The sequence below is a fragment of the Salmo salar genome, chromosome ssa20 (assembly GCF_905237065.1).
Source record: "Salmo salar chromosome ssa20, Ssal_v3.1, whole genome shotgun sequence".
NCBI classification, from domain to species: Eukaryota; Metazoa; Chordata; class Actinopteri; order Salmoniformes; family Salmonidae; genus Salmo; species Salmo salar.
Genome location: NC_059461.1, coordinates 82,873,364 through 82,945,452, shown reverse-complemented (window position 1 = coordinate 82,945,452; position 72,089 = coordinate 82,873,364). Strand labels below are relative to the sequence as shown.

The 72,089-nt window shown below is 44.4% G+C and overlaps 2 protein-coding genes and 1 long non-coding RNA gene across 6 annotated transcripts in view; 1 reads left to right on the top strand and 2 right to left on the bottom strand.

The window, feature by feature from the left end:
- Window positions 1-15,673: 15,673 nt before the first annotated feature.
- On the bottom strand, window positions 15,674-44,818 carry LOC106593875 (high-affinity choline transporter 1). Of its 4 annotated transcripts, XM_045704017.1 has the most exons (11): window positions 44,604-44,815; window positions 38,669-38,806; window positions 38,200-38,390; window positions 37,743-37,856; window positions 23,113-23,268; window positions 22,778-22,926; window positions 22,473-22,619; window positions 21,237-21,320; window positions 18,794-18,947; window positions 18,149-18,366; window positions 15,674-16,462 (listed from the first exon to the last, which is right to left on the bottom strand). In XM_045704017.1, exons 3-11 carry the CDS (start codon window positions 38,381-38,383, stop codon window positions 15,941-15,943), a joined length of 1,728 nt encoding a protein of 575 aa, XP_045559973.1. In that variant the 5' UTR covers window positions 38,384-38,390; window positions 38,669-38,806; window positions 44,604-44,815; the 3' UTR covers window positions 15,674-15,940. The 4 variants fall into 4 exon arrangements, with proteins under 4 accessions (XP_045559973.1, XP_045559974.1, XP_045559976.1 ...); XM_045704018.1 differs by lacking the exon at window positions 38,669-38,806 and having other exon boundaries at window positions 44,604-44,818; XM_045704020.1 differs by lacking the exon at window positions 21,237-21,320.
- LOC123729294 (uncharacterized) lies at window positions 44,747-45,673 on the top strand. The gene is made up of 2 exons (XR_006761031.1): window positions 44,747-44,975; window positions 45,143-45,673. It is a non-coding gene; the product is annotated as an uncharacterized lncRNA (long non-coding RNA).
- Window positions 45,674-69,520: 23,847 nt separating this feature from the next.
- Window positions 69,521-72,089, bottom strand: part of mre11a (MRE11 homolog A, double strand break repair nuclease) — a 46,254-nt gene continuing 43,685 nt past the window's right edge. The window contains 3 exon segments of the mRNA NM_001139908.1: window positions 69,521-69,969; window positions 70,044-70,137; window positions 70,607-70,692. Of these exon segments, the coding sequence (NP_001133380.1) occupies window positions 69,922-69,969; window positions 70,044-70,137; window positions 70,607-70,692 (228 nt within the window). The 3' untranslated portion in view covers window positions 69,521-69,921.

Below are 72,089 nucleotides of genomic sequence, written 5' to 3'. Positions count from 1 at the left end.
TGTTGGAAAAATGACTTGTGTCATGCACAAAGTAAATGTCCTAACCGACTTGCCAAAACTATAGTTTGTTAACAAGAAATTTGTGGAGTCGTTTAAAAACGAGTTTTAATGACTCCAACCTAAGTGTATGTAAACCTCCGACTTCAACTGTACATACCCCAACCAGAAGCCATGGATTACAGGCAACATTCGCACTGAGCTAAAGGGTAACGATGCCACTTTCAAGGATCGGGACAAGTTTATAAGAAATCCCGCTATGGCCTCCGACGAACCATCAAATAGGCAAAGCATCAATACAGGACTAAGATCGAATTGTACTACACTGGCTCTGACGCTAGTCGGATGTGGGCTTGCAAACTATTACAGACTACAAAGGGAAGCACAGCCGAGAGCTGCCCAGTAACACGAGCCTACCAGACAAGCTAAATCACTTCTATGCTCGCTTCGAGGCAAGTAACACTGAAACATGCATGAGAGCATCAGCTGTTCCGGATGACTGTGTGATCACGCTCTCCGCAGCCGATGTGAGTTAGACCTTTAAACAGGTCAACATTCACAAGGCCTCAGGGCCAGATGGATTACCAGGATGTGTACTCCGAGCATGCGCTGACCAACTGGCAAGTGTCTTCACTGACATTTTCAACCTCTCCCTGTCCGAGTCTGTAATACCAACATGTTTCAAGCAGACCAGCATAGTCCCTGTGCCGAAGAACACTAAGGTAACCTGCCTAAATGACTACCGACCCCGTAACGCTCACGTCTGTAGCCATGAAGTGCTTTGAAAGGCTGGTCATGGCTCACATCAACACCATTATCCCAGAAACCCTAGACCCACTCTAATTTGCATACTGCACCAACAGATCCACAGATGATGCAATCTCTATTGCACTCCACACTGCCGTTTCACACCTGGACAAAAGGAACACCTATTTGAGAATGCTATTCATTGACTACAGCTCAGCGTTCAACATCATAGTGCCCTCAAAGCTCATCACTAAGCTAAGGACCCTAGGACTAAGCACCTCCCTCTGCAACTGGATCCTGGACTTTCTGACGGGGCACCCCCAGGTGGTGAGGGTAGGTAACAACACATCCGCCACGTTGATCCTCAACATGGGGGCCCCTCAGTGATGCGTGCTCAGTCCCCTCCTGTACTCTCTGTTCACTCATGACTGCACAGCCAGGCACGACTCCAACACCAACATTAAGTTTGCTGATGACACAACAGTGGTAGGCCTGATCACCGACAACGATGAGACAGCCAATAGGGAGGTAGTCAGAGACCTGACCATGTGGTGCCAGGACAACAATCTCTCCAGCAACGTGATCAAGACAAAGGAGATGATTGTGAACTACAGGAAAAGGAGGACCGAGCACGCCACCATTCTCATCGACGGGGCTGTAGTGGAGCAGGTTGAGAGCTTCAAGTTCCTTGGCGTCCACATCACCGACAAACTAACATGATCCAAGCACGCCATGGTCCAAGCACATTAAAAATTGTCAGAGACTCCAGCCACCCTAGTCATAGACTGTTCTCTCTACTACCGCACGGCAGGCGGTACTGGACCGCCAAGTCTAGGTCCAAGAGGCTTCTAAACAGCTTCTACCCCCAAGCCATAAGACTCCTGAACATCTAATCAAATGGCTACACAGACTATTTGCACCCCCCCCCTTCTACGCTGCTGCTACTCTCTGTTATCTATGCATAGTCACTTTAATAACTCTACCTACATGTACATATTACCTTGACACCGGTGCCCCGCCCGTTGACTCTCCGTACCGGTTCCCCCTGTATATATCCCCGCTATTGTTATTTACTGCTGCTCTGTAATTATTTGTTATTCTTATCTCTTACTTTTTTTTAGGTATTTTCTTAACTGCTTTGTTGGTTAAGGGCTTGTAAGTAAGCAAGGTCTACACCTGTTGTATTCAACGCATGTGACAAATAACAATTGATTTGATTTATACACGTCAGCTACTAAAGCGACTGAAAATTCACTAAACCCTAAACCTCAACTAAATCTTGTAATAAATAATGTGGAAATTGAGCAAGTTGAGGTGACTAAACTGCTTGGAGTAACCCTGGATTGTAAACTGTCATGGTTAAAACATATTGATACCACAGTAGCTAAGATGGGGAGAAGTCTGTCCATAATAAAGCACTGCTCTACCTTCTTAACAGCACTATCAACAAGGCAGGTCCTACAGGCCCTAGTTTTGTCACACCTGGACTACTGTTCAGTTGTGTGGTCAGGTGCCACAAAAAGGCCCTTAGGAAAATTACAATTGGCTCAGAACAGGGCAGCAAGGCTGGCCCTTGGATGTGCACAGAGAGCAAACATTAATAAGATGGATGTCAATCTCTAGAGGAGAGATTGACTTCATCACTACTTGTATTTATGAAAGGTATTGACATGTTGAATGCACCGAGCTGTCTGTTTAAACGACTAGCACACAGCTCAGACGCCCATGCATTCCACACAAGACATGCCACCAGAGGTCTCTTCACAGTCCCCAAGTCCAGAACAGACTATGGGAGGTGCACAGTACTACATACAGCCATGACTACATGGAACTCTATTCCACACCAGGTAACTGATGCAAGCAGTAGAATCAGATAAAAAAAACAGATACAAATACACCTTATGGAACAGCAGGGACTGTGAAGCAACACAAACAGGCACAGACACATGCATAGAAACACATGATAACATACGCACTATACACACACGTACACATGGATTTTGTGTTGTAGATATGTGGTAGTGGAGTATGGGCTTGAGGGCACACACTTAGTGTGTTGTGAATTCTGTAATGAATGTATTGTAATGTTTTGAAAATGGTATATCTGGTTTAATTTTGTCGGACCCCAGGAAGAGTAGCTGCTGCCTCGGCAGGAACTAATGGGGATCCATAATAAACCCCAGGAAGAGTATCTTCTCCCTTGGCAGGAACTAATGGGGATCCATAATAAACCCCAGGAAGAGTAGCTGCTCCCTTGGCAGGAACTAATGGGGATCCATAATAAACCCCAGGAAGAGTAGCTGCTGCCTTGGCAGGAACTAATGGGGATCCATAATAAACCCCAGGAAGAGTAGCTGCTGCCTCGGCAGGAACTAATAGGGATCCATAATGAACCCCATGAAGAGTAGCTGCTCCCTTGGCAGGAACTAATGGGGATCCATAATAAACCCCAGGAAGAGTAGCTGCTGCCTTGGCAGGAACTAATGGGGATCCATAATAAACCCCAGGAAGAGTAGCTGCTGCCTCGGCAGGAACTAATAGGGATCCATAATAAACCCCAGGAAGAGTAGCTGCTCCCTTGGCAGGAACTAATGGGGATCCATAATAAACCCCAGGAAGAGTAGCTGCTCCCTTGGCAGGAACTAATGGGGATCCATAATAAACCCCAGGAAGAGTAGCTGCTCCCTTGGCAGGAACTAACTTGCAGACTTGTTTACGCTGCTGTGCGTTTTTGTTGCCGATCTTACTTTGATACCTGACGGTTTTTTACTTTTTCATTACCGTATATTTTTACTTTTTCCCTCACTCAACTTTTTTTCAACTTTTTCACCCCGGAGGTTTTATCTGGACATGGTTCGTCAGGACTTCAAACAGCCGAAGCTAAGTAACATTAACATGATGCCTTCTAATTGCAGTCGTTGTACTTATAATATACAGGAGAACGATCGCCTTACGGCAAGGATAGCTGTGCTGCAAGCCCAGCTTCAGACGCGATCGTTAGGCAAGGGTAATTTCAGTGTAGGAAAGGATGAAACAGCGTCTGTGCCACCAGTAAGTACAGATAGTAACGTTAGTATAAACCCCCTCGCACGGTCCCCGCAGCCGGACAACTTTCTCATGGCTTCTGGAGGGAAACGCTGTAGGAATGCTCAACCGGTGTCGCTTATTCAGCCGACAGAAACTTTCAACCGGTTCTCCCCATTAAGCGAGTCGGAGTCGGAGGCCGAGACTTCTCTGGTCTCTACTCCTCCCGCTGTGGGGTCTGAGACGCCGACGGCTCCCACCATTAGCTCTGACAAATTGAAAACCCTAGTCATTGGCGACTCCATTACCCGCAGTATTAGACTTAAAACTAATCATCCAGCGATCATACACTGTTTACCAGGGGGCAGGGCTACCGACGTTAAGGCTAATCTAAAGACGGTGCTGGCTAAAGCTAAAACTGCCTAGTGTAGAGAGTATAGAGATATTGTTATCCACGTCGGCACCAACGATGTTAGGATGAAACAGTCAGAGGTCACCAAGCGCAACATAGCTTCAGCGTGTAAATCAGCTAGAAAGATGTGTCGGCATCGATTAATTGTCTCTGGCCCCCTCCCAGTTAGGGGAGTGATGAGCTCTACAGCAGAGTCTCACAACTCAATCGCTGGTTGAAAACTGTTTTCTGCCCCTCCCAAAAGATAGAATTTGTAGATAATTGGCCCTCTTTCTGGGACTCACCCACAAACAGGACCAAGCCTGGCCTGTTGAGGAGTGACAGACTCCATCCTAGCTGGAGGGGTGCTCTCATCTTATCTACGAACATAGACAGGGCTCTAACTCCTCTAGCTCCACAATGAAATAGGGTGCAGGCCAGGCAGCAGGCTGTTAGCCAGCCTGCCAGCTTAGTGGAGTCTGCCACTAGCACAGTCAGCGTAGTCAGCTCAGCTTTCCCCATTGAGACCGTGTCTGTGCCTCGATCTAGGTTGGGCAAAATAAAAAATGGCGGTGTTCGCTTTAGCAATCTCACTAGTATAAAGACCTCCTCCATTCCTGCCATTATTGAAAGAGATTGTGATACCTCACATCTCAAAATTGGGTTACTTAATGTTAGATCCCTCACTTCCAAGGCAGTTATAGTCAATGAACTAATCACTGATAATAATCTTGATGTGATTGGCCTGACTGAAACATGGCTTAAGCCTGATGAATTTACTGTGTTAAATGAGGCCTCACCCCCTGGTTACATTAGTGACCATACCCCCCGTGCATCCGGCAAAGGCGGAGGTGTTGCTAACATTTCCGATAGCAAATTTCAATTTACAAAAAAAAAACAACAATGACGTTTTCGTCTTTTGAGCTTCTAGTCATGAAATCTATGCAGCCTACTCACTCACTTTTTATAGCTACTGTTTATAGGCCTCCTGGGCCATATGCAGTGTTCCTCACTGAGTTCCCTGAATTCCTATCGGATCTTGTAGTCATAGCAGATAATATTCTAATTTTTGGTGACTTTAACATTCACATGGAAAAGTCCACAGACCCACTCCAAAAGGCTTTCGGAGCCATCATCGACTCAGTGGATTTTGTCCAACATGTCTCTGGACCTACTCACTGCCACAGTCATACTCTGGACCTAGTTTTGTCCCATGGAATAAATGTTGTGGATCTAAATGTTTTTCCTCATAATCCTGGACTATCGGACCACCATTTTATTACGTTTGCAATTGCAACAAATAATCTGCTCAGACCCCAACCAAGGAGCATTAAAAGTCGTGCTATAAATTCTCAGACAACCCAAAGATTCCTTGATGCCCTTCCAGACTGCCTCTGCCTACCCAAGGACGTCAGAGGACAAAAATCAGTTAACCACCTAACCGAGGAACTCAATTTAACCTTGCGCAATACCCTAGATGCAGTTGCACCCCTAAAAACTAAAAACATCTGTCATAAGAAACTAGCTCCCTGGTATACAGAAAATACACGAGCTCTGAAGCAAGCTTCCAGAAAATTGGAACGGAAATGGCGCCACACCAAACTGGAAGTCTTCCGACTAGCTTGGAAAGACAGTACCGTGCAGTATCGAAGAGCCCTTACTGCTGCTCGATCATCCTATTTTTCCAACTTAATTGAGGAAAATAAGAACAATCCGAAATTTCTTTTTGATACTGTCGCAAAGCTAACTAAAAAGCAGCCTTCGCAAATGGAGGATGGCTTTCACTTCAGCAGTAATAAATGTATGAACTTCTTTGAGGAAAAGATCATGATCATTAGAAAGCAAATTACAGACTCCTCTTTAAATCTGGGTATTCCTCCAAAGCTCCATTGTCCCGAGTCTGCACAACTCTGCCAGGACCTAGGATCAAGGGAGATACTAAAGTGTTTTAGTACTATATCCCTTGACGCAATGATGAAAATAATCATGGCCTCCAAAACCTCAAGCTGCATACTGGACCCTATTCCAACTAAACTACTGAAAGAGCTGCTTCCTGTGCTTGGCCCTCCTATGTTGAACATAATAAACGGCTCTCTATCCACCGGATGTGTACCAAGCTCACTAAAAGTGGCAGTAATAAAGCCTCTCTTGAAAAAGCCGAATCTTGATCCAGAAATTATAAAAAACTATCGGCCTATATCGAATCTTCCATTCCTCTCAAAAATGTTAGAAAAAGCTGTTGCACAGCAACTCACTGCCTTCCTGAAGACAAACAATGTATACGAAACGCTTCAGTCTGGTTTTAGACCCCATCATAACACTGAGACTGCACTTGTGAAGGTGGTAAATGACCTTTTAATGACGTCAGACCGAGGCTCTGCATCTGTCCTCGTGCTCCTAGATCTTAGTGCCGCTTTTGATACCATTGATCACCACATTCTTTTGGAGAGATTGGAAACCCAAATTGGTCTACATGGACAAGTTCTGGCCTGGTTTAGATCTTATCTGTCGGAAAGATATCAGTTTGTCTCTGTGAATGGTTTGTCCTCTGACAAATCAATTGTAAATTTCGGTGTTCCTCAAGGTTCCGTTTTAGGACCACTATTGTTTTCACTATATATTTTACCTCTTGGGGATGTCATTCGAAAACATAATGTTAAATTTCACTGCTATGCGGACGACACACAGCTGTACATTTCAATGAAACATGGTGAAGCCCCAAAATTGCCCTCGCTAGAAGCCTGTGTTTCAGACATAAAGAAGTGGATGGCTGCAAACTTTCTACTTTTAAACTCGGACAAAACAGAGATGCTTGTTCTAGGTCCCAAGAAACAAAGAGATCTTCTGTTGAATCTGACAATTAATCTGGATGGTTGTACAGTCGTCTCAAATAAAACTGTGAAGGACCTCGGCGTTACTCTGGACCCTGATCTCTCTTTTGAAGAACATATCAAGACTGTTTCAAGGACAGCTTTTTTCAATCTACGTAACATTGCAAAAATCAGAAATTTTCTGTCCAAAAATGACGCAGAAAAATGTATCCATGCTTTTGTTACTTCTAGGCTGGACTACTGCAATGCTCTACTTTCCGGCTACCCGGATAAAGCACTAAATAAACTTCAGTTAGTGCTAAATACGGCTGCTAGAATCCTGACTAGAACCAAAAAATTTGATCATATTACTCCAGTGCTAGCCTCCCTACACTGGCTTCCTGTTAAGGCAAGGGCTGATTTCAAGGTTTTACTGCTAACCTACAAAGCATTACATGGGCTTGCTCCTACCTATCTTTCCGATTTGGTCCCGCCGTACATACCTACACGTACGCTACGGTCACAAGACGCAGGCCTCCTAATTGTCCCTAGAATTTCTAAGCAAACGGCTGGAGGTAGGGCTTTCTCCTATAGAGCTCCATTTTTATGGAATGGTCTGCCTACCAATGTGAGAGACGCAGACTCAGTCTCAACCTTTAAGTCTTTACTGAAGACTTATCTCTTCAGTAGGTCCTATGATTAAGTATAGTCTGGCCCAGGAGTGTGAAGGTAAACGGAAAGGCTGGAGCAACGAACCGCCCTTGCTGTCTCTGCCTTGCCGGTTCCCCTCTTTCCACTGGGATTCTCTGCCTCTAACCCTTTTACAGGGGCTGAGTCACTGGCCTACTGGTGTTCTTCCATGCCGTCCATGGGAGGGGTGCGTCACTTGAGTGGGTTGAGTCACTGACGTGGTCTTCCTGTCTGGGTTGGCGCCCCCCTTGGGTTGTGCCATGGCGGAGATCGTTGTGGGCTATACTCGGCCTTGTCTTAGGACGGTAAGTTGGTGGTTGGAGACATCCCTCTAGTGGTGTGGGGGCTGTGCTTTGGCAAAGTGGGTGGGGTTATATCCTGCCTGTTTGGCCCTGTCCGGGGTATCATCGGATGGGGCCACAGTGTCTTCTGATCCCTCCTGTCTCAGCCTCCAGTATTTATGCTGCAGTAGTTTATGTGTCGGGGGCTAGGGTCAGTCTGTTACATCTGGAGTATTTCTCTTGTCTTATCCGGTGTCCTGTGTGTATTTAAATATGCTCTCTCTAATTCTCTCTTTCTGTCTTTCTCTCGGAGGACCTGAGCCCTAGGACCATGCATCAGGACTACCTGGTATGATGACTCCTTGCTGTCCCCAGTCCACCTGGCCGTGCTGCTGCTCCAGTTTCAACTGTTCTGCCTGCGGCTATGGAACCCTGACCTGTTCACCGGACGTGCTTGTTGCACCCTCGACAACTACTATGATTATTATTATTTGACCATGCTGGTCATTTATGAACATTTTAACATTTTAATATTTTGACCATGTTCTGTTATAATATCCACCCTGCACAGCCAGAAGAGGACTGGCCACCCCTCATAGCCTGGTTCCTCTCTAGGTTTCTTCCTAGGTTTTTGGCCTTTCTAGGGAGTTTTTCCTAGGGAGTTTTTCCTAGCCACCGTGCTTCTTTCACATGCTTTGCTTGCTGTTTGGGGTTTTAGGCTGGGTTTCTGTACAGCACTTTGAGAATATCAGCTGATGTACGAAGGGCTATATAAAAATAAATTTGATTTGATTTGATCCATAATAAACCCCAGGAAGAGTAGCTGCTGCCTTGGCAGGAACTAATGGAGATCCATAATAAACCCCAGGAAGAGTAGCTGCTGCCTCAACAGGAACTAATAGGGATACATAATGAACCCCATGAAGAGTAGCTGCTCCCTTGGCAGGAACTAATGGGGATCCATAATAAACCCCAGGAAGAGTAGCTGCTGCCTTGGGCAGGAACTAATGGGGATCCATAATAAACCCCAGGAAGAGTAGCTGCTGCCTCGGCAGGAACTAATGGGGATCCATAATAAACCCCAGGAAGAGTAGCTGCTCCCTTGGCAGGAACTAATAGGGATCCATAATAAACTCCAGGAAGAGTAGCTGCTGCCTTGGCAGGAACTAATGGGGATCCATAATGAACCCCAGGAAGAGTAGCTGCTCCCTTGGCAGGAACTAATAGGGATCCATAATAAACCCCAGGAAGAGTAGCTGCTGCCTTGGCAGGAACTAATGGGGATCCATAATGAATATAAATCTACACCCAGCCCATAGCTATCCCATAGAGACTGTTACTATGTCGTGTTCAAAAGAGAACAGGCGTCCTCAACCCCATGTCTCTCTGTAGATGTCAAAATAAAGGTGGCCTGAGCGGGAAAAAACACTGAAAGACGAGTTTCACTTATATTCACCTCTCTGACATTTTAAATAGCTCCAATACTAAATCTAGAGGAATTGTACATTCTTTACTCATCTCTCCATTTAAAGTTATTTTTTCCAATCTAGCATATCACTATTTAATATCATTTTTATTAAGGTGTACAATGTACAACTTAAAACTATCCCTCCAGCTCTTGATACAGACCTGCGATTCACTCTGAAGAACCGTCCTAGACATGATATCATCAAACGCTGCCTGGTCTACATCAAGGCCAGAATGAGGAGGTGGACCAACCCCCTGCATGCCTGTCCCCACACCCCCATCCACCACTCGAGGTAGAAGCTTCTCTTAATAACTGATTTAGTTTCCCAGCGTTGGATAGTGATCGCTGGAAATAAATATTTCCAGGACAAACAGGTAGACAATAGACTTATTTCTCAAACAAAACAACAAACTCCACTCAGCCTAAAACAGGCTTACCCTGTAGCTTCCATAGCTCTTACAGGTTGGGAGTGTACCTCGCTCAAGCAGCCTTCCAACTTGAATTCTAAAACAGAACTGACTTGCTCTCCAAAACAAGCCCATAAATACCTGAGGTACACTTCCTGGAACATACCAATATATATGGCAACATAACACCAAATCTGGCTAATACAAATGTAACTGGCTTCCTGATAATTACCACATTACATACTGCTTGTCCAGATCAGTGAGATCTATAATTAAGGCCAGACCTCCATGTGCCAGATAGACAGTGGAAGGAGGAGACCTCTACCAGCATGATGATAAAGAATTCAGTTGACCCCTGATAAGTGCGCAACAGATGGGTGCTGACATCTTCCTCATTGTTCAACTTTTTAAAAAACAAAACTGCCCCAGATATCTGCAATCGTCCATGCTCCTGTTCAGTATTTGTATTTATTATACATCACCATTAGCTGCCAAGGCAGCAGCTACTCTTCCTGGGGTCCAGCAAAATTAAGAAATGTCATACAATATTAAAAACATAACAATACATTCACAGATTTCACAACACACTGTGTGCCCTCAGGCCCCTACTCCACCACTACCACATATCTATAGTACAAAATCCATGTGTATGTGTGTGTATAGTGCGTATGTTATCGTGTGTGTGTATGCATGTGTCTGTGCCTATGTTTGTTGCTTCACATTCCCTGCTTTTCCATAAGGTGCATTTTTATCTGTTTTTTTTAAACAAATTTTACTGCTTGCATCAGTTACTTGATGTGGAATAGAGTTCCATGTAGTCATGGTTCTATTTAGTACTGTGCGCCTCCCATAGTCTGTTCTGGACTTGGGGACTGTGAAGAGACCTCTTGTGGCATGTCTTGTGGGATATGCATGGGTGTTTGATCTGTGCGCCAGTTGTTCAAACAGACAGCTCAGTGCTTTCAACAAAAACAAGCAGTGATGAAGTCAATCTCTCCTCCACTTTGAGCCAGGAGAGATTGACATGCATATTATTAATATTAGCTCTATGTGTACATCCAAGGGCCAACCATGCTGCCCTGTTCTGAGTCAATCCTTTTTGTGGCACATGACCACAGGACTGAACAGTAGTCCAAGTGCGACAAAACCAGGACCTGTTGGACCTGCCTTGTTGATAGTGCTGTTAAGAAAGTAGAGCAACGCTTTATTATGGACAGACTTCTCCCCATATTAGCTACTGTTGTATCAATACAGTGAGGGAAAAATGTATTTGATCTCCTGCTGATTTTGTACGTTTGCCCACTGTGTCATAGGCGTCGATGAACGGTAACCAAAATGCAGCGGGTATAATGCTCATCTTTCCTCTTTATTTAGAAAGAACACTCAAAACAAAATAAACAGACGACGAAACAGTTCCATAAGGCACACAGGCTATACAGAAAACAACCACCCACAAAAACACAGGAAAAACAGGCTGCCTAAGTATGGCTTCCAATCAGAGACAACAAGAAACACCTGCCTCTGATTGGAAACCATACTCAGCCAAACATGGAAAAGAAACATAAAAAAAGAAAACTAGAATCAAAATTCTCTAGAACCAAAAACCCAAAACAAACACCCCCTGCCACGCCCTGACCATACTACAATTACAAATGACCCCTTTACTGGTAGGGACGTGACACACTGACAAAGACATTTTAATGGTAGGTTTATTTGAACAGTGAGAGACAGAATAACAACAAAAAAATCCAGAAAAACGCATGTAAAAAATGTTATAAATTGATTTGCATTTAAATGAGGGAAATAGGTATTTGACCCCTCTGCAAAACATGACTTAGTACTTGGTGGCAAAACCCTTGTTGGCAATCACAGAGGTCAGACGTTTCTTGTAGTTGGCCACCAGGTTTGCACACATCTCAGGAGGGATTTTGTCCCATTCCTCTTTGCAGATCTTCTCCAAGTCATTAAGTTTTAGAGGCTGACGTTTGGCAACTCGAACCTTCAGCTCCCTCCACAGATTTTCTATGGGATTAAGGTCTGGAGACTGGCTAGGCCACTCCAAGGCCTTAATGTGCTTCTTCTTGAGCCACTCCTTTGTTGCCTTGGCTGTGTGTTTTGGGTCATTGTCATGCTGGATTACCCATCCACGACCCATTTTCAATGCCCTGGCTGAGGGAAGGAGGTTCTCACCCAAGATTTGACGGTACATGGGGGTCCATAGTCCCTTTGATGCGGTGAAGTTGTCCTGTCCCCTAAGCAGAAACTCACCCCCAAAGCATAATGTTTCCACCTCCATGTTTGACGGTGGGGATGGTGTTCTTGGGGTCATAGGCAGCATTGCTCCTCCTCCAAACATGCTGAGTTGAGTTGATGCCAACGAGCTCCATTTTGGTCTCATCTGACCACAACACTTTCACCCAATTGTCCTCTGAATCATTCAGATGTTCATTGGCGAACTTCAGATGGGCATGTATATGTGCTTTCTTGAGCAGGGGGACCTTGCGGGCACTGCAGGATTTCAGTCCTTCACAGCGTAGTGTGTTAACAATTGTAAGTCGCTCTGGATAAGAGCATCTGCTAAATGACTAAAATGTAAAATGATTTACAAAAAACTGAAATGCCAATGGTGGAGGTGTTGCTGTTTATATTCAGAACCACATTCCTGTAAAGATTTAAAGATGGTCTCATGTTAAATACTGTTGAAGTAATATGGCTACAGGTTCATCTGCCTCATCAAAAGCCCATTCTGGTGGGAAGCTGCTATAGACCACCAAGTGCTAACAGTCAGTATCTGGATAATATATGAAATGCTTGATAATGTATGTGATGTCAATAGAGAGGTTTACTTTCTGTGTGATTTAAGTATTGACTGGCTGCCCACTCAAGAGAAAGCTTCATACTGTAACTAATGCCTGCAACCTGGTTCAGGTTATCAATCAACCTACCAGGGTAGTTACAAACAGTACAGTAATGAAATCATCAACATGAATTGACCATATCTTTACAAATGCTGCAGAGATTTGTTTGAAAGCAGTATCCAAATCCATCAGATGTAGTTATCACAATATAGTAGCCTTATCTAGGAAAACCAAAGTTCCAAAGGCTCGGCCTAACATAGTGTATAAGAGGTCATTCAATACGTTTTGTAGTGATTCCTATGTTGTTGATGTAAAGAATATTTGTTGGTTCGTGATCTGTAAAGAGGAGCAAACAAACACTGCACTTGACACATTTATGAGATTGCTTATTCCAGTTACTAATAAACATGCACCCATTAACCTGTTATGGCTAGGGGGCGGTATTTTCACGGCCGGATAAAAAACGTACCCGATTTAATCTGATTATTACTCCTGCCCAGAAACTAGAATATGCATATAATTATTAGCTTTGGATAGAAAACACCCCAAAGTTTCTAAAACTGTTTGAATGGTGTCTGTGAGTATAACAGAACTCATTTGGCAGGCCAAAACCTGAGAAGATTCTGTACAGGAAGTACCCTGTCTGACCATTTCTTGGCCTTCTTGATTATCTCTATCCATTACAGGGGATCTCTGCTGTTACGTGACACTTCCTACGGCTCCCATGGGCTCTCAGAAGGCGGCAAAATGCTGAATCGTGGCTTTGCAGGCTCTGGCTGAAAAAAAGTAGCGCGTTTGGATAGTGGCCGGTCACAGTACTATGAAACTCAGGCTCGTGCACAAGGGGATCCCATGCTTTTATTTTCTCTCTTTGTACGTATACACGCAGATTCCCGGTCGGAATATTATCGCTTTTTTACGAGAAAAATGGCATAAAAATTGATTTTAAACAGCGGTTGACATGCTTCGAAGTACAGTAATGGAATACTTAGACATTTTTTGTCACGAAATGCGTCGTGCGCGTGACCCTTATGTACACTTCGGATAGTGTCTTGAACGCACGAACAAAACGCCATTATTTGGATATAACTATGGATTATTTTGAACCAAGCCAACATTTGTTATTGAAGTAGCAGACCAGGGAGTGCATTCTGACGAAGAACACCAAAGGTAATCAAACTTTTCTAATAGTAAATCGGAGTTTGGTCAGGGCTAAACTTGGTGGGTGTCAAAATAGCTAGCCGTGATGGCTGGGCTATCTACTCAGAATATTGCAAAATGTGCTTTCACCGAAAAGCTATTTTAAAATCGGACACCTCGATTGCACAAAGGAGTTCTGTATCTATAATTCTTAAAATAATTGTTATGTTTTTTGTGAACGTTTATCGTGAGTAATTTAGTAAATTCACCGGAAGTGTTCGGTGGGAATGCTAGTTCTGAACGTCACATGCTAATGTAAAAAGCTGTTTTTTTATATAAATATGAACTTGATTGAACAAAACATGCATGTATTGTATAACATAATGTCCTAGGCGTGTCATCTGATGAAGATCATCAAAGGTTAGTACTGCATTTAGCTGTGGTTTTGGTTTTTGTGATATTATATGCTAGCTTGAAAAATGGGTGTCTGATTATTTCTGGCTGGGTACTCTGCTGACATAATCTAATGTTTTGCTTTCGTTGTAAAGCCTTTTTGAAATCGGACAGTGTGGTTAGATTAACGAGAGTCTTGTCTTTAAAATGGTGTAAAATAGTCATATGTTTGAGAAATTGAAGTAATAGCATTTCTAAGGTATTTGAATATCGCGCCACGGGATTCCACTGGCTGTTGACTAGGGTGGGACGCAAACGTCCCACCTAGCCCAGAGAGGTTAACTGGACCTTGTCCCTACCACGACCCCACTGATCTGGTGTTAACTGGACCTAGTCCCTACCCTGACCCTGCTGATCTGGTGTTAACTGGACCTACCCCCTACCCTGCTGATCTGCTGATAACTGGACCTAGTCCCTATCCTGCTGATAACTGGACCTAGCCCCTACCCTGACCCTGCTGATCTGGTGTTAACTGGACCTAGTCCCTACCCTGCTGATCTGCTGATAACTGGACCTAGTCCCTACCCTGACCCTACTGATCTGGTGTTAACTGGACCTAGTCCCTACCCTGACCCTGCTGATCTGGTGTTAACTGGACCTATCCCTACCCTGACCCTGTTGATCTGTTGATAACTGGACCTATCCTTACCCTGACCCTACTGATCTGGTGTTAACTGGACCTATCCCTACCCTGACATTGCTGATCTGGTGTTAACTGGACCTATCCCTACCCTACTGATCTGGTGTTAACTGGACCTAGCTCCTACCCCACTGATCTGGTGTTAACTGGACCTAACCCCTACCCTGCTGATCTGGTGATAACTGGACCTAGCTCCTACCCTGCTGATCTGGTGTTAACCGGAGATGTAGTGGTAAAAAACATTGGTAGGTAAACGCTGATCGCTGTTCATGGTGAGTAAAGTCACACTACCTATTACTTTCAATCAGTGGTGTAGTGGAGGGTATACGCAGGTATACGCCAAATACCCAGTTATTTTTCACTGGGCATTGTGTATACTCACTTCTTAATCCCCACTGATACATATCAGAGTAGTGTAGTGGAGGTATACGCTGTATCAATTAATAAGGCTGATTGAACAGATAGGAATGTTTAGCTTCAAATTATGGTAAACAATTTTTTCCTCAAATTTTAGGCGCGGCAATGTACTCACGTCGGTAGGCCTACTTGTAAATGTTCTGAAATGCAATTTGTGGCAAAACACCATTCTAAAATGGCCACTGCACATGTGAGCGGTTACATGGACAGAGATTGAAATATCCATTAGAAATGTAAAAGGAGAGGGGATTTAAAGACGCAACAACTACATTATCAAGGGTTGGTAATATGATAATGCATTTGGCTGCTAGACAATGAAGTTGAAAGAAAACCAATAGTGCAGGAGAATGCATAATGAGGAAGTCTTTATAAAAAATAATTGCCTCCACGTTTCTATGGTGGGATTTTAGCTATAGGCTACTCTGAAGAAAAACAGAGTAGCCTATACATACATGGTAGAGAGAGATTACACAATGAAGATGCAGGAAAACATACAACTGAAAATCTTTCCAGAGATTAAAGCTAACTATGACCCTTGACCCTATACCAAATACACAATAATCGCTTAGACAGTCACAATAACAGAACAGTTATTCAGTACTCATTATCCCTTGGCTCTAGCAGCTGGTGCTAGAGATGGCCAGGAGCTTTTCGGTGACGGCAGGTTTCCCGTCATCACCCTCCTTCCCCCTCTCCTCCTCCCCCAGTGCGGCCAGCAGGTCCCAGGAGCGGGGCAGTAGGCGGTGGCTGAAGGCCAGGGTGGCCAGGCTGGAGGCTAGGGGGATACACACCAGAGACACCAACATCACCAGAGTCCTGAAGGGGAAGTACTGGCGGATGACTCCTCCCTCCTCCCTCCAACCAGGGAACAGGAGGGCCGTTGGAAGCCGGAGGAGAGGCTCTCCACTCAGCAGCCTCAGAGTGACTGCCACAAGGTAACCAGCGGTAGCACCGTAGCCATTAGCACAGCGGCAGTGAAGAACACAGATCAGCTGGGGGAAGACCAGGCAGTAGATGAGGTCTCCACTCATCAGCCAGAAGGCAAACACACTGTCCTCAGCAAACGCCAGGCCTGCACCAGCCAGACCCACCAGCAACACACTGGCACGGATCACCCACACACACTCCCTGTCCGACGCCTGAGAGAGAGAGAGAGAGAGGGAGACACAGACAGACAGAGAGACAGAGAGACAGAGAGACAGACAGACAGACAGACAGACAGACAGACAGACAGACAGACAGACAGATATATATATATATATATATATATATATATATATATATATATATATATATATATATAGAGAGAGAGAGAGAGAGAGGGTGGGGGAGAGTCACATACAGTACATTCAGAAAGTATTCAGACCCATTTACTTTTTCCACATTTTGTTACGTTACAGATTTATTCTAAAATGTATTAAATTATATTTTTTCCCTCATCAACCTCCACACAATAACCCATAATGACAAATCAAAAACAGGCTTTTAGAATGTTTTGCAAAATAAAAAATAAAATCCCTTATTTACATAAATATTCAGACCCTTTGCTATGAGACTCAAAATTGAGGTCAGGTTCATCCTGTTTCCATTGATCATCCTTGAGATGTTCTACAACTTGATTGGAGTCCACTTCTGGTAAATTCAATTCATTTGACATGATTTGGAAGAGCACACACCTGTCAATATAACATCCCACAGTTGACAGTGCATGTTAGAGCAAAAACCAAGTCATGAGGTCAAAGGAAATTGTCCTTACAGCTCAGAGACAGGATTGTGTCAAAGGCACAGATCTGGGAAGGGTACCAAAACATTTCTGCAGCATTGAAGCGGCCCAAGAACACAGTGGCCTCATAATTCTTCAACGGAAGACGTTTGGAACTAGCTTGGAACTATCAAGACTCTTCCTGTGGAGATGGGAGAACCTTCCAGAAGGACAACCATCTCTGCAGCACTCCACCAATCAGGCCTTTATGGTAGTGTGACCAGACTGAAGCCAATCCTCAGTAAAAAGCACATGACAGCCCACTTGGAGTTTGCCAAAAGGCACCTAAAGGGCTCTCAGACCATGAAAAGCAAGATTATCTGCTCTGATGAAACCAAGATTGAACTCTTTGACCTGAATGCCAAGTGTCACGTCTGGAGAAAACCTGGCATCATTCCTACGGTGAAGCATGGTGGTGGCAGCATCGTGCTGTGGGTATGTTTTTCAGCGGCAAAAACTGGGAGACTAGTCAGGATCGAGGGAAAGATGAACGGAGCAAAGTACAGAGAGATCCTTGATGAAAACCTGCTCCAGAGAGCTCAGGACCTCAGACTGGGGCAAAGGTTCAACTACAAGTGTGTCCCCCAAATACAAGCTTGTAGCGTCATACCCAAGAATACTCAAGGCTGTAATCGCTGCCAAAGGTGCTTCAACTAAGTACTGAGAAAAGGGTCTGATTACTTATGTAAATGTGATATTTCTGTTTTTGCTTTATCATTATGGGGTATTGTGCGTAGATTGATGAGGGGAAAAAAAGATTTAATCCATTTTAGAATAAGGCTGTAACATAACAAAATGTGTAAAAAGTCAAGGGGTCTGAATACTTCCTGAATGCACTGTAATGTGTATACTTTTCTTGATTGACACAACAGCAATTTTCAGAAGTAAATTATTCATACTTTCAGTTAATAGAAAACCCCTGTGTGTGTACACACACACACACACACACACACACACACACACACACACACACACACACACACACACACACACACACACACACACACACACACACACACACACACACACACACACACACACACACACACACACACACACACACCTGTGCCTTGAGTGTGCCCTTGTAGATGTTGTGAGTGAACATGGATGCGGAGGAGAGGAGGACAGAGTCCATGGAGGACATGACAGCTGCAGCCACGGCCCCGATGCCCACCACAGACACCCAGGGAGGGGTGAGGTAGTGCAGGGCCAGAGGCAGCACCTTGCCTGCCTCCCCACGGGCAAACGGAGAGGGTAGGCCGTACGCCGTCTGGTTCCAGTCTGTAGGTGTAGAGAAGGGAGAGAGAGGAAGGGGTAAAGAGAGGGTTCAGTCCGAAAAGGGGATGGCAGGGAGGAGTGACTGACTGGTTGGATAGCTGACTGGGTAACTGACAGACTGACTGACTGGTTGACTGACTGACTGACTGACTGACTGACCGACCGACTGACTGACTGATTGACGGACTGACTGGTTGACTGACTTACTGATATATCAACTGACCGACTGACTGACTGACCGACCGACTGACTTACTGACCGACTTGCTGGTTGACTGATTGACGGACTGACTGGTTGACTGGCTGGTTGACTGACTTACTGATTGATCAACTGACCGACTGCCTGGTTGACTGATCGACTGCCTGGTTGACTGACCAACCGACTGGCTGGTTGACTGGCTGACTGACTGACTGACTGTCTGTCTGGGCACCTGTGGAGGCTGCCACTGCTCCTATGATGACCGAGGGTACTCCCATGATGACAACTATTCCGGATGCAGCGAAGCAGGTGACCTGAGCCTGAGTGGACGATGCTGCAGAGAGGATACGCTGATACAGAGCCTGGTAGGACAGGCCTCCCAATGCCTGCAACACACAGAGACGCACACACAACACACACACGCATCCACATACATACACACTCCACAAATAGAGGCCGTTAGTCTTAAAGCAGCCATGTGATGCATCGTACTGTAGAGATATATGATGTACTGTAGAGACACAATGTAGTGTAGAGACACGATGTACTGTAGAGATATGATGTAGTGTAGAGATATGATGTAGTGTAGATATATGATGTAGTGTAGAGATATGATGTAGTGTAGAGACACGATGTAGTGTAGAGATATGGTATAGTGTAGAGATATGATGTAGTGTGGAAATATGGTGTAGTGTAGAGACACAATGTAGTGTAGAGATATGATGTAGTGTAGAGATATGATGTAGTGTAGAGATATGATGTAGTGTAGAGATATGATATAGTGTAGAGATATGGTATAGTGTAGAGATATGATGTAGTGTGGAAATATGGTGTAGTGTAGAGACACAATGTAGTGTAGAGATATGATGTAGTGTAGAGATATGATGTAGTGTAGAGATATGATGTAGTGTAGAGATATGGTATAGTGTAGATATATGATGTAGTGTAGAGATATGATGTAGAGTAGATATATGATGTAGTGTAGAGATATGATGTACTGTAGAGACACAATGTAGTGTAGAGATATGATGTAGTGTAGAGATATGATGTAGTGTAGAGATATGATGTACTGTAGAGACACAATGTAGTGTAGAGATATGATGTAGTGTAGAGATATGATGTAGTGTAGAGATATGATGTAGTGTAGAGATATGGTATAGTGTAGATATATGATGTAGTGTAGAGATATGATGTAGAGTAGATATATGATGTAGTGTAGAGATATGATGTAGTGTAGAGATATGATGTACTGTAGAGACACAATGTAGTGTAGAGATATGATGTAGTGTAGAGATATGATGTAGTGTAGAGATATGATGTAGTGTAGAGATATGGTATAGTGTAGATATATGATGTAGTGTAGAGATATGATGTAGTGTAGAGATATGATGTAGTGTAGAGATATGATGTAGTGTAGAGATATGATGTAGTGTAGAGATATGATGTACTGTAGAGACACAATGTAGTGTAGAGATATGATGTAGTGTAGAGATATGATGTAGTGTAGAGATATGATGTAGTGTAGATATATGACGTAGTGTAGAGATATGATGTAGTGTAGAGATATGATGTAGTGTAGAGATATGGTATAGTGTAGATATATGATGTAGTGTAGATATATGATATAGTGTAGAGATATGATGTAGTGTAGAGATATGATGTAGTGTAGAGATATGGTATAGTGTAGATATATGATGTAGTGTAGATATATGATATAGTGTAGAGATATGATGTAGTGTAGAGATATGATGTAGTGTAGAGATATGATGTAGTGTAGAGATATGATGTACTGTAGAGATATGATGTAGTGTAGAAATACGATGTAGTGTAGAAATATATATTTAATCCCATTCCATTTATTCTAATCCAGCCATTACCACGAGCCTGTCATCCCCAGTTAAGGTGCCAACAACCCTCTGTGTCGTCTATAGTTGACATGTTAAAGGACTTTAGTTGTAAATTCTTTACCTCATGTTCGGACTCAAATTTAAAATGTATGGTTCATAACATACATAATATGTCATGAAACAATTCATTTTGCTCCTGTGCACATTTGAGGCCATCTTTCAGGACCCTCTTTTACTCATGAGCATCCCTAGTGGAGGTTCCGGACTAAATGGTGGTGTGAAAGATTAGAACTAAACCATTTCAGAAATGCAGCTTAATCCTAACAACCAATTTCTACCAAAACAAACCCTACACTTACCCTAACTTCTTAACCCTAAACTCTACCCAAAGTCCTCATCTACTGGTTTTTCCCTCCATACTGAATCAGCAAGCAATCTGATGCACACACGCACACGCACACACACACCAGGGGCGAAAATCTGATATCCACTTTGGAGGGGACAATTACATGAAATTTTCTCAAGAGCAATTCCTGAGGGGGACACCAAAAGTAGTGCTGTAACACATAGCCTACATTGTAATATGGTAAATGTATATTGAGGAACCAAAGAAATAAGGTGTTTGCCGTACTCCTAACTACCGGTACCCAAAACTACACAACTAATCACAACAGCAATACCATTGCCTTTAACAAATCTTAGTTCAGTCACCAGTTTAAGTTGAGAGTGGGGGTATCCATGGCATTTTCCAATTATGTTCCTATTTTACAAGTCAAAAAAATGGAGAACCTTTCATAATGTTGCCAAACAAAGACTCAACAAACTTACCTGAGACTCCCTGTCTCTGCCAGTCTGCCCCTGCATATCTGTCCCCAACTCTGCTGTCTGTGTGCCATCTGTTGCCTGCTCTGCCTAATGACATCATTGTGAAACATTTCCATTAGAATTTCATTTCTTTCTTATGAACATTTTATCAACTAGTCTTTTTAGATATTCGGCTACTAGGGTTCTTACTATGCGTTTTGGTGTATTGAAAAATACTCTGATGTCCGTCTTTTATTTTTCTGCCATTTTTCTACCTGGCTGGCTGGCTACACACACAGTGTGTAGGTTATTTACAGTAGGAGATGGGCTTCTATCATCTTCAATCATTCTATATGGGCTTCGATCTAAAAGGTAGCTAGCAAATGTGAAACGGATTAAAATGACAAGAGTTGACAGCTGTATGAGTTCACCATTTACACAACATATGCTGCAACCTTTTGTAATTTTAATAGTTTGTTTCATATTGGCTGGCTTCCAACAATAGCTGAATTTGCAAAGCTAGCGAGCACCAATTCAGTTTCAGTGGTGTTTGCTATAATCTTTGCTACCCAGGTTAAATAAAGGTGAAATAAAATAAATAAATAAAAGTTCCCTTGCGATAATTTAGCTTTTGCAACGAGACCATTAAATATATTTAAGACAATGGTAGAAGAGAGTGTAGTTCTGTTCAGTTTGGACTTCAGTTTATCGCTAACCTTATCACAGGGACTTTGAAGCACTAACTTACATCATCTGCATGCTGATTCCATCTTTGACGACGCCACATAAATGGAATAGGTACTAGCAAGCTTAATAGTTAATATTTGCGCGCTAGCTCTGCATATTCAGCTAGTGTGTGTGTGCGCGATTGACTGGATGAACCTCACGGCAGTTACGTAGCAAGCTAAGGAACTGGCAGTGGATCAAACCATTGTGAGGCAAAGGGCAGGGGGGGGTCGCAATCTTTTGAAACTTAAAAACGCGCTATTAAGTGTCTATAATCAGCACAATTGCTTTCATTGCGTATTATTAATATTATTTAAATTACATAGTTATGTTTCAGTGATATATTGGGGGGGACAAATCATATTTTTCCCAGGATGGGGGGGTCGTGTCCCCCCGTCCCCCCCGGGATTTCCGCCCCTGACACACACACACACACACACACACACACACACACACACACACACACACACACACACACACACACACACACACACACACACACACACACACACACACACACTACAAAAATCTAACCAATAAAAGCAGCTCATCTATCCATTTCCCAGCATGTTCCAACTTCAGTTCGCCCATCAAGGGCGCCTGCTGTGATTGGTTGAAAAAGGCTGCGAGTGTGACCTCCGAGGATGCTGGGTTGAGAACCAGAAAGGGAACGCAGAGCCACTGAAAAACAAAACCACACTATTCATATTGCACTTTACACTGGGCTTTACGTTATACTGCAGAATCAACCTAATATAACCTAGAACTGATGTAATTCATACATCTAATCTACGCTGTGCCTTGTCTGAGAAGTGGAAAAGCCTCTCTGTTTCTCTCACCAGAGAGATGAAGATGACAAAGAGTTGTATGATGTCTGTGTAGGCCACAGAGTAGAGCCCTCCCATCAGTGTGTAGGTGATAGCTACTGCTGCAGACAGAACAATGGAGTAGGACGAGGACAAGCCCAGAATCACACTCATCGTCCCTCCTGCAACACACACACACACACACACACACACACACACACACACACACACACACACACACACACACACACACACACACACACACACACACACACACACACACTTCAAATACATTGTTTGGATGCAGAGTTAATCAATAACCAACCATTAGTTTTGAGGGTTAGGGTCAGAGGCCAGGGGTTACTGACCCAGGGCAGCGAGGATGCAGGCCACCCAGAGCACGTCACTAATCAGTGCGGGAAGCAGCAACGCCATGGTGACCGAGTTTCCATAACGACGCTGAAACGGGTCCATCATCGTCACGTAGCACTGTGATCTCATTGGCTTAGCAAAAAATAGCCCTGCTGTTGGATACAGAAACAGAAAACTGATAAAAGATACAGTAAGGAAATCCCACATCTTTCTGTGTATACGTGATGCCAAATAACATTTCCCTAAGGATATAATCAAGTCAGCATCATCAAGTAAGTAAGCCTAAGTAATAAGATGGATGTGTACATCGCTAACTGACATTTTCAACATGTCCCTGATTGAGTCTATAATACCAACATGTTTCAAGCAGACCACCATAGTCCCTGTGCCCAAGAACACAAAGGCAACCTGCCTAAATGACTACAGACCCGTTGCACTCACGTCCGTGGCCATGAAGTGCTTTGAAAGGCTGGTCACGGCTCACATCAACACCATTATCCCAGAAACCCCAGACCCACTCCAATTTGCATTCCGCCCAAACAGATCCACAGATGATGCAATCTCTATTGCACTCCACACTACCCTTTCCTACCTGGACAAAAGGAACACTTATGTGAGAATGCTATTCATTGACTACAGCTCAGCGTTCAACACCATAGTACCCTCAAAGCTCATCACTAAGCTAAGGATCCTGGGACTAAACACCTCCCTCTGCAACTGGATCCTGGACTTTCTGACGGGCCGCCCCCAGGTGGTGAGGGTAGGTAGAAACACAACTGCCACGCTGATCCTCAACACTGGAGCACCCCAGGGGTGTGTGCTCAGTCCCCTCCTGTACTCCCTGTTCACCCACGACTGCATGGCCAGGCACGACTCCAACACCATCATTAAGTTTGCAGACGACACAACAGTGGTAGGCCTGATCACCGACAACGACGAGACAGCCTATAGGGAGGAGGTCAGAGACCTAGCCGGGTGGTGCCAGAATAACAACCTATCCTTCAACGTAACCAAGACTAAGGAGATGATTGTGGACTACAGGAAAAGGAGGACCGAGCACGCCCCCATTCTCATCGACGGGGCTGTAGTGGAGCAGGTTGAGAGCTTCAAGTTCCTTGGTGTCCACATCACCAACAAACTAGAATGGTCTAAACACATCAAGACAGTCGTGAAGAGGGCACGACAAAGCCTATTCCCCCTCAGGAAACTAGAAAGATTTGGCATGGGTCCTGAGATCCTCAAAAGGTTCTACAGCTGCAACATCGAGAGCATCCTGACTGGTTCCATCACTGCCTGGTACGGCAATTGCTCGGCCTCCGACCGCAAGGCACTACAGAGGGTAGTGCGTACGGCCCAGTACAACACTGGGGCTAAGTTGCCTGACATCCAGGACCTCTACATCAGGCGGTGTCAGAGGAAGGCCCTAAAAATTGTAATGAAATGGCTACCCGGACTATTTGCATTGTGTGCCCCCCCCCAACCCCTCTTGTATGCTGCTGCTACTCTCTGTTTATCATATATGCATAGCCACTTTAACTATACATTAATGTACATACTACCTCAATTGGCCCGACCAACCAGTGCCCCCGCACATTGGCTAACCGGGCTATCTGCATTGTGTCACACCAGCCGCCACCCACCACCCGCCAACCCCTCTTTTACGCTACTGCTACTCTCTGTTCATCATATATGCATAGTCACTTTAACCATATCTACATGTACATACTACCTCAATCAGCCTGTCTAACCGTGTCTGTATGTAGCCTCGCTACTGTTATTTTTCACTGTCTTTTTGTTGTTATTTTTATTTCTTTACTTACCTATTGTTCACCTAACACCTTTTTTGCACTATTGGTTAGAGCCTGTAAGGGAGCATTTCACTGTAAGGTGAAATACCTGTTGTATTCGGCGCACGTGACAAATAAACTTTGACTTGATTTGATTAATGAGCTTCTTTCCTCCTGCCAGCTAATACCTGTGTTAGTGGGTGGTATGTTGCTAATGCTAGCTGCCTGGGTTAGTCTATAGTGGGTAGCTAACGCTAACGCTAATACAAGCTACAGTAGTTTCAAGTTTTAATGTCACATGCACGAGTACAGTGAAATGCCTTTCTTGCAAGCTCCAAACCCAACAATGAAGTAATCAATATTAATGTAGCAGCAAAAATAACATAAGGTAGAACAAAAACACAAAATAAGAAGAACAAGAGAACGTAAGAAGCTATATACAGGGTCAGTTCCAGTACTACAGTCAGGTCCATAAGTATGTGGACAGTGACACTATTTGCATAATTCTGTCTCTGTACGCCGCCACAATGGAATTGAAAGGAAACAGGATGTGCTTTAAGTGTAGACTTTCATCTTTAATTTAAGAGTTTTGTCAAAATTATTGTATGAACCGTGTAGGAATAACAACCATTTCTAGACATAGCACCCCAATTTTAGGGGCTCAAAAGTAATTGGACAAACTCACATAATCATAAATTAAATTGTGAGTTTTAAGACTTGGTTGCAAATCCTTTACAGTCAATGACTGCCTGAAGTCTGTAACCCATGGACATCACCAGATGCTGGGTTTCTTCCCTGGTGATGCTCTGCCAGGCCTTTACTGCAGCTGTCTTCACTTCCTGCTTGTTCGTTGGGCGTTTTGCCTTCAGCAAGGGAAATGCATGCTCAATTGGATTCAGGTCAGGGGATTGACTTGGCCATTGCAGAACATTCCACTTCTTTGCCTCCAAAAAGTATTGGGTTGCTTTCGCAGTATACTTCGGGTCATTGTCCATCTGGACTGTGAAGCACCGTCCAATGAGTTTTGAAGCATTTGGCTGAATCTGAGCAGATAATATAGCCCTAAACACATAATTCATCCTGCTGCTTTTGTCAGCAGTCACATCGTCAATAAATACAAGGGACCCAGTTCCATTGGCAGCCATGCATGCCCATGCCATAACAATACCTCCACCATGCTTCACAGATGAGGTGGTATGCTTTGGATAATGAGCAGTACCTTCCCTTCTCCATACTCTTCTCTTCCCATCATTCTGGTACAAGTTGATCTTTGTCTCATCTGACCATAGGATGTTGTTCCAGAACTGTACAGGCTTTTTTTTAAATGTTTTTTGGCTAACTCTAAGCTGGACTTCCTGTTTTTGAGGCTTACCAATGGTTTACATCTTGTGGTAAACCATTTACTCTGGTGAAGTCTTCTCTTGAATGTTGACTTTGACACAGATACGCCTACCTCCTGGAGGGTGTTCTTCATCTGGTCAACTGTTGTGAAGGGGTTTTTCTTCACCAGGGAAAGAATTATTCTTTCATCCACCACATTTGTTTTCTGTGGTCTTCTGGGCCTTTTGGTGTTCCTGAGCTCACCAGTGTGTTATTTCTCTTTAAGAATGTACCAAATAGTTGATTTGGCCACACCTAAAGTTTTTGCTATCTCTCCGATGGGTTTGTTTTGACTTGTCAGCCTAATGATGTCTTGATTCACTGGCAGTGACAGCTCTTTGGATTTCATATTGAGGTTAACAGCAACATATTCCAAATGCAAATGCCACACTTGAAATCAACGCTAGACCTTTTCTCTGATTACTTGTAAATGAACTAATGAGGGAATAACATACACCTGGCCATGGAACAGCTGAGCAGCCAATTGTTCAATTACTTTTTGTCCCTTAAAAAGGGAAGGACCACATATAAAAAGTGTTGTAATTCCTACACCGTTTACCCGATTTGAATGTAAATACCCTCAAATTAAAGCTGAAAGTCTGCACTTTCAGCTCATAATCCTTCTTTAATTTCAACTCCAATATGCTGTGGTAGAAATTATAATTTGGTCAATGTCCAAATATTTATGGACCTGACTGTATATGTACAATGTGCAGGGATACTGGAGCACCTGTGTACCTGTTTATCTGTGTACCTGTGTGTCTGTGTGTCTGTGTGTCTGTGTGTATCTGTGTACCTGTGTGTCTGTGTGTATCTGTGTATCTGTGTTAGGGATGGATCTAAATGTACAGAATGGGGACCTGGGGGAAAATAGGGGAGGGGCATGCTTTTCAATTTCAGTCAACTGGAGGGTTTAGTATTTTTTTAAATCTAGTAATTTGTAATTGATGAAATTTCAATATTTCTCAATGTTTTAGAATTAGTTGCTTATTAGGCTATATATCGATGTGTGCCCGATCCCACCCCTCATCTCTGATTCTTTTCTGGGTGCGCAATATCAAGTGGCCTATAGGCTATTTAGTGTGGTCTCAATCACATGACCCATAGGCTATAGGCTATTTAGTGTGGTCTCAATCACATGACCCATAGGCTATAGGCTACGAAGTGCATGCTCGGAGAAGCACAGAGAAAAGTTATATTTCTAGGAAAATATACTTCCTTCCTGAGTCTTTTGCGCTGCTGGGATGGTGTAAATAAAACTAGGCTGCATTACCCACAGCAATGGATATTCCAACTCTGAGCCCCAGCATGCTCTGCTCTTGTTGATCAAAACCTTTTTGTGTGCTGCCTAACCAATGGCGGTGCTGTGTAGGCCTACAGTGGCAGTTCAGGAGGAGAGACAAATCATTCTATAAAAATCTATATCTTGTGCACGGACAAGCCTATAGCCTATGTTCTGTTCAGTTTGAGAAGGAGATCGTGAAGATTAGGAGAAGGACCGGAGGTGAACTTTAATAGCTTGCTACTACTATAAATGATTTGAATAAAAACAGTATATCTCCTGTACATGATGAATTTATCAGAGTCATTGACCGAACAATAAGCCAGATTCAAGTAATTTATATTCTGGTGCTGAAACTTGAAGTAGCAGCCGTGACAATCGGAAATGGACTGAAAGTAGATCAACTCATGTAGGCATAATTCATTTCATTTTAATCAGACATTACCAACAACAAGAGGGCACTGTGTTGGAGCCTATTTCTATCTATTTAAGAAATAAGAGGAAGACGTACCCGTTTGACAGAAGAAATTAGGCTATTGGCTGCTATATCCATAGATTTCTCAGCTAATTCCTCCACCCACCATGCACTCTTTAAATAGCCTGTCTACGTGTCAGTGAAGGGCTGTTAAGTTAAAACAAGAACTCGAATTGAGGGGTATGAGAGGGTATGCCATAGGCCTACCTTTTAACCATTAACTGTCCATTAACTACCCATGAACTGTCCATTAACTACCCATTACTGTCCATTAACTACCCATTACTGTCCATTAACTACCCATTTACTGTCCATTAACTACCCATTACTGTCCATTAACTACCCATTTACTGTCCATTAACTACCCATTGACTGCCCATTAACTACCCATTTACTGTCCATTAACTACCCATTCACTGTCCATAAACTATCCATTAACTTCCCATTAACTACACATTAACTGCACGTCAACTGTCCATTGACTGTCCATTAACTGCTCATTTGTAAAGTCATGCCCCCCTCCGTCCTTGACTTGTCCTAAATAAGTCTATACAACACACTGTCGGTGTTAGAATCTTAATATCAAACAGTTATAACCAGTTTAAGGAGGGCAACATGTAATTGATGGAATTGGAACCAGGTGTGATGGAAGACAAGACAAAACCAATGGAAAATGAAAGTGGATCGGCGATGGCTAGAAGGTTGGGGAAGTCGACCGCCGAACACCGCCCAAACAGGGAGATGGACCAACTTCGGCAGAAGTCGTAGCTGTAGTACACCCCCCCCGAGCCGTGCGTCGACACCGGCCTCGAGAACGACCCGGAGGGCGAGGCGCAGGGCGCACTGTCCGACCGATCCCAGGATGACCAGAGGAGGGTGACGTGTGGGCCCAATAGATCAACCGGTCAGGAACAGCAGACGGGACGTACAGACGCCCAGCGGGACACTGGACAGGAGTGGGCTCTGCACGTAACGCCTGCTCTATGTCCGTGTCCAGCTCCCACACTACCAGCACCACCAGGCAGGAGGAGGGGAGTATGGGAGTGGGTTCCATGGGCCGCTCCTCTGTGTCATACAGCCGGGACAATGCGTCTTCCTTTACATTCTGGGAGCCTGGTCTGTAGGAAAGGGTAAACACAAAACGGGTGAAAAACATGGCCAACCTTGCCTGGCGAGGGTTCAGTCTCCTCGCTGCCCGGATGTACTCCAGATTGCGGTGGTCAGTCCAGATGAGAAAAGGGTGTCTAGCCCGCTCAAGCCAATGTCTCCACGCCTTCAAGGCCTTGACGACAGCCAACAGCTCCCGGTCCCCCACATCATAGCTTCGGTGGCATACCCAAGCACTGAGAGAGCATAGCTCCTATTCCAGCCTCGGACGCATCAACCTCCACTATGAACGCCAAAGAGGGATCCGGATGGGCCAGCATGAGAGCCGAGGCAAACAGAGCCCTCAGGTGACTAAAAGCCCTGTCCGCCTCAGCCGACCACTGCAAACGCACCGGGCCCCCCTTCAGCAGTGAGGTAATGGGAGCCGCTACCTGACCAAAACCTAGGATAAACCTCTGGTAGTAGTTGGAAAACCCTAAGAACCGCTGCACCTCCTTTACCGTGGTGGGAGTCGGCCAATTAGGCACGGCTGAAATGCGGTCACTCTCCATTGCCACCCTTGAGGTGGAAATGAGATACCCTAGGAAGGAGACGGATTGCTGGATAAATAAGCATTTCTCGGCCTTGACGTACAGGTCATGCTCCAACAGGCGACCAAGCACCCTGCGCACCAGGGACACATGCTCGGCGCGTGTAGCGGAGTATATCAGAATGTCATCAATATACACCACTACACCCTGCCTGTGCAGGTCCCTGAAAATCTCGTCTACAAAGGCTTGGAAGACTGATGGCGCATTCATCAACGCGTATGGCATGACGAGGTACACATAGTGCCCTGAGGTGGTACTGAAAGCCGTCTTCCACTCGTCTCCCTACCGGATACGCACCAGGTTCTAAGCACTCCTGAGATCTAGTTTGGTGAAGAAGCGCGCCCCGTGCATTGACTCAATCGCTGTGGCTGTGAGTGGTAGTGGGTAACTATACCTCAGTGATCTGGTTCAGACCCCGATAGTCAATACACGGGCGCAGACCTCCCTCCTCCTTCTTCACAAAAAAGAAACTCGAGGAGATGGGTGAAGTGGAGGACCGAATGTACCCTTGACGCAGGGATTCGGAGACATGTTTCCATAGCCTCCGTCTCCGCCTGTGAGAGGGGAAACACGTGACTCCTGGGAAGTGCAGCGTCTACCAGGAGATTTATCGCACAATCACTCGTCGATGGGGTGGTAATTGAGTCGCCTTCTTTTTAGAGAAGGTGAGAGCCAAATCGGCATATTCAGGGAGAATGCGCACGGTGGAGACCTGGTCTGGACTTTCAACCATAGTAGCACCAACGGAAACTCCTAAACACCTCCCCGAGCACTCCCGCGACCACCACGTGAGAGCCCTCTGTGGCCAAGAAACAGTGGGGTCATGACAAACTAACCAGGGTAGGCCTAGCACCATGGGAAATGCAGGAGAGTCAATCAGGAAGAGACTAATTCTCTCCTTGTGCCCCCCCCTACGTCACCATGCCCAGAGGAGCGGTGGCCTCCCTGATCAAACCTGACTCTAATGGTCGACTATCTAAGGCGTGAACGGGGAAGGGCACAGCCACGGGAACAATGGGGATCCCTAAACTACAGTGGGGCAAAAAAGTATTTAGTCAGCCACCAATTGTGCAAGTTCTCCCACTTAACCTCTCTAGGCTAGGCGGGACGAATTCGTCCCACCTACGTAACAGCCACTGCTATCCTGTGGCGCGATTTTCAAAACCTTAAAAATCCTATTACTTCAATTTCTCAAACATATGACTATTTTACAGCCATTTAAAGACAAGACTCTCGTTAATCTAACCACACTGTCCGATTTCAAAAAGGCTTTACAACGAAAGCAAAACATTAGATTATGTCAGCAGAGTACCAAGCCAGAAATAATCAGACACCCATTTTTCAAGCCAGCATATAATGTCACCAAAACCCAGAAGACAGCTAAATGCAGCACTCACCTTTGATGATCTTCATCAGATGACAACCCTAGGACATTATGTTATACAATACATGCATGTTTTGTTCAATCAAGTTCATATTTATATCAAAAACCAGCTTTTTACATTAGCATGTGACGTTCAGCATGTGACGTTCAGAATTCGCTAACATTTTACTAAATTACTCACGATAAACGTTCACAAAAAGCATAACAATTATTTTAAGAATTATAGATACAGACCTCCTCTATGCACTCGATATGTCCGATTTTAAAATAGAATATTGCAAAATGTGCTTTCACCAAAAAGCTAAGTACATAGCCCAGGCATCACGGGCTCGCTATTTAGACACCCGGCAAGTTTAGCACTCACCATAATCATATTTACTATTATAAAAGTTTCATTACCTTTTGTTGTCTTCGTCAGAATACACACCCAGGACTGCTACTTCAATAACAAATGTTGGTTTGGTCCAAAATAATCCATCGTTATATCCGAATAGCGGCGTTTTGTTCGTGCGTTCCAGACACTATCCGAAATAGTAAAGAAGTGTCACGCGCATGGCGCAATTCGTGACAATAAAATTCTAAGTATTCCATTACCGTACTTCGAAGCATGTCAACCGCTGTTTAAAATCAATTTTTACGACATTTTTCTCGTAGAAAAGCGATAATATTCCGACAGGGAATCTCCTTTTCGGCAAACAGAGGAAAAAATCCCAAAGGCGGGGGCGGTCGGGGTCACGCGCATAAGCTAATGTCCCTTGATCGGCCACTTGAGAAAGGCGATAATGTGTTTCAGCCTGGGGCTGGAATGACGACATTCTGTTTTTTCCCGGGCTCTGAGCGCCTATGGACGACGTGGGAAGTGTCACGTTAGAGCAGAGATCCTTAGTAAATGATAGAGATGGAAAAGAAGTTCAACAAATGGTCAGACAGGCCACTTCCTGTAAAGGAATCTCTCAGGTTTTGACCTGCCATTTGAGTTCTGTTATACTCACAGACACCATTCAAACAGTTTTAGAAAATTTAGGGTGTTTTCTATCCATATGTAATAAGTATATGCATATTCTAGTTACTGGGTAGGAGTGGTAACCAGATTAAATCGGGTATGTTTTTTATCCAGCCGTGTCAATGCTGCCCCCTAGCCCTAACAGGTTAAAAAGATGAGGGGCCTGTAATTTTCATCATATGTACACTTCAACTATGACAGACAAAATGAGAAAAAAAAATCCAGAAAATCACATTGTAGGATTTTTAATGAATTTATTTGCAAATTATGGTGGAAAATAAGTATTTGGTCAATAACAAAAGTTTATCTCAATACTTTGTTATATACCCTTTGTTGGCAATGACACAGGTCAAACGTTTTCTGTAAGTCTTCACAAGGTTTTCACACACTGTTGCTGGTATTTTGGCCCATTCCTCCATGCAGATCTCCTCTAGAGCAGTGATGTTTTGGGGCTGTCGCTGGGCAACACAGACTTTCAACTCCCTCCAAACATTTTCTATGGGGTTGAGATCTGGAGACTGGCTAGGCCACTCCAGGACCTTGAAATGCTTCTTACGAAGCCACTCCTTCGTTGCCCGGGTGGTGTGTTTGGGATCATTGTCATGCTGAAAGACCCAGCCACGTTTCATCTTCAATGTCCTTGCTGATGGAAGGAGGTTTTCACTCAAAATCTCACGATACATGGCCCCATTCATTCTTTCCTTTACACGGATCAGTCGTCCTGGTCCATTTGCAGAAAAACAGCCCCAAAGCATGATGTTTCCACCCCCATGCTTCACAGTAGGTATGGTGTTCTTTGGATGCAACTCAGCATTCTTTGTCCTCCAAACACGACGAGTTGAGTTTTTACCAAAAAGTTATATTTTGGTTTCATCTGACCATATGACATTCTCCCAATCCTCTTCTGGATCATCCAAATGCTCTCTAGCAAACTTCAGACGGGCCTGGACATGTACTGGCTTAAGCAGGGGGACACGTCTGGCACTGCAGAATTTGAGTCCCTGGCGGCGTAGTGTGTTACTGATGGTAGGCTTTGTTACTTTGGTCCCAGCTCTCTGCAGGTCATTCACTAGGTCCCCCCCGTGTGGTTCTGGGATTTTTGCTCACCGTTCTTGTGATCATTTTGACCCCACGGGGTGAGATCTTGCGTGGAGCCCCAGATCGAGGGAGATTATCAGTGGTCTTGTATGTCTTCCATTTCCTAATAATTGCTCCCACAGTTGATTTCTTCAAACCAAGCTGCTTACCTATTGCAGATTCAGTCTTCCCAGCCTGGTGCAGGTCTACAATTTTGTTTCTGGTGTCCTTTGACAGCTCTTTGGTCTTAGCCATAGTGGAGTTTGGAGTGTGACTGTTTGAGGTTTTGGACAGGTGTCTTTTATACTGATAACAAGTTCAAACAGGTGCCATTAATACAGGTAACGAGTGGAGGACAGAGGAGCCTCTTAAAGAAGAAGTTACAGGTCTGTGAGAGCCAGAAATCTTGCTTGTTTGTAGGTGACCAAATACTTATTTTCCACCATAATTTGCAAATAAATTCATTAAAAATCCTACAATGGGATTTTCTGGATTTTTTTTCTCATTTTGTCTGTCATAGTTGACGTGTACCTATGATGAAAATTACAGGCCTCTCTCATCTTTTTAAGTGGGAGAACTTGCACAATTGGTGGCTGACTAAATACTTTTTTGCCCCACTGTGTGGGCGAATGATCTATCTATAAAGTTCCCAGCCGCGCCTGAATCGACGAGCACCTTATGCTGGGAATGCGGGGAAAACTCAGAAAAAGTGACAGACAATCATATGAGCAACAGAGGGCTCTGGGTGAGAATGGTGCAGGCTCACCTGGGGTGATGCCAGAGCGCACTGCCTGCTGCCTCGATCCCCAGAGGAACCAACCCGGCACCGACCGGCAGTGTGACCTCTGCGGCCACAGATGGTGCACGAGCTGGAACCCCCTCCGTTCTCTCTGCGCACCGCCCCTCCCAGTTCCATGGGTATCGGAGAGGGGGTGCGGAAGGTTGGAACCACCAGACCCTGATCTGAGCATCCCCGGGTAGCCAGCAGGTTGTCCAGCCAGGTGGACAGGCCCATCAGCCTCTCAAACGTGAGGGTGGTGTCTCTGCACGCCAACTCCCGACGGACGTCCTTGCACAGACTGCAACGGTAGTGGTCGATCAGGGCCCTGTCGTTCCATCCCGTGCCGGCAGCCAGGGTCCTAAACTCCAGGGAAAACTCCTGGGTGCTCCTTGTCTCCTGCCTCAGATGGAAGAGGCGCTCACCCACCACTCTACCCTCGAGCGAGTGGTTGAAGACTCCCCGGAAACGGCGGGTGAACTCCTCAAACTGGTCCAACGCCACATCTCCCTGTCTCCACACGGCGTTGGCCCACTCCAGGGCTTTCCCGGTGAGGCACGAGATGAGGGCGGACACCCTCTCACGGCCCGACGGAGCCGGGTGGACGGTGGCCAGGTATAGGTGCAGTTGTAGAAGGAACCCCTGGCAGTTCTCAGCCTTCCCATCATATTCCTGGGGCAGGGAGAGACAGACGAATCCCACTGGGACCAGGATGAAGAGGGGCGCTCAGTAGAGACCCCGGTTGTGCTGGTGGAGGCGCTGGAAGAACTCCCTGTCTCTCCCAGCGGTCCATTGTCTGGACAACGCGGTCCATGGCGGTGCCAAGATGTTGGAGCATTGCTACGTGCTCCCAGACACGCTCCTCCACCCCTATACCTGAGGTACCTGCTCCTGCTGACTCCATAGTATTGGTCCGTAATTCTGTAATGCGATGCTACTGGCGGCAGAGAAGTCAGGCGCAGGAGAGCGGAAACTGATTTACAACAGTTGTGTTTAATAACCTGTGGTGGATGAATCAGAATTAGTTGGGTAACATAGATAATTAAGATGTTTTATTTGCATAATATGCTTATGTGAGATAATTGTCATTAGAATGTATCCCTTTGGACTCTGGTGTCTTTCAGTTGCACGTTTCCCTTAGCTGGGGCTCAGTCACTTGGGGCCCAGAGAGGGGAGAGGTCAGGCTTGTCTTTTACATGTCCCTGGTGCTATGCAGAATATCAGAAAGGGAAGAGGACATAATGGAACATTGTGTCCATATGTGTGTGTGTTTTACTGAGGATGGGCCTCTATGAGAGAGCACTGACAGAGGAGATTTACGATGTATTTTGATAATAACGCCTAAAGAGCATTCCAGAGGATATGAGCTAATGGTTCTGTTCTATACCGTACCAGGGAGGGACTGTTCCTGTTTGGAGTAGGAGGACCAGACACTGGTCTATACAATGAACACTGTTGATACAGCAGTTGCTGTCTGTTATGTATTATAGATATCTTTCATACAAAACTTAACCTTTGTGAACTGTTCCTAAGATCTGTGGTTCGTCATGTACGTTGAAGGGGTGCATATTGGCTATAAAAGCTCTTTGTACTTTTGTGTAGTCACTTTTCAATGGTTCATTAGAGATAGCGCATCATTGAAAGTCAAGTGCTTTTGCAAAACTCTTAATTATTAAAGATGTAGTTTAAGTATAACTCTGACTGGTGTGTGAAGTTTGTAACTCTCCTCATTTGGTAATGCAGAAATTAGCCACCACAAACCATAAACCACCGTCAACAGAATAATACAATAAATGGGTCAAACAAAACCCCATAAATACCAGCATACCGTGCACAAGCACTACAACAAACAATTACGGACAAGGACATGGGGGGGAACAGAGGGTTAAATACACAACATGTAATTGATGGAATTGGAACCAGGTGTGAGGGAAGACCAGACAAAACCAATGGAAAATGAAAAGTGGATCGGCGATGTCTAGAAGGTCAGTGACGCCGAACTCCGCCCGAACAAAGAAAGGGACCAACTTCGGCGGAAGTCGTGACAGCAGATATTCTCAAGCTCTGTAAGGTTGGATGGGGAGTGTCACTGCACAGCTATTTTCAGGTCTCTCCAGAGATGTCAAATCAAATTGTATTTGTCACATGGGCCTTCCTCTGACACCGCCTAGTATATAGGTCCTGGATGGCAGGAAGCTTGGTCCCAGTGATGTACTGGGCTGTACGCATTACCCTCTGTAGCGCCTTACTGTCAGATGCCAAGCAGTTGCCATACCAGGCGCTGATGCAACCGGTCAGGATGCTCTCGATGGTGCAGCTGTAGACATTTTTGAGAATCTGGGGACCCATGCCAAATCTTTTCAGTCTCCTGAGGGTGCAAAGGTTTTGTTGTGCCCTCTTCACGACTATCTTGGTTTCTTTGGACCATGATAGTTTGTTGGTGATGTGGACACCAAGGAACTTGAAACTCTCTACCCGCTCCACTACAGCCCCGTCGATGTGAATGGGGGCGTGTTCAGCCCTCCTTTTCCTGTAGTCCATGCATACCTCCATTTTGATGACAAAGAAACAGACAAATTCGCCATGGTATCCGACGTATAAATATAATGACTGCTGTCATATCGACACTTATATTCATTATGTCATTATTGCTTTTGTGCTGATTTTAATTATTTATCAAGCACACTTGGCGCTTATAAGGATGTTTAGACTATTGATGATTTTATCATTTGACTGCGCATCTTGCTGATCGTGCATCTTGGTGGTTGGTGTATTTTGGTGTATTTGTTTTATTTTGGCGTTATAAAAAGAAGCTGTTACCGTGTTCCAACACATACATTTTTTGTTTCATAGTTGTAACAAAGGCACCTCAAATAGAAATTGATTGAACACTTGAATATTTGTGTTTTTTGTGAGTTTTGATTTTACATATAGCCTACAGTAACATAAACTAAGGAAAATGCTATTGTGTTATGTGAAATAAAATAAGATTCGTATTCTAATATTACCTTAGACCTTCATAAACACAACCAAATGATTATTTTTGCGATAGCATATATGAAATGTATTAATTACACTTTTAGAATGTTGCAGTCAGAATGACTGTTCATTAGCTTGAAGGGGGGTCCCTTGAGGCCCAGTAGTTTTTGTGTTTTAAAGAAAATGGCAAAAATCACATTCACAATTTAACATTTTTAAGAAAATAAAATGGATCTGATTTGGTTCGTGATGCTTTATGCGAGAAACAAGCTGTAAAGTCCCCGGGAAAGACGTAACGCCGATGCACATGGGGATATGATTGTTTCATTTCTTTGACATTCAGATGCTGAGCTACAACCTTCTATAGCCGAGGAGACAAACAATGTACTTTGCTTGGGAAGTAATCTAATTCTGTCACTATCAACTGATTAAGCTATTCTCTTTCTGTTCAATAGAAGATCTTTAAACCCAGACAGCTTTTAGGGAAACACTCATTGTAGCAGTCTCCTGTGGTTCACTCCCTTAGTGTGTTTGGTGAAAAGTGTGTTGCTATTGCTAACAACCTGTGTTAGTGGATGGTATGTTGCTAATGCTAACAACCTGTGTTAGTGGATGGTGTGTTGCTAATGCTAATGCTATCATGTTGTTAATACTAATGCTTGCAACCTGTATGGGTAGACGGCGTGTCGCTTATACTAACTACCTGTGTTAGTGGATGGTGTGTAGCTCATGCTAATGCTAGCAGTGCAGCTGACTGCTGATAAGCTCTCTTCGTACTTCTTACCCAATATGAAGGTGATAAGATAAGCCAGGGGCCCCAAAGCCCAGATGAGACCTTGAGAGGGAGAGTAGACAGCCTCTGCAGTGCCCATGATGTAGCCCCCTCCAACCCACGTCGCTATGACAACAGATACACAGTCGTGAGCACAAAGAGCACAAACATGCACACACCTCTCAATGAACAACACATTCCTGGAAAACGCATATCAGTCACAGTGTAATAATGTCCAGTATTACTGTTTACTCTAAGGTATAACACACTGTTACATCTTCCCTGACATCTCCAGGCTGAAGCACTGTTTCTGTTACCCCCCACACACACACACACACACACACACACACACACACACACACACACACACACACACACACACACACACACACACACACACACACACACACACACACACACACACACACACACACACACACACACACACACACACACACACAGGACTCACCTGTCATAGTGAAAACCCCCACCAAAACGTTGATATTGCGTCCTCCTATCATGGTGACTTCACTCTTGCTGCCTACACATTTCTCCTCCTCCTTCTTGGACTTCCTGGAGGCCCAGATCCCTATGGCCAGGATCAGGACATAGAAGACCACCACCGCCACCAGGCCACCAACATCCAGAGCCATCCTGAGTCTATCACACACACATCAAGATATAAGACTTCCACCAGAATCCAGAGCAACGTCAACAACATGCATGTAGCCAACACGCACACGAGGGGAAGAGAGCACAGGAGAGGAGAGTTTGTGTTCTGTCTCTAACTCTCTGTCTGTCCCTCTCCTTGCCCCAATCTAGACTTTTACACAAACTCTCAAAACAACTACTTCAAGGTCTCAGAGCGAGTGACATCACCAATTGAAAGCCTACTAGTCTAGCGCACACCGCTAACTAGCTAGACAGGTTACACTCACCCCCCTTTGACCTCGTCCTTGTCCACAGCAAACCCAGCAGCTGGGCAGAACCCAACTGAGTGATCGAGGTACGGCACCAATGTAACAGTATTGCTTCCGTCCCTCTCCTTGCCCCAACCTATGCTCGAACCAGGGACCCTTTGAACATATCAACAACTGCGTCAGAGCATCGTTACCTATTGCTCCTGTCAATGCTCCTGTTGGGCAAGAATTATGGAGCCAGATTTTCCTCTCTTCCCCCCCCAATTCGTTTTATGACCGGTCGTAAAAACTCTGCAGTATTGAGAGTGGAATGTGTGACTGTGGAACACACAGAGAGACTTGTCCAAACTTGAACATAAAACGGTTTAACCTGTTAGGGCTAGGGGGCAGTATTGACACGGCCGGATAAAAAACGTACCCGATTTAATCTGGTTACTACTCCTGCCCAGTAACTAGAATATGCATATAATTATTGGCTTTGGATAGAACACACCCTAAAGTTTCTAAAACTGTTTGAATGGTGTCTGTGAGTATAACAGAACTCATATGGCAGGCCAAAACCTGAGAAGATTCCATGCAGGAAGTGGCCTGTCTGACAAGTTGTGTTTCATCTTGGCTCTTTTTATTGAAGACTGAGGATCTTTGCAATAACGTGACACTTCCTACGGCTCCCATAGGCTCTCAGAGCCCGGGAAAAAGCTGAACGATATCGAGGCAGCCTCTGGCTGAAACACTTTATCGCGTTTGGCAAGTGGCCGATCAGAGTACTATGGGCTTAGGCGCGTGCCCGAGTCGACCCCATGCTTTATTTTCTTTCGTCTGTTTACCTAAACGCAGATTCCCGGTCGGAATATTATCGTTTTTTTATGAGAAAAATTGCATAAAAATTGATTTTAAACAGCGGTTGACATGCTTCGAAGTACGGTAATGGAATATTTAGACATTTTTTGTCACGAATTGCGCCATGCTCGTCACCCTTATTTACCCTTTCGGATAGTGTCTTGAACGCATGAACAAAACGCCGCTATTTGGATATAACGATGGATTATTTTGGACCAAACCAACATTTGTTATTGAAGTAGAAGTCCTGGGAGTGCATTCTGACGAAGACAGCAAAGGTAATAACATTTTTCTTATAGTAAATCTGACTTCGGTGAGTGCTAAACTTGCTGGGTGTCTAAATAGCTAGCCCTGTGATGCCGAGCTATCTACTGAGAATATTGCAAAATGTGCTTTCACCGAAAAGCTATTTTAAAATCGGACATATCGAGTGCATAGAGGAGTTCTGTATCTATAATTCTTAAAATAATTGTTATGCTTTTTGTGAACGTTTATCGTGAGTAATTTAGTAAATTCACCGGCAGTGTTCGGTGGGAATGCTAGTCACATGCTAGTCACATGCTAATGTAAAAAGCTGGTTTTTGATATAAATATGAACTTGATTGAACAAAACATACATGTATTGTATAACATAATGTCCTAGGGTTGTCATCTGATGAAGATCATCAAAGGTTAGTACTACATTTAGCTGTGGTTTGGGTTTATGTGACATTATATGCTAGCTTGAAAAATGGGTGTCTGATTATTTCTGGCTGGGTACTCTGCTGACATAATCTAATGTTTTGCTTTCGTTGTAAAGCCTTTTTGAAATCGGACAGTGTGGTTAGATTAACGAGAGTCTTGTCTTTAAAATGGTGTAAAATAGTCATATGTTTGAAAAATTGAAGTTTTTGCATTTTTGAGGAATTTGAATAACGCGCCACGGGATTACACTGGCTGTTGAGTAGGTGGGACGCAAGCGAAATGGCTACTACTCTATAGACCTGAGAGCATGGAGTTGTAGCTACATGTTAACCTGTTAGGGCTAGGGGGCAGTATTTGCACGGCTGGATAAAAAAATGTACCCGATTTAATCTGGTTACTAATCCTACCCAGTAACTAGAATATGCATATACTTATTATATATGGATAGAAAACACTCTAAAGTTTCTAAAACTGTTTGAATGGTGTCTGTGAGTATAACAGAACTCATTTGGCAGGCAAAACCCTGAGGAATTTTCTGACAGGAAGTGGGTACCTGATGTGTTGTATTACCTTTAAACCTATGCCATTGAAAAACACAGGGGCTGAGGAATATTTTGGCACTTCCTATTGCTTCCACTAGATGTCACCAGCCTTTACAAAGTGTTTTGAGTCTTCTGGAGGGAGATCTGACCGAACAAGAGCCATGGAACGATGATGGCCCATTAGACACCTGGCGCGCGAGTTCATGTTGGGTACCCTCGTTCCAATACGTTATAAAAGAGAATGCATTCGTCCACCTTGAATATTATTCATGTTCTGGTTAAAAAAGGCCCTAATGATTTATGCTATACAACGTTTGACATGTTTGAACGAACGGAAATATATTTTTTCCCCTCGTTCATGAAGTGAAGTCTGGCGGGCTTAGATCATGTGCTAACAAGACGGAGATTTTTGGACATAAATTATGAGCTTTTTTGAACAAAACTACATTCGTTATGGACCTGTGATACCTGGAAGTGACATCTGATGAAGAGAATCAAAGGTAATGGATTATTTACATAGTATTTTCGATTTTAGATCTCCCCAACATGACGGCTTGTCTGTATCGCAACGCGTATTTTTCTGGGCGCAGTGCTCAGATTATTGCAAAGTGTGATTTCCCAGTAAGGTTATTTTTAAATCTGGCAAGTTGATTGCGTTCAAGAGATGTAAATCTATAATTCTTTAAATGACAATATAATATTTTACCAATGTTTTCTAATTTTAATTATTTAATTTGTGTTGCTGACTTGACTGCCGGTTATTGGAGGGAAACGATTTCCTCAACATCAATGCCATAGTAAAACGCTGTTTTTGGATATAAATATGAACTTGATAGAACTAAAAATGCATGCATTGTCTAACATAATGTCCTAGGAGTGTCATCTGATGGAGATTGTAAAAGGTTAGTGCATCATTTTAGCTGGTTTTATGGTTTTGGTGACCCTGTCTTTGAATTGACAAAACATTACACACAACTCTTGTAAATGTACTGTCCTAACATACTCTAAATTTATGCTTTCGCCGTAAAACCTTTTTGAAATCGTAAAACGTGGTTAGATTAAGGAGATGTTTATCTTTCAAAGGGTGTAAAATAGTTGTATGTTTGAAAAATTTGAATTTTGACATTTATTTGTATTCAAATTTGCCGCTCTTGAAATGCACCTGCTGTTGATGGAGTGCACCACGGGTGGGACGCTTGCGTCCCACCTAGCCCATAGAGGTTAAAAAGGTTGGCAAATTACATACAGACCAGAGGACGTGAGGATGCAGTCCCCACACATGAAATGGTTAAGAAAACTACAAGACTACACATTCACAGTCTGCAACTGTATATGTTAAATAGTCTAGTAAACTCGACCGAAGACGGGAGGAGAACACTTCCCTATCGAACGACCGAATGGTACTCTGAAAGATCCATTCTGGAGAACACTTCCCTATCAAACGACCGAATGGTACTCTGAAAGATCCATTCTGGAGAACACTTCCCTATCGAACGATGGTACTCTGAAAGATCCATTCTGGAGGACACTTCCCTATCCAATGACCCAATGGTTCTCTGAAAGATCCATTCTGGAGAACACTTCCCTATCGAACGACTGAATGGTACTCTGAAAGATCCATTCTGGAGAACATTTCCCTATCGAATGACTATTGGTACATCTGACGTACCCTTTATAACAGAGCTACAACTACGAAAGACTTTGATCTCTGGTGGACAAACCAGAGACTTTCTGTCGACTGATTCTCCAGCAGATGGACTGGCGATTTCAACAGAGAGAAAACAAGAAAATAAATATAAATATATAAATTGCAATTCCTTTCGTATGAGCGGCTGTTCATTTACAAAGTATTAGCATTTCAATGAGCCTAGTTATCAACTGTATGTAGTGGGTCCCATTCTGTCTTGCCTGCTCTTTATCTGTCCCCACACCTTTCCATTGTACACCAAGCCGTCATATGGGTTTATTTCACTAGGGACCTTTCATGGCATTGTGTTAGTAACCAATAACCAACTGTTTGTGTTTATGTAATTCTGTGTGATCATTTAGTTAGTAAATAAATAATTAAGCCAATTTGTATATCGAAGATTCATCATTTATGCTAGGGTTCGTGCAGATATCCAAGAATTTTGTGACATTCAGAATAAGACTGATAGAAGGTAAACAATTCATTAATGATTGATTGATGACTGAAATGTAAGAGATATATTTATATCTAAGAGTTCATTCAGAAAACGGTAACTCGTTAAATACATTTTTCCGTGGTGTCCCAAGATTACTACTTAATTAATTGTTACATGGGTAATTTAATCATCGTAATAATTAAACATAGTTAATCGATTTGATAAAACAATCGTCATAACATTAATGATAGTCCAAAGACATGACACTCCACAAAACCACACCCCTTGAAGAGCAAGTGAAACAACTACTTTAAGGCCTCTGTGCGAGTGACTTTACCGATTGAAACGCTACTATCGCGCACTGCTACCTAGCTACATGGACATCATCCCCCATGCAGCCTCAGCACCACAACTTTTGGTTTATGCATTCACTATTATACATTCATCATCATACCCAATTACCATGACTAGCAACTGTGAGAGAAAAAATTGGTATTTCCCCCGACTTGTTTGATATTAATAGTTAGCAATTAATACTTAACGAATAGGAAGACATTTCTGTCCTGCTAGTGTGTGTGTTTGTATGGTCTCCACAATTCCCTGCAGCTAATCTGGGCGTATGGTCACCAGAGAAGGCTTGAGCTGACAAATGAGTTGAAGACTGCATTATATAGACAAGAATGTGTTTTACTAGGGATAGCTTAGGTGTAGAACAATCCCTCATTGTCTCAAAATCATTCTTGCATCTGGGAAACTAAGCCAGGGTGGGGTTAAGACAACAACCCACGTGCAGATAACAACAGGATGAACCCAGAGTGGCTTATGATGCTCCTTAGTCTGCATGAGGGGGGTTTGAACCAACCATGGCTTAGCATTGTTAGTGTCAGCTATATATAGTTCTCTGCATTTGTGTAAAGGTTAGGTTACTCTGTCCAACACTCAAGGGTGTGGGGTCAACCAGCCTCATTATTGCAATAATTCATCGATATTAAATAAAGATGATTGTTTGAAGAAATGACAAAGTCTCTCTCACTTGATTCGAATATTCCACGACACAACACATCAAATGAATTATCATCATAATCGTGATCATGTCGGTACAAAAAGTAGCCCACATAACATGATGCTGTTGATGTGGTGATAATGACTTCTCACGGTCTCCAACAAGGCCTCTGGTCCAATGAGGCTTCCTGCACTGCGAGCTATCCAAACACAAGGGACATCATTTTACACAAACTCTCAAAACCTTCAGCTTTAAAAATAGGATGGAGACTATGTGGCTAAGAGACTGTAGCCTGTGGAAGAATGTTCAATAGAATAAGTTTACTGTTCCTTAACAGAATAGAGACAGAATAGAGACAGCCTGGCTAAATCAACCTCAAGGTAGCCAGATGCACTACTTGCGGATAGCCTAAACAACGGGTTGTATGTCTTCCAATAAGGCCAACAACAGAGATGTCGAATGGTTTTTGACCTACCAACAAAAAACATCTTATTTTACTCCCCTCAACTGTCAGTGACCCGTGAGAGCACATACAGTTGTAGTCAGATGTTTACATACACCTTAGCCACATACATTTAAACTCAGTTTTTCACAATTCCTGACATTTAATCCTAGTAAAAATTCCCTGTTAATTTCACATCTGTTTATTATCTGTTTCACTTGCTTTGGCAATGTAAACATATGTTCCCCCATGCCAATAAAGCCCTTTGAATTGATTTGAAATAGAGCGAGAGGAGGGGGAGAGAGAGAAATAAACCCACCCTGACTCCTGCTCTCGGTAGATGTGACCCGTCTCGCTCAGTCAGAAGCGTTTACGGCGCTCGCGCTACAAATCAAAGCGATGTCAGGCGGGTCTATTCTTCCAGCATGATCACTGTATGGCTCTGAAACTTTGTATGATATTCCTCGGAAGGCGACAGTGTGTGTGAGTGAGTGAGTGTGCAGTGCGAGCTCGTGGGAGAAGAGAAATAAAGAAACATAGCTGTGTATGTGTGTGACTCGTGCACACCCCTTGCATGGGTCACACACATACATCTCACTTCTAATGGAATTTTCCACTCCACAGATGCATGAAGTCGCGGGTATTTTGTGTAGAGCACAAGTCACCCTGGGAACCAAACACGCACGGTGGGGTGAGTTTACAGATAGTTTACAATAAGTAAAATCAAATCAAACGTTATCGGTCGCATACACATGTTTAGCAGATGTTATTGCGGGTGTAGCGAAATGCTTGTATTCCTAGATCCAACAGTGCAGTAGTATCTAACAATTCACACTTTGACCTCCTCCTTGTCCACAGCAAACCCAGCAGCTGGGCAGAACCCAACTGAGTGATCCGGGTACGGCACCAATGTAACAGTATTGCTTCCGTCCCTCTCCTTGCCCCAACCTATGCTGGAACCAGGGACCCTTTGAACATATCAACAACTGCGTCAGAGCATCGTTACCTATTGCTCCTGTCAATGCTCCTGTTGGGCAAGAATTATGGAGCCAGATTTTCCTCTCTTCCCCCCCCAATTCATTTTATGACCGGTCGTAAAAACTCTGCAGTATTGAGAGTGGAATGTGTGACTGTGGAACACACAGAGAGACTTGTCCAAACTTGAACATAAAACGGTTTAATAATGAAACAATATTTCTGTATTCCAACCAGTTGGAATGGTCCGTGGGCACTTAAAGAACAATCCTGTTGAATTTGTTAAAGATGTGCAATGTAACTAAGGACAGTAGAACAACATAACTGTATATCTGAATGTGTATAATTCTCAGTGATCAGCTTCACATCCAAATGTTGGGGAACTGATATGATTAAATATGAGACTATTTGTGAGAAGATGTGATGTTAGCCTTCTAAATGAGAGAACTGTTTTTCATATGAAGTCTTAACCAAGTCAGTGGCCAAGCCCATGTGAGCACAGACATTACGACGAAAGGAGGGAACGCCCCTTTTCCCCCGAATGCTTGAATAGCACTCATGACAAAATGTACATTTAGACAAGAAATCGCAGGGACGGGAGTCCTCACGATGAAATGGCTACTACTCTATAGACCCGAGAGCATGGAGTTGTAGCTACATGTTAAAAAGGTTGGCAAATTAAATACAGACCAGAGGACGTGAGGATGCAGTCCCCATGCATGAAATGGTTAAGAAAACTACAAGACTACACATTCACAGTCTGCAGCTGTATATGTTAAATAGTCCGGAGTGTGTATATAGCACAAAATACAACATTGATGAGAAAGTTGTGACACCTGTACACTGAGCGGGAAATTTATATTTATATTTATATATAAATATATAAATATAAATATATATATATATATATATATTTTTATAAATATATATATTTATATATATTTATATTTATTGACCCCCTCTCTATATATTTATATATATATATTTATATTTATATATATAAATATATTTATATATTTTTATATATATTTATATATTTATATATTTTTATATATATAAATATATATATTTTTTATATATATTTATATATTTTTATATATATTTATTTATATATATATATATATATATATATAAATATATATTTATATATATCTATATTTTTATATATATAAATATATATTTATATATATCTATATTTTTATATATATATATATATATTTATATATATCTATATTTTTATATATATAAATATATATTTATATATATCTATATTTTTATATATATATATTTTTTTATATATATATATATTTTTATATATATATATATATATTTTTTATATATATATATATATATATATATATATATACATACAGTGAGGGAAAAAAGTATTTGATCCCCTGCTGATTTTGTACGCTTGCCAACTGACAAAGAAATGATCAGTCTATAATTGTAATGGTAGGTTTATCTGAACAGTGAGAGACAGAATAAGAACAAAAAAATCCTGAAAAACGCATGTAAAAAATGTTACGAATTGATTTGCATTTTAATGAGGGAAATAAGTATTTGACCCCCTCTCAATCAGAAAGATTTCTGAATCCCAGGTGTCTTTTATACAGGTAACGAGCTGAGATTAGGAGCACACTCTTAAAGGGAGTGCTCCTAATCTCAGTTTGTTACCTGTATAAAAGACACCTGCCCACAGAAGCAATCAATCAGATTCCAAACTCTCCACCATGGCCAAGATCAAAGAGCTCTCCAAGGATGTCAGGGACAAGATTGTAGACCTACACAAGGCTGGAATGTGCTACAAGACCATCGCCAAGCAGCTTGGTGAGAAGGTGACAACAGTTGGTGCGATTATTTGCAAATGGAAAAAACACAAAAGAACTGTCAATCTCCCTCGGCCTGGGGCTCCATGCAAGATCTCACCTCGTGGAGTTGCAAGTCCATACCCGCCCAACTCCAAGTGGAGTTGCAGTCCATACCCGCCCTGCTGATAAGGGTGGGTCGCTTGTAGACATGGATACATCAGTCCATACCCGCCCTGCTGATAAGGGTGGGTCGCTTGTAGACATGGATACATCAGTCCTTACCCGCCCTGCTGATAAGGGTGGGTCGCTGGTAGACATGGATACATCAGTCCATACCCGCCCTGCTGATAAGGGTGGGTCGGTGGTAGACATGGATACATCAGTCCTTACCCGCCCTGCTGATAAGGGTGGGTCGGTGGTAGACATGGATACATCAGTCCATACCCTCCCTGCTGATAAAGGTGGGTCGCTGGTAGACATGGATACATCAGTCCATACCCGCCCTGCTGATAAAGGTGGGTCGGTGGTAGACATGGATACATCAGTCCATACCCGCCCTGCTGATAAAGGTGGGTCGGTGGTAGACATGGATACATCAGTCCATACCCGCCCTGCTGATAAAGGTGGGTCGGTGGTAGACATGGATACATCAGTCCTTACCCACCCTGCTGATAAAGGTGGGTCGGTGGTAGACATGGATAGGACGGTTTATGCAAATGAGTGTCAGACAACTTATTGACAACGCATTTTACCAGAAACTCAGAAGTGACCCCACTTCCCCATTTCAGAACACGATCTTTACTGTCCTAGATGGGTATTAAAGTTCTGGTCAGATAACCAAAAATTAACACCGTTTTTGGCTATTCAACACCCTAAAATTGCTACTTTCTATACTTTGCCGAAATTACACAAGAATGTTACAAAACCTCCAGGGCGCCCTATTGTACCAGGCAGGGACAGACTGGGAATGAAAAATGGCCCTGGATTTGTTGACTCAGACCCGCCCACCAAAACCCCCCCAGCGATACACCACAACCCACGCCACACTTTATGTAAACAAGATTACCGAACAATATTTATTACAATAACTTTAGTAAAATAGATGTAAAATAGAACAAGGGGAACATGTTGCTCTTAAGAGGAGGCTGGCTAGAAAGAGCACATATTGGCACAATGGCACTGGCAGCAAGGTGGCAAGAATCTCTGGAACCATCTGACCAGATAAATAAATAATACAGGAGGAAATGTGTTGGTGAAAAGACTGGTGAGTAGGCAAGTCATAGAATAAAATAAACATATCTCCTACCTCCTTAAATTAGCAATTTCTGCCGCAGCTCACTTCTCTCAGCAATGCCATTTATAACCAGGTCACTGTCCAGGGACATTAAAACATCTCACTCAGTAGCCATGAGTAGAAAAGCCTCCAGGTGCTGTTGAGAGAGTGCTCCTGAGCCTACTGATGAATTTCAGAGTAGAGAAGCTCGCTCGCAAGCTACCTGGGTTACTGACAGGGTAAGTAGGAACTTGTACGCAAGGCCCAGGATGTGGTATGCGTCCGTCAATAGGTTGTACAGACTAAGAATACGGTAGCAACACACTGGACAGTCCTTGCAAGATGAACCGCTCTTGTTCACCATCTCCACCTTGTCTTAATTCCCTTCAGGTCCATGATCCTCCATCGTCCTGGTTGTGTATTCTTCAAATCACAATTTCTTTAACCTTGTCCACTGTTCTGCCAGACTCATGAGCTCACTCTGTAAATTGGCCACTGTTGCTCTGCCGTCAAATTTGATCAAACATTTGCTTAGTTCTTGAAGGGCTCTGTGGAAGACCACTGGCACTGGATGTCATCTGACTAAAGGTTTTAGGGTCCAGAAGAACCATGTCAGCATACAAAGTGCCATTACTCAGAAATCGCAGATGGACGCTATCTATACCTATATCCAGAATTTGATTATGGACACTAATCCTGTATGCACTCTCTGCCCCAGTAAATGTCTCATATTGTGCCATCTCTCCAGGCATAGTTTTCTTCTTTCTAGACCTTTTCATTGGCAGTCTCTAACTCCAGCTCTGTTTCCTCATCCCGTTCCTGCAACTTCCTGTTGGCCCACTGAACAAATGTGTCTGCAGCTGCCTCAAAATCTCTTGCCATTCCTTTCAGCTGCTCCTCTGTAGACACAACTGTCACGGTTGTTGTAGGGTAAAGTGGACCAAGACGCAGCAGGGAAATGTGCACTCATCTTCTTTTATTTAAACAGACAAAGAAGGTAAACCAAAATAAATACGTACACAGAAACACACCGACAAATAACAGGCCGGTAAGGCACATAGCTATACACAGCACAATCTCCCACAAATACTAAAAACAAACACATACCTATTTATAGGACAATCAATCAGAGGCAACTAGAAAACACCTGCCTCCAATTGAGAGTCCAACCCCCAATTACCTAAACATAGAAATACAAATGACTAGACTAAACATAGAAATACATAAACATAGAACATTGCCCAAAACCCGGAATAATAAATCAAACACCCTACTAAACACACAACCACCCCGAACCACATAAAACAAATACCCCCTGCCACGTCCTGACCAAACTACAATAAGAAATAACCCCTATTACTGGTCAGGACGTGACATACAACCATATGATGCGCAGACAGAATGTCCGTTCCAGTTGTTTGAAGATATTTTCAGACTGGTGAGGTGACCTGAAATATTCTGAGGAATATCTGAGCTGTAAGTATTGTTTCAACCCCTCTATGTATCCTTGTGCCTTGACCCATGCAGTAGTGTTGATATTTTTCTGATCTTGTATGGTTGAAAGAGTGAGAAGGACATCAACATACAGACCCTCATCTGGATTTCCAAAAGCTCCAAAGACCTTCTATAAGGCACTGTCTTTAGTCCACCAGCGTGTCTCTCCAATTGGAACAAGACGTATGTCTTGGGTCCTTACTCTCCTTCTCCCAAATGTTACTCTGGTAGGATTCACGGAAGAACACAGCTATGTTGTTAATGAGAGAAAAAAGGGACCCACTTGCCAAGACACTCTGTTCTGTCTGCCAAAACAAGGTTCAAAATGTGTGCATGGCACCACACATGCACTTGATTGGTGGACTTTGCAGAGAGCAGGGCAGAGAAGCCTTTATACTGGCCTTGGATACCGGAGGCTCCATCAGTGGAATTGCCATTGCACTTACTGATGTCAAGCTTCATGTTTTCCAGTACTTCACTCAGTACCTGGACAAAGTATTGTCTAGTGGAGGCCTCTCATGGATGACGTTCGTCACATATTTGACTATGACAGAGCATTGATCTTGTGTTGTAATGTCCTGCGTAGTGTCAATCTGGACTGAAAACATAGCAGCTTCCTGGATTTCACTTGCTATGGTGGCCTGCATTGTGTGTTGGATGGTAGTAATAATGTTATCGATGGTAGTTTTAGATAATAGAGTGATTAGAGAGCCTCCGCCCCCTCTTGACGCAGACTCATGCAGTGTTTTGCTTTCCTCTATGCTGGCAGTGAGATGCTCTCATACACAGGTCGTACTTTCCCAGCAGAATGATCATCTCTAAAAAGTTGCCATGGTCAATGCTGCTGTCATCTAGCATATAAGCTGCTTAAGACTGCATGCCTCTGTAGCTCAGACCCCTCTTGCCTTTAACAACATCCTATAATGCGTTCTAGCAGACATCTGACTGGCGACGAACAGGCTCTCAATGTTACCTTTGGAGGACCTTAGAAAGTAGGCCTCAGCATAACCTCTATGCATAATGCTCTTCTCATGCTCCTCCACTCTCTGATGGATATGCTTCCAGTCTGACATTCCATTCATGAAAGGGTTGTTCTCTGTGGGCTTTGCAAATGCCATACAAATGAAGCAGGATAAAGCATGCTTCTCTTCATTGTATGACAGCCACTTCCTGTTGGTCCCATCTTTACAAAAGAAAACCTTCTGCACCACAGACTTTTCACACTTTTGTTGGGGGTGGAAAGTAAAAAACATATCTAGGTCCCCTGACTTCGGCCTCTTAAAATAATCAAACATTGGGGTGGCAGTGTCATCCTGGCTCAATCTACATCTGTCCACTGCAGATGCACTATCCTCAACCTGGATGAGTAACTACTATAAATTAATATATTATAAAATAAAAAGTATAATGTTAGTATAATATTAATTGTATAATGTTAGTATATTCATAATTTCATTTAATAGTATACTATATACCACTAGTATAATATTAATTCCAATTGGACAATACAGCAGTTTAAGAAATACACAACCAACATTTATCATTTTTGTAGGTTTTGTTCTGTCATTAAATCCTTGTGCAAGAAGAATGGTTGACATTGGTGGTTGGTCTCTAATGTGTTAATGCTAAGTACTAACTGGTCAATAATCAGAACCATTCGTGCATAACAATGAGTTCTATATTTCCAACGTTTGCTGTTGCACGTCAACCTTTTTTAATGTCCTGCTCCATCCAGGCTGTGATTGGTCGGTTCACGAAAAGTGACATTGACAAGCGCTTGTTTCAACAAAAGGCACCCAATATAGCTAGATAGCCAGCTAGCCAAACCCAAACATTGCATATCTTATCCCTATTGTCTTCTGTCTTACCACTTCAGCTGCAAAACCTTGACTAACAGTTGAACTGGTATCGCTGGGCTCAATGGGCTGCTCTCTCTGCTGCCAGTGCCTTCAGGCTCACTAGGCTGAGATGACTGACTGACTGGTAACGGCTCCAAATGAATCATTTATTATTTTAAAACATTTGGCTGCATCGGCCTCAAGGGACTTCCAGCTCTTCTCTCTCTGCTTTTCAGCACCACCTACTCCACTGCACTATTTATCCAAATGTTACCGCTTAACAGAGATGGGAAAGGGGCGAGGCCCAGGTAAAGTTAGAATGGACTGGACCAAAGGTAACTGGCTGGGAGAGACTGACAGAGATGGGAAAGGGGCGAGGCCTGTCGTGGAAAATTGTCTTAAGAATAACACTTCTTACAAGAACTTGTAAATTCAATATAGACTTTAATACAGAGTAATAAAGCCGAGCCGGTCCGCGGACAACAACTGCCTTCCTTAGGCCCCGGCTCTGCTTTTATGCACATACAATACATAGGTCCATCCTTTATGTAAATGAAGTAAAACCCCCTATGCCTTCTGCCACCATTTTCTTTCAACCCAATGGATAACGCCCTCATCTGCTTTTAGCTCTAACATTGTAGTGGCTGGATAACGCCCATATCTGCTTTTAGCTCTAACATAGTAGTGGCTGGACTCTCCTCATAAGGATATGAAAATAATGCATGCATTGCAGGCTTACGCTTGGCATATATTTAGTCATGGCCATACAATCAGCTTGCCTGGCCGTTGCGTGGTTCCTACTTGGGGATGTATGGCCACCTCTTATCTCCACTCAGGGCCAGCTGCCAGTCTCCTCTTTCGCTAGCTAATGTATTTCTATTTTTCTTTCCCTCAGCAAGTCTACCTTTCTCCCACATAAATCCCTCCTCTGGGACTAATTAGTCCCACATCAAACATGCTTAAACTAGAGACAATAAGGATGGAAGCAAAATAATAGATATACTATGAAGAAGCATGAGCATGTAGCACATAGCCTTGCCTGAGGTTATCTCAGTTATGTAGAGTATAGATAGAATATAGAAAATAATAAAAAGAATATAACAAGAATTTAAAAGAATAATAAACATAATAGACCTCATTAAAGTTAATATTCTTACTATGATTCTGAACAAGGCCTAAGTGAGCAAAAATAAAAGTTACAGACAACATTCCAAATTGAGACACTCTAACACGATTTTCCCTCGCGGACCCTCTTTAACAGAAATTAAGCATGTATCACTCATTACTGCTAGAAGATTAAGGGCATGGTTCGTAGACACTTGTAACCAGAATACCTTCTGTTTCCTAGCGTGTAATAAATTATCCTCATTTTAGGAAGGCAAAACTAGCTTGAATTTAAAAGAAAATGCATACATTTATATATGTATGAAAACCATAAAACAAACATAAAATACAACATACACTTAAGGTTTGTTCAAAGTCATACCAGAATTTACATCATAAGGGCACATTCCTCATTTCCACATATAGGGCAATCCTCTCTTTGGCACATTGCACAGAATAAGGGTTCAGGATGATGGTAATGCCCATCATTGTCGTCTTTGGAGCACCACTTGCAACGCCTGGGTTGCAGAATTTTTTTGTGTACGTGGACAAGCACTATCTCATCCGAATCGGGGTCTTTGGCATACACAGGAAACCCATCAGGACGCCAATCATGGCACTCATAACCTCCCCCAAGAATTACCCCATGACGACAGTTAGGATTACCAAAAGGGCAATCAAGGGGTCCTCCAACAGCATTGCAAGGTTTTCCATACTTGTCCGTATAATGTCCAGGGTTACCAGGGACAGGTTTGATTATGAGAGGTGGATCCAGTATATGTTCCTTAAACTTCTTTCTTGACCCCCTCTTATGTCTAGGGTCTGCTCCATGGACTGACATTTGTTTAATAGTGGTTTTGACCACAAGTGATTTAACCAAAGGCACCACACAGCAAAATACAATGCCCAATGTCACTAGACCTCCACCCATCATAATGGCCAGCCTGGTAAACATAGCACCCCATTTTCCCAAAGCCAGGTCCAACCAATCCCAGGCATGAGAATCAAACCCAGCATTCGCCTTTACTTCTGCTCTTAACCCTTTAAGTTTTTTCATAGCTAGGGAAAATGTTCCATTAGGTGCAGTGTTGTTGGGAATAAAAGTACAACAAGCATCTCCATACATTACACAAACTCCCCCCTTCTCTGCCAATAGCCAGTTGAGAGCTTCCCTATTCTGCCATGTCATCTGGCTTGTGGCCTTTACCTGTTCTCCTAAGGCTGTCAAGGCAGAGTCAGTTTAATTAATACATCTTTGTTGGTTATAGTATATATAATTAATCCACTCTAAGTTCTTATTGGGTGTTACCCACAAAAATATAGATTCAAATCCAGATTTAATCTCATCTCTGGCCTTAAACTCGTTGGGCACACCTCTGGGTTGTCCAATTGAATCAAGGTACACTCTAGGATCTGGTTTGTACTCCCTCCTAGTTCTAGTTTTAACATGCTCCTGTGGTGTTTTGATGATGGTAACCTGTTGGACTGCTTTGACTAAAGCACACAATCCAATCCATTCTTCAGGAAGAACATTCAGAAGTTTGTTTTTCCCACACATCCAAAAGCTATCAGCAATACCTTTATCTTGGGTTTTTAACATAGTAAGAGATGGTGCAACCTGAGTGATGTGGCCACACGAACTATTGGTAATTAATCCTTTCTCATCAAATTTTGCGAATCCCCGCAATCTCTAACACCCAGATAGTGTCACATTTAACAGTTGTGTTTCTTACGTTAATCCCACCAATACCATAGTTATAGAAACATTCATATTTTCCCTTAACCACAGTACTTTTGTCTATCTGAGGTCTAGTTAAATCAGTTTTAATGTTGTATGCAGCACATTCCTTATTAGCCAGTACAGTCTCATTTAACATAGTTTTACCCCTAGTACTACCCAAGGCCATTCTGCATTCAATGTCACACAAAGGAATATGGTACTTTCCCGGATTGCAATTAGCATTTTTCCAATTAGCATAACTGTCAAATGATGCAGGTTCAGGTACTATTAACACTTCAGACAAGGGTGATTTGCTGCACAAGATACAATCGTCCATTCTATGTCTGTCCGCCGTATACCTAGCCCATTTATACCAATCATTCTTTACCGCTTCTTCCAATGTTTTGTCCTTGAGCGGTTCTGGTTCTAACATACTTGTTGTTTCATCCGCGTCGTCCTCTTGAGGTGGACTGTTGGGTTTTGTCAACAAGTTCCAAATGTCAGTAAAGAACCCTCCTGTTTCTGATGCTTTTGGTTTCGTTGTAGGTATAGTGGATTTCTCACCCAGAGTAGTAGTTGGTACTCTGGTGGTGACCACTGTGGTGCTTACAGCAGCTGCCACAGTCGTCGTGGTTCTAGTCGTTGTAAGCACCTCTAGATTGGGTGCCGGTGTGAATTCAATTTTCATGGTGGTTGAACTGCTCCCTCCAGTCAGTCCTGTACGTGCCAGTTCAACTATAAATTCTTCTCCTTCAACGGGTTCAATGTTATTTATGCTGAGCACCCATTCATTTTCTTCTTTGGTTATTGTTAAGTCACATCCTTTTGGATCCCAAATCACTTCTCCCTTCGTCTGATGATGAGTCCATCCACAGTATGCGACTTCAGGTAGGGGTTTTACCCTGTACAATGCGACCGATCTTTGTTCTCCTGTTTCCGTTATGATCTGAGGTGGGACTGGAATGCTAACCCTGTTTGTCCTACCCGGTTGTTTGGCAGGTTCCTCTCTTTTTTTCCTATTCAATTGTTCATCAAGGGGACCTGTTGAGAAGTCAATTGTGGGAAAAGTCCCTTGCCCTTCGAACGTCTCCCTCTTCTCTCTTTTGGGAAGTTTCTCCTCCTGCTGTTTGAGTAGTTTCTCCTTTGGCAGCTCCTGTTGGGCTCGTTTCTCCTTCAGTAGCTTCTGTTGGGGTAGTTCCTTCTTTAGTTTGAGAATCTCCCTCCTCTGATCCACCTGGCTCCCCATCTGGGTAGGCATCAATTCCAGGGAAGAATTGTTCCCATTCTCTGGGGTGTACTTCTGGGTCCCATTGTATTGGGCTTTCGCCATAGATATCTGCCACAGCAGGCATATCACCAGGAGTGTCAGGCATATCGTTTTCCCCCCACCCTGGAGTCTCTGGTCCCGCAGGTTTGAATATTGTTGGTTGGCCGTTTTTTTTTCCCGCCCTGTTTCTTCGTTTACTTCTTCTGAGAGCAGTTGGTGGTGTATCAGTTGTCTCTTGGCTTCCACTTGGCCTGTTAGCTTCCTGGCTTCCTTTTGGAGCCACGATTTCTTCCGCTGCTTCTTCTCCTGTCGCGCCCCCGTTTGGTGTATCAGCATCCTCTTTTCTATCCGGTTGTTTCCTCCTTTCTGTTGGGACTCTGGTGCAGTGGTTGAGATGATACCACGTCTTGCTTCCTTTCACCTGGACGGCTGTTGATGTTGCTTCGGCCACCTCGTAGGGTCCTTCTCTCCTTGGTTGATCCCACTTTCTCCGGAACACCCGAATGTAGACCAGGTCCCCTGGTATTACCTGGCGTGGCCCCTCTGGTCTCTGCTCCGGTTCCTTCTTTTTCTCCTGTGAATATATAACTTCATGTATCTTGGTTAGGTGCTTTACATATGATTTTAGTTCTGTTTCTAGTATGTCTAAAGAGGGACCTTTGTACAGTCCCCCTAGTGATGGCACAGGCATGGGTCGACCCGTAAGCATTTCATGCGGTGACAAGTGCGTGTTTCTGTTAGTTTCCATGCGACTGCTCATTAGTGCAAGCGGCAAAGCATCTACCCAGTTAAGCCCTGTGGATAGGCAAATCTTTTTGTATAAACGCTGCGCCATTGTCTGAGCTGATTTCTGATCGAATACCAAACCTAGGTATTACTTCTTTTGATAAGAATTTTATCACGGTGCTTGCTCCTTGATCAGCCGACGGTACTGCTTCTATCCACCTGCTAAACCTGTCTATGATGACTAACATGTATCTTTTACCATAAGCAGGTTTTATCATATCTACGTAGTCCATCACAATGTGTCGGAATGGACCTTCTGGGACCGGTATGTGACCTATGGGTGTGGTTATGCCTTTACGTATGTTGTTTTTCGCGCATATTTCACATTTTGACAGGATCTCATCTACTGTTGCCTGTAGATAAGGAGACCAAAAACCTTGTTTTCTGATTTGTCTTACCACCTCCCCCCTTGCACAATGATCTAGATCATGTGCATCATTAATAAGCAAAACCAATAAGGTGGTGGTGGCAAGTATGGCACCATCATGTGTTCTCCATACCCCATGTCTATCCATAGAGGCTCCCCTCTGTATCCAGGTATTTTTGGAATGGAAAATCAATGGATTGTCTGTTCTGTCCCATATTGTCTTTTTAGCTTTCCTCATCATGGGTCCTAGATCTTTTGATGTGAAACCTTGATTCACCAGCAATGTAATGTGAGGGACAGAGTCAGAAACATTAAACCATTTCTGTACAAATTCAGATCCATCTCCGTCCATCACATCCATGGCTGCTCCCTGTTCTCCAATGATTATACATTGGGACATAATTGGTGCTTTTCTACCATTTGCCCCCATAACCCAGAGCTGTTCTAATAATGGGTCCTGATGAGGGTCAAATTGCATTGTGCAGTGATATTAAGATTTTGCTCTAACGGCTTTAGGTATTTGGGCCTGAATAAATTTACCCTCTCCTTTAGGATTCTCTGGGCATCCCTAGTATGTCTGATTAGGTCCCGACCATGGGTTCACAGGGCCCGGGGGTGGGTTTTGGTTGCCCTGCCATCCACCAGTAGGGCCCCAGCCATTCTGGTTTCCACTAGCAGGTGGCTGCCAGCCACCGGAGCTGTTGTTTGTTGGTGGACGCCTATTGTAGGTGTTATCCCCAGTCCGATCCTGCCACGGGTTTATGGGACATTCACGTCTGCTGTGTCCCGGTTGGTAGCAACCCCAACACACACCAAGCGGCCCCCGTGGGGTCCTGGGTCCTCTCCTTTGATCCTCCTGTATGTTTTTCTGTTGTCTATTCCCACCATTCCAATTCGGGGGCTGTGTATACACATTTGCTACTGGCAATGGGGCAGGCACTTGGGTCCGGCCGGGGGTTAACGGTTGCGGCCCTCCTGGGGAAACAGCAGCCATTGTTCCCATCTCGGGCACAGGGGTGGTTACTGAGGCCTGGATCTTAATTCTTTGTAAGGTTTTGAAGTAAGTCCCACTACGTCCTCCAGTCGGTTCCTTACTGGCTGGGGCATGGTTTCCACCACTGAGGTCCGGAACATTGTTGTCATCAGTTCATTTTCCTCCGGGTCCTGCTCTGTTTCCATTCTCCATCTTTTCAATTGTCCATGCAGGTATGCAGCCGGGTTTTCTGTAGCTCCAATGGCCTCTCCCCTTAGTGCCTTGGGGTCCACCTTTGTTGGGTATGCTGCCCTTAGGGCCCTCCAGACGGCAGGCCTATACCTGTCAAACATCAGTCCATCCCTTGACACCTCCCACTCTGTGCCGTTGATTCCTCCCTCCTGCATGATTTTTCCCATTCTCTGCACGCTCGTTACCCTTGCCAACAATGCCCTTATGTCGCCCACCGCCAGCAATTTCCCCATTGTAAATTCTTCAAAGGTTCTGATCCACTTTCCAGCTCCCTCATGGAGGTCCGGCAACCGGGCAACCAACCCTTCCAGGTCCTGCATAGCCCATGGTATGTAGTGTCCTTGATTTCCTCTAATCAGGATTGGACATTGTTTATTCAGAACTAGACTATAGTGTCCTGCTTTCTTCTTTTGTCGTTTGGTTTATAGTTCTTTATTAACCTCTCTAGGGTAGGTGGCACCAAATCGTCCCACCTACGCAACAGCCAGTCTAATCCCGTGGCGCAATATTCAAATACCTTAGAAATGCTATTACTTCAATTTCTCAAACATATGACTATTTTACACCATTTTAAAGACAAGACTCTCCTTTATCTAACCACACTGTCCGATTTCAAAAAGGCTTTACAACGAAAGCAAAACATTAGATTATGTCAGCAGAGTACCCAGCCAGAAATAATCAGACACCCATTTTTCAAGCTAGCATATAATGTCACATAAACCCAAACCACAGCTAAATGTAGCACTAACCTTTGATGATCTTCATCAGATGACAACCCTAAGACATTATGTTATACAATACATGCATGTTTTGTTCAATCACGTTCATATTTATATCAAAAACCAGCTTTTTACATTAGTATGTGCGTAGAACAGCTCCCCCATAAACTTCCGGGGAATTTACTAACAATTTACTAAATTACTCACGATAAACGTTCACAAAAAGCATAACAATTATTTTAAGAATTATAGATACAGAACTCCTCTATGCACTCGATATGTCCGATTTTAAAATAGCTTTTGGTGAAAGCACATTTTGCAATATTCTAAGTACATAGCCCAGCCATCACGGGCTAGCTATTTAGACACCCAGCAAGTTTAGCCTTCACCAAAATCAGATTTACTATAACAAAAATGTTATTACCTTTGCTGTTCTTCGTCAGAATGCACTCCCAGGACTTCTACTTCAATAACAAATGTTGGTTTGGTCCCAAATAATCCATCGTTATATCCAAACAGCGGCGTTTTGTTCGTGCGTTCAAGAAACTATCCGAAATGGTAAATCAGGGTTACGAGCATGGCGCATTTCGTGACAAAACATTTCTAAATATTCCATTACCGTACTTCGAAGCATGTCAACCGCTGTTTAAAATCAATTTTTATGCAATTTATCTCGTAAAAAAGCGATAATATTCCGACCGGGAATCTGCGTTTCGGTAAATAGAGGGAAAAAAAGAAAGACGGGGGCGACCAGTGCACGCGCCTAAGCCCACTGTCCCCTGATCGGCCACTTGACAAAGGCGATAATGTGTTTCAGCCTGGCTAGCTAATGTATTTCTATCTTTCCTTCCCTCAGCACATCTACCTTTCTCCCACAGGCCCAGGTAAAGTTAGAATGGACTGGACCAAAGGTAACTGGCTGGGAGAGACTGACAGAGATGGGAAAGGGGCGAGGCCCAGGTAAAGTTAGAATGGACTGGACCAAATGTAACTGGCTGGGAGAGACTGACAGAGATGGGAAAGGGGCGAGGCCCAGGTAAAGTTAGAATGGACTGGACCAAAGGTAACTGGCTGGGAGAGACTGACAGAGATGGGAAAGGGGCGAGGCCCAGGTAAAGTTAGAATGGACTGGACCAAAGGTAACTGGCTGGGAGAGACTGACAGAGATGGAATATTTGCATTTGCACATCATTACAACACTGTATATAATATGACATTTGTAATGTCTTTATTCTTTTGGAACTTCTGTGAGTGTAATGTTTACTGTTCATTTTTATTGTTTATTTAACTTTTGTATATTATCTACTCCACTTGCTTTGGTAATGTTAACATATGTTTCCCATGCCAATAAAGCCCCTTGAATTGAATTGTAATACCCAACCGCAGTGGGCCGATAGCCCACTCGCCTGGGCCGATAGCCCACCCGCCTGGGCCGATAGCCCACCCGCCTGGGCCGATAGCCCACTCGCCTGGGCCAGTCAGACACACAGCACTATTTTTATTTAAGCGGGGACTGGGGTTATTTATATTTTGTGTTGCATCGGCCCCAATTGTCAAGCGGCTTTTGTTGACTTTTTTATTAGACCACTCGCAGAACAGCTCCCCTCCTTTATAAAGGACACCAGCAGTATGATCTCAGAACAGCTACCCTCCTTTATAAAGGACACCAGCAGTATGATCTCAGAACAGCTCCCCTCCTTTATAAAGGACACCAGCAGTATGATCTCAGAACAGCTCCCCTCCTTTATAAAGGACACCAGCAGTATGATCTCAGAACAGCTCCCCTCCTTTATAAAGGACACCAGCAGTATGATCTCAGAACAGCTCCCCTCCTTTATAAAGGACACCAGCAGTATGATCTCAGAACAGCTCCCCTCCTTTATAAAGGACACCAGCAGTATGATCTCAGAACAGCTCCCCTCCTTTATAAAGGACACCAGCAGTATGATCTCAGAACAGCTCCCCTCCTTTATAAAGGACACCAGCAGTATGATCTCAGAACAGCTCCCCTCCTTTATAAAGGACACCAGCAGTATGATCTCAGAACAGCTCCCCTCCTTTATAAAGGACACCAGCAGTATGATCTCAGAACAGCTCCCCTCCTTTATAAAGGACACCAGCAGTATGATCTCAGAACAGCTCCCCTCCTTTATAAAGGACACCAGCAGTATGATCTCAGAACAGCTCCCCTCCTTTATAAAGGACACCAGCAGTATGATCTCAGAACAGCTCCCCTCCTTCATAAAGGACACCAGCAGTATGATCTCTATCATTGAATCTCTTGATCCTCTCCCTGATAATACTTTGTTAGTTACTTTTGATGTTGAGTCGTTATACATGAATATTCCACACGAGGGCGGTATTGAAGCTATGGAACATTTTCTTATGCAACGTGACCCTAATGAACTACCTTCCAGTGCATGCGTTATAACATTGGCTGAAATAGTACTCACACACAACTACTTCATGTTTCTAAATGATTTCTTTATTCAGACGAAGGGTACTGCTATGGGATCCCCTATGGCTCCTAACTATGCTAATAGGTATGTAGGTTACATGGAGAAACGTTGTTGAGACACGAATGTTTTCTTGCCTAACATTATTTGGAAACGTTATATTGATGATATTTTTGTTCTATGGAGGGGTGATGCAAAACAGCTCCAGGCATTCCATGCTTTTCTTAACTCTTGTTCTGAGCATCTGAGATTTACTATGTAATCTGATACACGTCAAATCAGTTTCCTTGATCTTCTGATCTTGTGTTAAGATAATGTTCTATAGACTGATCCTTACAGGAAACCTACTGATCGTAACAGTTTGTTGAGGGCTGATAGTTGTCACCCACTTCCCTTGAAAAACTGTTTGCCCTACAGCCCTACAGTCCAATCAAAAGAATTAGCAAAAAACAATCATATTTCCATGGAAATATGGATGAGACGCAAAGTAAATTCAAGAAGAGGGCGTACAAAAATGGTCAGATTAATACTTCAATTGAGAAAATTCAAAACTAAATCGAGACATGATCTTTTTCAAGGACAGTCTCGCAAAAAGAAGCATTCTTGCGTTGTAACTACCCGCTATTCAAGGTGCTCTGAACAAATGAAGGGAATCGTTCACCAACGTTGACACATTCTAAACTCTGATGACAGTATCGGTAATGTGTTTTCGGACCCTCCGTTGATCGTATTCTCGCGGGGCAGAAATCTCAGAGATCAATTGGTAAACTCTGATTTACCAGCCCAAGATATCCCCGCACAACGTCTATTTGCACCACTACTGGATGGAAACTACAAGTGTGCTCAATGCAATGGCACTTATAAATGTAGATCCTTTAAACACCCACAAACAGGGAAACAGATCCCAATCAAAAGGTGTTATCACGTGCCCCACTAAAGCAGTTATCTTATAACTTGTCATTGTGGTAAAAATTGCGGTAAAACAAAGCGCGAATTAAAAGTACGATTCTCGGAACATCGTACCACCATTAGGTGCAAAAACTCGACATAGCCAGATGCGGCCCACTTTTTGGAAGCAAACCACTCGATTTCGTCCATACGTTATATCGTCATCGAACATGTCACTCTCCCTAGGAGAGGGGTGACCGCGACAATGTATTGTTAAAACGAGAGGCTGCCTGGATCTTTGATTTAAACACCCTTGCGCCTCTTGGTATCAACGTAGACTTTGGTCTAAAAAAGTATATTAACATTATTTAAGTGACCAGTGCTCCATTATTCAATGTCTATGGGCAGCAGGGTTGAGTAACTGGGTGGTAGCCGGCTAATGACAGAGATTAGCGCAGGGTACTGGGTGGTAGCCGGCTAGTGACAGAGATTAGCGCAGGGTACTGGGTGGTAGCCGGCTAGTGACAGAGATTAGCGCAGGGTACTGGGTGGAGGCCGGCTAGTGACAGAGATTAGCGCAGGGTACTGGGTGGTAGCCGGCTAGTGACAGAGATTAGCGCAGGGTACTGGGTGGTAGCCGGCTAGTGACAGAGATTAGCGCAGGGTACTGGGTGGTAGTCGGCTAGTGACTGAGATTAGCGCAGGGTACTGGGTGGAGGCCGGCTAGTGACAGAGATTAGCGCAGGGTACTGGGTGGAGGCCGGCTAGTGACTGAGATTAGCGCAGGGTACTGGGTGGAGGCCGGCTAGTGACAGAGATTAGCGCAGGGTACTGGGTGGTAGCCGGCTAGTGACTGAGATTGGCGCAGGGTACTGGGTGGAGGCCGGCTAGTGACAGTGACTGAGATTAGCGCAGGGTACTGGGTGGTAGCCGGCTAGTGACAGAGATTAGCGCAGGGTACTGGGTGGTGGCCGGCTAGTGACTGAGAATAGCGCAGGGTACTGGGTGGAGGCCGGCTAGTGACAAGAGATTAGCGCAGGGTACTGGGTGGTAGCCGGCTAGTGACTGAGATTGGCGCAGGGTACTGGGTGGAGGCCGGCTACTGACAGTGACTGAGATTAGCGCAGGGTACTGGGTGGTAGCCGGCTAGTGACTGAGATTAGCGCAGGGTACTGGGTGGTGGCCGGCTAGTGACAGAGATTAGCGCAGGGTACTGGGTGGTAGCCGGCTAGTGACTGAGATTAGCGCAGGGTACTGGGTGGTAGCCGGCTAGTGACTGAGATTAGCGCAGGGTACTGGGTGGAGGCCGGCTAGTGACTGAGATTAGCGCAGGGTACTGGGTGGTAGCCAGCTAGTGACAGAGATTAGCGCAGGGTACTGGGTGGTAGCCGGCTAGTGACAGAGATTAGCGCAGGGTACTGGGTGGAGGCCGGCTAGTGACTGAGATTAGCGCAGGGTACTGGGTGGAGGCCGGCTAGTGACTGAGATTAGCGCAGGGTACTGGGTGGAGGCCGGCTAGTGACAGAGATTAGCGCAGGGTACTGGGTGGTAGCCGGCTAGTGACAGAGATTAGCGCAGGGTACTGGGTGGTAGCCGGCTAGTGACTGAGATTAGCGCAGGGTACTGGGTGGAGGCCGGCTAGTGACTGAGATTAGCGCAGGGTACTGGGTGGAAGCCGGCTAGTGACAGAGATTAGCGCAGGGTACTGGGTGGTAGCCGGCTAGTGACAGAGATTAGCGCAGGGTACTGGGTGGTAGCCGGCTAGTGACTGAGATTGGCGCAGGGTACTGGGTGGAGGCCGGCTAGTGACAGTGACTGAGATTAGCGCAGGGTACTGGGTGGTAGCCGGCTAGTGACTGAGATTAGCGCAGGGTACTGGGTGGAGGCCGGCTAGTGACTGAGATTAGCGCAGGGTACTGGGTGGAGGCCGGCTAGTGACAGAGATTAGCGCAGGGTACTGGGTGGAGGCCGGCTAGTGACTGAGATTAGCGCAGGGTACTGGGTGGAGGCCGGCTAGTGACAGAGATTAGCGCAGGGTACTGGGTGGAGGCCGGCTAGTGACTGAGATTAGCGCAGGGTACTGGGTGGAGGCCGGCTAGTGACTGAGATTAGCGCAGGGTACTGGGTGGAGGCCGGCTAGTGACAGAGATTAGCGCAGGGTACTGGGTGGTAGCCGGCTAGTGACAGAGATTAGCGCAGGGTACTGGGTGGTGGCCGGCTAGTGACTGAGAATAGCGCAGGGTACTGGGTGGTAGCCGGCTAGTGACTGAGATTAGCGCAGGGTACTGGGTGGTAGCCGGCTAGTGACAGAGATTAGCGCAGGGTACTGGGTGGTGGCCGGCTAGTGACAGAGATTAGCGCAGGGTACTGGGTGGTAGCCGGCTAGTGACTGAGATTAGCGCAGGGTACTGGGTGGTAGCCGGCTAGTGACTGAGATTAGCGCAGGGTACTGGGTGGAGGCCGGCTAGTGACTGAGATTAGCGCAGGGTACTGGGTGGAGGCCGGCTAGTGACTGAGATTAGCGCAGGGTACTGGGTGGAGGCTGGCTAGTGACTGAGATTAGCGCAGGGTACTGGGTGGAGGCCGGCTAGTGACTGAGATTAGCGCAGGGTACTGGGTGGAGGCCGGATAGTGACAGAGATTAGCGCAGGGTACTGGGTGGTAGCCGGCTAGTGACAGAGATTAGCGCAGGGTACTGGGTGGTAGCCGGCTAGTGACAGAGATTAGCGCAGGGTACTGGGTGGAGGCCGGATAGTGACTGAGATTAGTGCAGGGTACTGGGTGGTAGCCGGCTAGTGACAGAGATTAGCGCAGGGTACTGGGTGGAAGCCGGATAGTAATGGCTAAATCAAGCAGTGTAATTATTATTAGCATCATCAGTATCAGTGACGAGAGAAGCAGGAAGTCAAAAAAGACTACCCACAACAGCATGCTCACAACGCCGAATTCCAAATCTACCGGGCCAGGCTAGCCCTAGTTAGCTAACCCTAGTTTGCCTACTTATTTCCATCTGAAAGGTTTAGATGGCGTGGGTGTCGCCTAGAATGTAATATGGCAAAAAAAAAAAAAACACAATTCTATTTATTTATATTGAACCGTTATTTAAGCAGAAAGTCATACTGAGACCACAGTCTCTTTGGCAGATGAGCCCTGCATGAACACCTGAATAAACAACAATTACACTGTACATATCAATATACACATATCTATATACACATCAATTACACTATACATATCTATATACATATCAATTACACCAGGGGTTCTTTAAATTGGCTTCCGAGGTTCCCGGCCAAATCTCAAAATATACCTATACATTTTATATATATATACTGCTCAAAAAAATAAAGGGAACACTTAAACAACACATCCTAGATCTGAATGAAAGAAATAATCTTATTAAATACTTTTTTCTTTACATAGTTGAATGTGCTGACAACAAAATCACACAAAAGTAATCAATGGAAATCCAATTTATCAACCCATGGAGGTCTGGATTTGGAGTCACACTCAAAATTTAAGTGGAAAACCACACTACAGGCTGATCCAACTTTGATGTAATGTCCTTAAAACAAGTCAAAATGAGGCTCAGTAGTGTGTGTGGCCTCCACGTGCCTGTATGACCTCCCTACAACGCCTGGGCATGCTCCTGATGAGGTGGCGGATGGTCTCCTGAGGGAGACCAAAGTCTGGTCATGGCTACAGATGTGAGTGCTACGGGTTGGTAGTCATTTAGGAAGGTTACCTTAGTGTTCTTGGTTACAGGGACTATGGTGGTCTGCTTGAAACATGTTGGTATTACAGACTCAGACAGGGAGAGGTTGAAAATGTCAGTGAAGACACTTGCCAGTTGGTCAGCGCATGCTCGGAGTACACGCCCTGGTAATCCATCTGGCCCTGCGGCCTGTTTAAAGGTCTTACATCGGCTGTGAAGAGCGTGATCACACAGTCGTCCGGAACAGCTGATCCTCTCATGCATGTTTCAGTGTTACTTGCCAGGAAGCAAGTATAGAAGTTATTAAGCTCGTCTGGTAGGCTCGTGTCACTGGGCAGCGCTCGGCTGCGTTTCCCCTTGTAGTCTGTAATAGTTTGCAAGCCCAGCCACATCCGAGGAGCGTCGGAGCTGGTGTAGTACGATTCAATCTTAGTCCTGTATTGACACTTGCCTGTTTGATAGTTTGTCAGAAGGCATAGCGGGATTTCTTATAAGTTGCCAGGTTAGAGTCCCGCTCCTTGAAAGCGGCAGCTCTACCCTTTAGCTCAGTACAAATGTTGCCTGTAATCCATGGCTTCTGGTTGGGGTATATACGTACAGTCACTGTGGGGACGATGTCCTCGATGCACTTATTGATGAAGCCAGTGACTGATGTGGTGTACTCCTCAATGTCATCGGAAGAATCCCGGAACATATTCCAGTCTGTGCTATCAAAACAGTCCTGTAGTTTAGCATCTGCTTCATCTGACCACTTTCTTATTGACCGTGTCACTGGTGCTTCCTGCTTAAATTTTTGCTTGTTAGCATAAAACAGGAGGATAGAATTATGGTCAGATTTGCCAAATGGAGGGCGAGGGAGAGCATTGTACGCATCTCTGTGTGTGGAGTAAAGGTGGTCTAGAGTTGTTTTCCCTCTGGTTGCACATTTAACATGCTGATAGGAATTAGGTAAGGCTGATTTAAGTTTCCCTCCATTAAAGTCCCCGGCCACTAGGAGCATCACCTCTGGATGAGCGTTTTCCTGTTTGCTTATGGCCCTATACAGCTCATTGAGTGTGGTCTTAGTGCCAGCATCGGTCTGTGGTGGTAAATAGACAGCTAGGAAAAATACAGATGAAAACTCTCTAGGTAGATAGTGTAGTTTATCATGAGATACTCGAGACTTCCATACGATTAGATTTTGTGCACCAGCTGTTGTTTACAAACCCCTTGTCTTACCGGAGGCTGCTGTTCTGTCTTGCCAAGGCAGCATAAAGCCCGCCAGCTGTATGTTAATCATGTCGTCGTTCAGCCACGACTCGGTGAAACATAAGATATTCGTTTTTAATATCATGTTGGTAGGATATTTGTGATCGTAGTTTGTCTATTTTGTTATCCGATGATTGCATGTTGGCTAATAGTACTGATGGTCGAGGCAGATTACCCACTCGCCGTCAGATCCTTACAAGGCACCCCCATGCGAATCACGGGGATTTGGGCCTTGTCGGGTGACTGAAGTAAGTCCTTCACGTCCGACTCGTTAAAGAAAAACCTTCTTCCAAAACGAGGTAATAGTTGTCCTGATATCTAGAAGCGGAAAAACACAATAGCACAATTGGTTATCAGACCGTAAAACGGCAGCCATCTCCTCCGGCGCCATTATCCAGAGGCAGTTTGGAAGTTGGTAGTGAGTGTTGCTACTGAGGACAGACGATTTTTAAGAGCTATGCGTTTCAGCACTCGGTGTCCCCCTTCATGGCTGAGCCGTTGTTGCTCATAAATGTTTCCACTTCACAATAATAGCACTTACAGTTGACCAGGGCATCCTATGGCGGTGCCACATTGAAAAGCCATTCTACTGCCAATATTTGTCTATGGAGATTGCATGGCTGTGTGCTGGATTTTTATACACCCGTCAGCAACGGGTGTGGCTGAAATAGCGGAATCCGCTAATTTGAAGGGGTGTCCACATATTTGATAGGTTTGGTTTCTGAGCTTTATGTATTATCATCATTAGATATAACAGAGACATGAGGGGATCCATAATGAAGCTTGGGAGGGGCTGAGTGCAGGGGAAACAATCCCATGTAGCAGTACTGATAAGGGGAGGAACCGTTTAAGGCCCAGATCACTCAGCTCCCTGACTAGCAATAACGATGCAATGTTTAGCGATAAGGAGGAGACTCCACCCAAAGTGTGGTATGTATACTACCACGGGTGAAACCATGCCTTTGTCTAATGCATCTGTATTAACCCTCTGGGAAGAATAAACTTGGTTTAAAGCGTTCATAGTGTCCGTTGAGTTTGTACTCTGAAAATTAGAACCTGACAGTGAAGATGTGAATGATGCAGTGCCTGATCTTTGGGTTCTCACATCAGACAACTGTTGAAATGATAAGGCAACTCTAAACGATCTGCATTACTCCCACACTGCAATACCAGCTATATGCCACCATGGACCAACTTGTTTCCTGGTTGATGTCTGGTCGGCCAAACAATGTCCGTCTGCCTACCTACACAGTGGGAAGTCATTTGCATACTTCTCGCGTCCCCTCTCCTCATCTCTTTCTTAAAACCCATCGGAGAAGGTCAGAGGGAAGGGACCTCTGGCTTTCTCGTCCAATGGGTTTTGAGAAGACGAGAGGGGACACGAGAAGTATGCAAATGACTTCCCACTGTGTAGGTAGGCAGACGGACATTGTATGCAGTTGAGATCTTCCATGTGTTCACTACCAGTCCTAACCAGAAGATGGTGACATGTAAACAGAAAAACTACACTGACCTTATTTGACCTGTGTTGTACACTATAGGGCCAGACACTGGACTGTTCAAGTGGCCAACTCTAAATAAACATACCTTTGTCCTTCCTTGAACTATCACTGCTCTGACATAGTTGGCTCAAGGTCTCCACCATAAATCTCGCCATGATTTTACGATACATGTTCCACTTAAATGACACGTACCAGAAATAGCCGTTTCACACGGGAAATTTTGACACCAAGTTTTACCCTGCTCCAGAGCATGGCCATCTAAGCCCTGGGCTAAGGTTGGTATTACCCCACAACAGAATATACAAGTGTGAAACAGCCCTGGGCTCTATAATGTCAAAGAAAACTGGCAGTGTGAAAATCTCTCGTCATGTCAGTGCTGCACTCAAGGAAGGAATGAGAAAAGGCTAAACTTTGAATATATTTGTACAGGACCACATTTGATCATATCCCTGAAGCATCAAAGGTTATCGTTTTAATAGTCTTGATTTTTTTATTAAACATATTAGTGTTCCTTTATTTGTCCACTCTCCTGTAGATAAATCTCAATCGTGTTTGCGTCCTCTCCATGCCTCCTCCTTAAAACGCATTGGAGGAAAAGATCTGAGGGAGGACCCTCCAATGTGCTTTGAAGAGACGAGGAGGGAGGACCTGAGGAATCAAGGGAGTACAATTGAGATTTACCGTTTAGCTCGTCTTGTGTGCGTTCTAACATAAAGCGGGTGTGAATGTCAACAAGTGAGTGTGTGTCACCTGTAGTGTGTGTGTGTGTGTGTGTGTGTGTGTGTGTGTGTGTGTGTGTGTGGTGTTTACGTGCGTCAAACAGGAACAGTAAACACACACCTGAAATAGAAACAGGAAGTATTTAATAAATTTGCTGAAAGCGGACGGTTGTCATGGTGACTGAATGGGTCCAACACTGACCAATGACAGGGCTCAACAACACTGACTAATGACGCTTTAGGAGCTCAGAACGGCCAATCAACAGTCAAAGCAGGTCTTCAGATGGTATGGAAAACTCTCACAATTACAAAGAAGATTGAGAACAAACTATAGGATGAAAAATAAGAGTTTAGACACAGGTACAGCCAGCTAACGCTTCCTCTATTCTGAACAGGCAGCGTATTGGCAGCCCAGGGGTCCATCGTCAGGACCATAAGTGGCATGAAGAACTATGGGTAAGTTAATCATACATTCACAGCTCACTAGCCAATAAGAAACATGAACATTGTCCAAAGGGGCGGAGTTAAATCTATCGCCGGCCACTCCTACTGGAGCCTTTAAACGGGTCAAAGTCCTCCTGAGAGAGAGAAGGGAGGTTAGACAGACACACACTACAACAGGCATAATTCAGTCATCTCACAGGTCTCATACCTCATCGTCGTCGTCATCAAATGTCACTCCTCTGCATGATTGGCTCTGACTCTGGGAGCCCCGCCTACTGGAGGAGGAAGAGGAGGAGGAGGCCCTAGAACACAAAACGCAGAGCCGTTCACGGTCCAATGCCGCTGTTTTTAACTCTTATCAAATCATTACAGGGTAACAATTATGTACCTTACTGTGATTGTTTTCCATTCAAATGGTCAAAAAACGAACAAAAACAGCTTCTTATCAAAAAGCTATTTTTCAAGCAAGAATGTAGCTAGAAATGGTCTGAGTGAAGAGTCTAATGGGAGGGATATGAAAACTAGCTGTTATTGGTCTAGAAATCCACCCATGCAAAATAAGGTGAAATTTCAAACAGCTCTTACACTAAGACGGGCATTATTCTGATTGTTTCACAGTATTATTCCAACCTCAGTTTGTAAATATATAGAAAATATAGAAAATCAAGTTTATGACTGCACTGCCCCTTTAATACCCTCTAATTACAAACAGACACATCCACACAGATCACTAATCAATGTACAACTCCTACCCAACACACACTTTCCTACCTCTGTGTTGGTCGTGATGCAGGAGTCAGTCTTGATGCAGGCTTCACAAAGGAAACATCGTCAGAGTCATCATCATCAATGGTTATCTAGAGATGAGGGAGAAGATGATGGAGGAGTAGGAGAGATGATGGAGGAGGAGGGAGGAGAGATGGAGGAGGAGGGAGGAGAGATGGAGGACGAGGAGGGAGGAGAGATGGAGAGGAGAGATGGAGGAGAGATGGAGGAGGGAGGAGAGATGGAGGAGAGATGGAGGAGGAGGAGAGATGGAGGAAGGAGGAGAGATGGAGGAGGAGGGAGGGAGGAGGAGAGATGGAGGAGGAGGAGGGAGGCGAGATGGAGGAGGAGGGAGGCGAGATGGAGGAGGAGGAGGGAGGAGAGATGGAGGAGAGATGGAGGAGGAGGAGAGATGGAGGAAGGAGGAGAGATGGAGGAGGAGGGAGGGAGGAGGAGAGATGGAGGAGGAGGAGGGAGGCGAGATGGAGGAGGAGGGAGGCGAGATGGAGGAGGAGGAGGGAGGAGAGATGGAGGATGAGGAGGGAGGAGAGAGGAAGAGGAGGGAGGAGAGAGGAAGAGGAGGGAGGAGAGATGGAAGATGATGGAGGAGAGATGGAGGAGGAGGAGGGAGGAGAGATGGAGGAGGAGGAGGGAGGAGAGATGGAGGAGAGATGGAGGAGGAGGAGGAAGGAGAGATGGAGAGGAGAGATGGAGGAGAGATGGAGGAGGGAGGAGAGATGGAGGAGAGATGGAGGAGGAGGAGAGATGGAGGAAGGAGGAGAGATGGAGGAGGAGGGAGGGAGGAGGAGAGATGCAGGAGGAGGAGGGAGGCGAGATGGAGGAGGAGGGAGGCGAGATGGAGGAGGAGGAGGGAGGAGAGATGGAGGAGAGATGGAGGAGGAGGAGAGATGGAGGAAGGAGGAGAGATGGAGGAGGAGAGATGGAGGAGGAGGAGGGAGGCGAGATGGAGGAGGAGGGAGGCGAGATGGAGGAGGAGGAGGGAGGAGAGATGGAGGATGAGGAGGGAGGAGAGAGGAAGAGGAGGGAGAAGAGAGGAAGAGGAGGGAGGAGAGATGGAAGATGATGGAGGAGAGATGGAGGAGGAGGAGGGAGGAGAGATGGAGGAGGAGGAGGGAGGAGAGATGGAGGAGAGATGGAGGAGGAGGAGGAAGGAGAGATGGAGGAGAGATGGAGGAGGAGGGAGGAGAGATGGAGGACGAGGAGGGAGGAAAGATGGAGAGGAGAGATGGAGGAGAGATGGAGGAGGGAGGAGAGATGGAGGAGAGATGGAGGAGGAGGAGAGATGGAGGAGAGATGGAGGAGGAGGAGAGATGGAGGAGGAGGAGGGAGGCGAGATGGAGGAGGAGGGAGGCGAGATGGAGGAGGAGGGAGGCGAGATGGAGGAGGAGGAGGGAGGAGAGATGGAGGATGAGGAGGGAGGAGAGAGGAAGAGGAGGGAGGAGAGAGGAAGAGGAGGGAGGAGAGATGG

Coding starts and splice junctions, on each gene's coding strand:
- LOC106593875 (XM_045704018.1), bottom strand. CDS start 38,383: ATGGCTCTGGATGTTGGTGGCCTGGTGGCGGTGGTGGTCTTCTATGTC. Junction 21,321..22,472: donor TAGATGAGCTGCTTTTATTG/GTTAGATTTTTG, acceptor TGATGTCATTAG/GCAGAGCAGGCAACAGATGG. Junction 18,367..18,793: donor AGCAGTGGCAGCCTCCACAG/GTGCCCAGACAG, acceptor CTACACCTACAG/ACTGGAACCAGACGGCGTAC.